At 41.7% G+C, this 72,089-nt stretch overlaps 1 protein-coding gene across 1 annotated transcript; it reads right to left on the bottom strand.

The window, feature by feature from the left end:
- Positions 1–21,717: 21,717 nt before the first annotated feature.
- On the bottom strand, positions 21,718–68,693 carry LOC133452088 (BMP/retinoic acid-inducible neural-specific protein 3-like). Its single transcript, XM_061731284.1, has 8 exons — positions 68,138–68,693; positions 67,715–67,985; positions 63,549–63,751; positions 61,258–61,466; positions 49,715–49,820; positions 44,301–44,537; positions 36,309–36,531; positions 21,718–23,024 (listed from the first exon to the last, which is right to left on the bottom strand). The coding sequence occupies exons 2-8, from the start codon at positions 67,951–67,953 to the stop codon at positions 21,905–21,907; spliced, it is 2,337 nt and encodes a 778-aa protein (XP_061587268.1). The 5' UTR covers positions 67,954–67,985; positions 68,138–68,693; the 3' UTR covers positions 21,718–21,904.
- Between the last annotated feature and the right edge of the window lie 3,396 nt (positions 68,694–72,089).

Genomic DNA, 72,089 nt, shown 5'->3' with positions numbered 1-72,089 from the left:
TTGCAAAGCATTGATTTGTCTCATAAATCCCTGAATGCCTAGAATGTGATTTGCTAGACGGAAATAAAAAAAAAAGAAAGAAAAAGCACCAGGCAGTAAAAACCAACAACCTCTGGAATTCAGCCAATCTGTCTCAATTTGCCCACCGAGCCCCTTTGAGCAACTTGTGATCCTATTAGTGAACGTGTGCATTTGAAGACGACTCCAGCGAGCTGCAGACGGGGGGATCTGACAGCCTGGCGCTGGGAGGGGCGTGATCAAACACCCTGGGGGGGGTGGTGGAAGGAGAGGTGGAGGGAAGGTGCAGCAGAAGAGTGGTGTTCATGAGACACCTGAAGTGGAAGTAATGAATCCAGAGAAAAGCACAGACGTCGCTTTGATCTTCAGGCAGGCTGGAGCCACTCTTTCATCACCATCACCTGAGAAACTGCTCAACACACCTGCAGGGAGATGGGGGGGGGGTGCACTGCACTCCTGAAGACCCCCATACCCTCCTTGGTGGTGGGGCTTCTTTGCCAGCGCAGCAAATATCGATTAAAACCACAGAACACCCAGACTGCCAGGAACTGGCGACGGTTATTTAGCCTGAAATTAGTCTCGTTATTCCGCATGATGAATGTGGCCGGGAATTAAAAGTGAAAGCTCGGAACGGCAGACTCACAAGGCAGCGTGACGTGGGCATGGGAAGGTTTTAAAGAGTCCCTCACAGTGTTATAATAGTTTAGAATTTTTTCATTTTAGTTTTATTTCGTTTAGACTTTTTCTCCTTCAATTCAGTTAGTTTTAATTCGTTTTTAGTGTGGGTTTGCTAGTTTTTATTCGTTTTTATATTTTCAAAAATGCGTAGTTTTAGTTTAGTTTTTATTAGTTTTAGTTTTAGTTTTAGTTTTGACGTCACGGACCGTGAGACGTTAAGGTGCCGTAGCTGCCAGTTGGAGATAAACGGCCAGAGCGGAATAAACTGATCATACCAAGAGGCTTATATTGACAGGGACGAAAACGGAGGAAATTATATCTATAATTTCAGTTCGTTTTTGTTAGTTTTCTAAAAACGCAATATAGTTTCAGTTAGTTATCGTTTTTGTCTTTTAATTTTCGTTTTTATTTAGTTCAGTTAACAAAATTGTTTTTTCAATTTTAGTTTTTGTTATTTTGTTCGTTTTCGTGAACGATAATAACTCTGGTCCCTAGGGCTGGGCGATATGGACCAAAAGTCATATCTCGATATTTTCTAGTTGAATGGCGATACTCAATATATATCGATATTTTTTCTGTGCCATAATTGGGGTTTCCCCCAAAGCATTATAGCATAGCATCTCTGTTAGCATCTCTGTTAGCATCTCTGTTAGCTTAATTTTTTTCTGAGGCAAACCCTTAAAAAAACAGTCAGTTTTAATACAAAGCCTCGTGCCAAATGTCACACAGGTTCCTTTATTAACAGAGGTCTGCACAATATCAAAATGTATAAAACAAATGAAATAAAAATAAATTGCCTGCATATATAGCATAAAAAATGCTTCTTGAATAAAATAAAACAAATATCCCTTTCCTGCATAACAATTAAATTAAAATACACTGTGCAATTAATACAATGTAGACAGTAACAGGCAGACTTTTCTACTGACGTTGACAGTTGTGCAAATAACAAAACATTTGTGCAAATCTCAAATAAAACATTCAAGTCAATTTGTCACAAAATAAGCTATATCAAAATCATAAATAAAAAAAAATAAAAAAATGTAATAATTGATATAAACGATATTGTCTCGTTCCATATCGCGTTAGAAAATATATCGACATATATTAAAATCTCGATATATCGCCCAGCCCTACTGGTCCCTCATCAGAGTGGCAGAAAGCGGCGCGAGGGGCTCCGGCTCCTCCGGTTACTCCGGTTCCTCCGGCTGCTCCGGCTCCTCGCAGGGCGTCCAGGTCGTCCTGCTTCACTCCTGTGATCTCTTCTGCTCCGTTGTCACCACTTATGTGCTCTTCCCACGTATACCAGCGTGGTTCAGGAGGTGTCACACCTGGGTCAGCACTGAAATAGCTCAGTCTCTGCTGGGTTGATTCTGCAGAATCCCCAGGGGAGGGATTTGGGGTGTGATTGATGATTCATGCTGAAATCTCTCTGAGATGAATGGATTGTAGATCCACGAAGAGTTCAAACAGGTCACAGTTACATGAAATCATCTCTCCATCTTCTACATCTTCATGGGCTGAAATGCATAATTCTGACTTTAGTCACTGCTGTTCTTTATTGCAACATTCACACTTTAATATGAAAGCATGATAACACTTCCTTTCATCACATACCATAACTTGGCCAGAAGCTATTGTTGTCACATTTCACACACTGAGCACTCCTTCAGTGCAATTAGAAATCAGCTAAAGCTGTTCTTGTTCTGAACTCTGCAGTCAGTTCTGAGCTTTGCTCTGCCACAACCTGACCGTCAGTGCAGCCCTGAAACAGCGGCGTGAATAAAGACGAGCTGCTGTTTGCTTTTGTGCACCTGATAATTCAAACGTGGCACGTTTGGCTTGGAAGAACCAGAGGTGTCAAAAGTATTCACATTCATTACTCAGGTAGAAGTATAGATACTAGAGTTTAAAAATACTCCTGTAGAAGTTGAAGTATCAACTCAGGTTTTTTACGCAAGTAAAAGTATAAAAGTACTGGTTTCAAAACTACTTAAAGTATAAAAGTAAAAGTAAAGTATACTCGTCGTTACGTCACGACGGGAGCAGATTTCCAGAGGTTCATCCTCCGCTGCTGAAACCACGCCCACAACCAGCTCTGGAGCGGTGCTTCCTTCAGCCAGTCGGACGCGGCGCCGCGGCGGAGCGGATCTGGGTTAAATCATCCAGGTTCCTGGGTGGTTTGGGAGCTGGGTCCTCGGGAGTCCGTCCCAGGTCGGATCAGCTTCACCCTCCGAGATTTTCAGTAAAATCTGTCGGTTTGATCCCCGGTAACGGGCGATGCGCCGCGGATGCGCTCCGGAGGCGATCTGTGCGCCCGCCGTGGGGTTGCGGCGCCGGTCGCGCAGCATCCGCCGGGCAGATCCGGCTGAAATTCCGCTGGTCGGTCCCCTGGAGTCCCTGCTACCAGTCCAGGCCGGTTCCTGCGGTCCCGGCCGGTCGGAACCGGTCAGATTCCCCGGTTAAAGCTGCTCCTCCCCTGCTACGCGTCATTCAGGGAGCCAATCAGCACAGAGCCTCATTATCATACCCCCTATCATGCCGCCCTCGGCGTCGGGCCGACCAGCGGGACTGGTCGGGCGGCCGTCGAGAAAGCCGCTTTCGGGACCGGGCCCCTGGTGGCCTCGGGCCAGGACCACCCCCTCCTCCGTCACGCCCCCCTGCTGGTCCGTCCCCGGGACCGCCTCCTCCACGGCGCAGCCCTTCTCTGGAGCTGGGGTGTCCAGGACCGCCTCCTCTGTCGCGGCGCCCTGCTGGTCCGCCTCCACCTCTGCAGCCGACTCCGACTCCACCTCCGACTCTGCCTCCGCCTCCGCCTCCGCCTCCGCCTCCGACTCCGTCCCAGGAGCCATCGCCTGGCGGCCTGCAGCGACTGCCTCACGGCCGGTCGGCTGCAGCCCCGCCAGCGCTGCCGCGGCGAACCTCAGGCGTGGTGCCGGGGTGGGTCGCTCCGTTGGCCCTGCCGTCTCGGGAGCCGTCGCTTGGCGGCCCGCAGCTTCTGCCTCCCGGCCTCTCAGCAGCGGCGCCGCCAGCTCCTCCCGTGCTGCTGCGGCGAACCTCCGGCGTGGCGCAGGGATGGGTCGGTCCGCGGGCATCAGCGCCGCCAACACAGCGAGCTGATGCCCGCCCTGGTCCCGCCGCAGGGCGGCCAGGTCCGCCATGGCCTGGGCGAGTGCGTCCAGGGCCCGCTCCATGCCTCTCCTCCCATCGGGCCCCACGTTGGGTGCCAGTGTAGCAGGGCGAGTGCTACCGGGGCCGACCGAAGGATGGAGAGGACACGGAGCTTTGTGCAGACCCTTTTATTTAATAATCACCCAGATCACAGCCACACACGTGCAGAACCACCTTCTCCCACATCATCAGCCACCAGCAGCTCCTCCGACCAGCAGCTCCAGTCTGACCTCTTGCTGCTGTCCAGCCCCGCCTTATCAAGGCTGGCAGGGTGGAGAGGTTGACGGGCCACACCTGTGTCCCGTCAGCCTGAGTGGCTGCAGCTCCTCCACTCTGCCACAGGTGCAAAAAGTCAAACTTCAGAGGCATGTTATCATTTATCTTAACCTTTATTGGAATGTACATCCAAGTTTAGTTGCAGGAATCTGAGGGAAAGGATGTGAGAACAAAACTGGACAAGAACATCTGAAACAACCACAACCAAATTCACTCTATCCGGATGGAGCAATTTAACTGGATAGTTTTTTATTTAAGGCCGAAATGAAATAGAGTAACGAGGCTGTTTTTAAAATGTAAGGAGTAAAAAGTACAGATAATTGTGTGAAAATGTAAGGAGTAAAAGTAAAAAGTCGTCTGAAAAATAATTACTCCAGTGAAGTATAGATAACCAAAATGTTTACTTAAGTAAGGTAACGAAGTATTTGTACTTTGTTACTTGACACCTCTGGGAAGAGCGTGGTTGCTTTGGATGACGTCACAACTAATGACATCACAGATCAGCTCGTGGGATGACATACGGTTTTTAAATAGACTGTGCCTCGATAAATCAACCACTAATTCAAAGTGAGAAGAAGTCTATTCTTGCATGATAACGTATTTAAATCTAGACTCGATTAAACCAAAATCCTAGAAGATAGAAATGATTAAAGCAGAAGCAGCGTACCTGGTGCTCCGGCCCTACTAAGCTTTCTGCTCTGCCATTTCTTCGGCTCATTGATGCTAAAGTTATTCTGGGACACTTCACCATCTTGAATTTAGTGACAAGTGAATGAAATGGGCAAAGTACAGAGAGTATAGGAAAGTACCGGCATGAACACGTTAACCGTATACCGCCATGTGCCGTATCTGATAGGAGTTTTTGAGACATTGTCATAATCCAAAAGAAAACAAAGGGCTTTATTAAATAAAAAAAAGTTAAATAAATGAATGTATCTATAACAAAATACTGTATTCATATTTAGAAGCTGCTATAAGCCTTAATTGGAGGTGTTTTTAAGATCAATGGATAATAAACCCTCAAATTAAAATCAAAACATAAGATTTTCTGTGTATTATTTCATATTTTGGGCTTTAAAGGATTTTCTGGAAAGGTATAAGCCTAAGGTATTGATTATTGACAAATGGGTTAAAGGACGTGATAGCGGTTTTAAATGTCGGTCGTGTTTTTTTTTTAGCCTTTTTGAGTCTAAACCGCTATAATTAGCTGTCGGGGACGGAATCCCACATGAAACACCGTCGTCTGCAGCCCGGCGCTGCCGTCGCGATGAGGCTGGGAGAGGATGTGATATGGAAACGGGGCCGTTATTAGTCCGCGCACGTGTGTCCGTGTGTGCTGCCCAACTAAAGCTCAGTGACCTGACTCGGTCTATGAGCAAAAACACGAAGTGCTGAGGACCAAGTCACTGGATTTACTGTGACCCAGTAAAGCTGAAAGGTTGCTGAGGCGCAGACAACCTGGCTTTGCTCTCTCAAATCCCCCCTTAATTGAAGAGACAGCTTAGTGAAAGAGGACGGGGCTTTCAAAGGCCATTTAGGTGGGCGGTTTATTTTCACTTGAGGTGGACTTAGTCATTGGCTTAGTCATCACAAATTTGACTTCACCTTTTTTCCCCTCTCGTCCAAAAACTCTGCCATCACGGCTGTGGTCACTACTACGGTTGCAGACATTTACGCCTCATCTCGCCAGTCAACAGTCCTCAGCTGTATCTGTTTATTTATTCTGCCGGTGGATTGCATTTGCAGAGATGAATGGCCTGTGATTTTGGGACATAATTACTACATCCAGCTGTCCGCGGAAACGCCAGTTTCCACTCAATAATTGGCCGCAAGATTCCCGGCTGTGAGATTGCTGTTTGTCCCGTTATGGCAGCGTCTGCTTTCCAGCGGTCCCTGCAGACGGAAAGTGCTGATTCCAAGTTCTTTTGTAAGAGAAATTATTCTCTCTTAATCGCAAAATGGTCTCCTGATGTCTGTGTTTTTTTTTTTGTTTTTTTTTTTCCTTCGCTCGTATGAGTCAGGCCCAGTTTGATTAATGTGAACTGGGAGTGCTGAAAGTGCTGCGAGGCTCCGAGGTGTCAACCAGCACTGCTGAATAAATGAACACAACTAATTGTTTGTTTGTGATTTGAAATATTAATAAAATTAACTATATAAGCCAGTCGGTTCAAGTCACCGTTCTCGGATAAATATGTGCCGTGGCTGCTGTAGCTTCCTCTAACCGTTAGCGAGAACGTCGTCAGTCGCATAAATGTTTAGGCCGCAAAGCCGGACTTTGATGTGATTTCATTATTCCCTAAAGGAAAAAAAAAAAGATGTATATTCATAATTAAAAGCATCTTGCATAATGTTTTTTGGCAACTTGTGGGGGATAAACATTTGAAAGCAAAAATTGCAAGAGATGTCATGATAGGGACTTTTCTTTCTCTTTTTCTTTTAGATGTGATGATGAAATATGCTCCAATACTTTATTGCACATTGCACATTTCCCTCACTTTCCTGTGCCATTCACACAGAAAAAAAAAAAAAAAAAACTAAAACCCTCCAAAAAAGCAAAGAAAGGTGTTTTCACGTTCTAATTTCATGACCACAGGGGTCTTGGATGCAAGTAAAAGTGGCTTGGATGATTATCATTAAGTATGATTGGACTTCAAGGACCCTCAAGTTCCGAGCTGACAAGTATTCCCGAGCCGCTGATTAATGAACTATTATACAGTATGTTCTGCTCTCGAGTCACTAAGAGGAAGCATTAGGGTTTCTGCAGGCAGCATGATAATGAGTACAGAGAGAGTAGCATACAGTGCTCGTGTATGAGACACTGAAATCCAGAACGAGTGGCTGTGTCTGAGTGCTGCCGTTTAGAGCCGCGGTTCAGGGTCTCTGCCGTCAGCCTCTTTCAACGCTCCCGACTTAAAAAAAGGGGAGAATCGGGGGGGGTGAATTAGGAGACTAAATCCTGAGTCCCTGGTGGTGCAAACCTCGAGCAAAGTTTTTGTTTACGCTGTGCTTTATCGGCGATCTGGGAAGCATTGTAAATCCTTTGCATCTCCTCTTTCATCTCCATGCAGCACCTTGATCCTCAGTGCATCATTAGTGCTGCGGCAATAATGAGAGTTTTCGGGGTGAAGAATTGCAGCCTGCTGGTTGCACCGCTTTTGTCTGGTGTGTGTGACTGTGTGCATGTTTGTGGAGACGACCTGCACAAGCACAACTCATTATAAAGAGACTCAATGTAAATCCAGAAGCCTCGGCTGTTGTTAATCTGGGCAACAACGCGATCCCCCCATCATTTTATTGTGCTGCATACAGCCCTCAAAATGAAATAAGATGGTGCTGATTGCAGCTGAAAAGGGAATGCCAGTCTGAAAAATACTGAAGCATCTAATCAGTAACTTCATTTTGTGGCATTGCACATAGATAATCCCCTGCAGAAAGCAAACCAATGTATTGGCATGCAAAAGCGGAGGATGGATGCCTCATATTTTAGGATGTTCTGTCACAGTCGGTCGCTTATTGCCGTGTCTCTTGCTTCTTTCACATTTCCCTGGCCTTATTAAAATTTCCAGTATGCAAATGAAATAATGTTTTTTATTTCATCTATGTCAGTCACATTTTTCTCCTTATTTGACAGAATTTCGTCACTCCGGCAGTCTTGGCTATTTTGCCTTATTTTTAGAGACAAAGACATGTTCTGCAGTTCATGCTGACTAAGTGGATTTTCCACCCCGTCAAAAGTGAGATCCTCTGGGAGTCACTTAATGTTTTGCCTCTTTTTGACGCGAACATGGGCCCGTTTTACAGAGGCATTCCCGACAATGTCGCCGCAGCCTGTCAGCAACGCATCGAAAACCCATCAGTCATATTAAAAGCAAACTGATCTCAGATGATTATGAAGTGGTGCTTTGAGAAGCTGCAATGGACATCTCTCTCTCTGCCGTCAGACTTTGTTCAAACAGAAGTGTGGCTGACCTTATTTGGTTTGCAATTGCCCTTTTTACTTTGCTGGATTGGTGACACATCATTTGATGTCTTATCATTATTCCAGTCGACATTAGGCCTCTTATTACTGCTGGCAGAGCATAACCTCACTCTTAAGGTTTTTAATTAACATGCATTTATGCTAATTGAATGGGGTTTTAATAGCTCTGGGCAGACAGCATTTATAATTAAAGGGGAAAAAAAGCCATACAATGTCTCTTCATCCTATCCAAGCAAAAGGATTTCTAATAAAACACTAAGAGCACATGTGGGAGGTGGACTAAAATGTAGAGATGAAAAAAGAAAGCCGGAGGCCAGAAGTAGTTGGGACAAAATGGAAAAATCTAAGAATAAATAAATTAACGCAATTTTATTTACTTAAACTTGTGTCATTACGTATCAACCCGATAAACTGCATCTGTTATTTATTTGATTTTTCACGTCCTCTCTTTAGTTTCTCCTCAGATCAGTACACATACCCTCATCATCCTGAGTGCAGGACCTGGTTTCCATCGCCTTGTTGAGAAGTGCATGTATGTCCCTGGAAAAGATTTGTGTTTTCAAGGCAGCATACGTTTCTCAGAAACTCTCAGTGTCCTGGGCGTTGAAGCTGCCATCGCAGAAGTGTAAATGACCTTTGCCCGGGGACACTGACTATGTTTACATGCATCAATAACCCTTTTCTAACCGGAATATTAGCAATAACCCGGTTGCACACGGCCATGTAAACACCAATAACCCCTTTGAATAACCAGAATTCGCTCATATTCCGATTTTTAAAAACCTGAAATCCTTTTCTAACTGAATATTTGGTCATGTTTAGCCTAACGGGATTTCCCCATCAAAAGGAACAGGAATTTGTTTTCTGCTCATGTTCTTTTCGCAAGGAATCTTGGTCTTTTGAGTCCAGGAAGCGAGATACGGAAATTCTCCCGCCAGTCGGCGTCGGTGAACTCCATCATTAGCACCCGTTCCCACCAGTCCTGACTGCACCTTCATCCAGAGTCCGGGCTGCTCTGGTGGAAACGGAAAGCATGGATATGGATAGCTCAGCTCCGACTACGTTTGCCATTTCTTCACGTTCTCGCCTTCCATTAATGAAGAAGGCAACAAGAATAGTGTTAAGTCCTGGTGGGTCGGTGTTTTTAACCCTTGTCTTTTAAGGATTGGCCATTTTAAGAGACATTTCTCCACCCTTGATTTTATGTTAACATTCTTTGCACAATAAATGTTTGTTGGTGCACCCTTTGTATTCGTGGGTTATTAAGTACTGCTCACCCTCGAAGGACCGAAGAGTATTTCCTTGGGGTCTTTGGTTATTTTATCACCATAACTTTACAGAACCACCCCTTTGACACTAGTCATCATATCGTTTCTCTCTGAAACACATGTTAATGCTCAATAGTACACATATATGGTTCTTTAATATATTTGCATTATACTAAGATACATTCATTTTCAATGGCTTTTGTCCTTAATGGCTTTTTTCCCCCTTACATTACTTTTACTTTTATACTTTAAGTAGTTTTGAAACCAGTACTTGTATACTTTTACTTGAGTAAAAAACTTGAGTTGATACTTCAACTTCTATATACTTCTATATTTTTAAACTCTAGTATCTATACTTCTACCTGAGTAATGAATGTGAATACTGAAGACACCTCTGGTCAGTACCAGCACAAAAGCGCAAAAGAAGGCGACTTCTACTGGGCTGTTGATTATCCACCGTGCTGCTGTTATTGTTGTTGTTTTGAATTTGGATACAGGAAGAAGAAGCGTAAATGACGGGAATTGCGTCATGAAGTTCTCCGTGCGTCGCTGGTTTGATCCAGATATCCCGAATGATTAATTACCATGTAAACAGGGATAACCCTGTTTGCTCACGCATGGAAACTGAATATTCCGAATGTTTCAGTAACCGGAATATTGACCTTAACCCCAATTTTGACAGCATGTAAACGTAGTCACTGATACCAACCTACACCACGTCTGAGCTTGGCTCTTGGACTTTTTGGCCGATAATGGACTGGATGGTTCATCAACCGTTTCATCAACAGTGACCAGGTCTGGAATAGTGATGGATCTGACCTCAAAACACAGTTCTAGTTGGTTCTGGTCTCCTCATGAGCTGCGCTTTCTGTTGGGTTTCATGTTCTCGTTTCCTCAAAGCCTCTGTCCTGATGGTTCTGCTCTGCTACTGTTACAGGTTGTGCTTTGTTGATCTTCTTCTTGTTTTAGTCTCGCAGTTTTATTGTGAAGCCTCTGGTCACTCAGTTTATTCTTTAACTTATTTCCTGTTTTACTTTGACAGCGTTTTCTTTTTTGTTATCGCTGTTCTGGTCCGTCTTAAAGGAGCCGTCTGTAAGAAATGTCCAAAACTGGTACTGCAGTCACTTTCAAAATATTGTTGAGCGGCGTGTACCCTCCCCCTCCTCCCCCCGACCAGAGGTTGCCAGGTAGGCTGCAGAATGCAGCAGGAACGTAGGCTGCCATGGCTGCCATAATTAGTGCCGAGCTGGCAACCCGGATGCAGAAACAATACTGACTTGGTGATTGGGAGATAGGTGGAGGGTGGAGCTTCAGAAACAATACTGACTTGGTGATTGGGAGATAGGTGGAGGGTGGAGCTTCAGAAACAATACTGACTTGGTGATTGGGAGATAGGTGGAGCGTGGAGCTTCAGAAACAATACTGACTTGGTGATTGGGAGATAGGTGGAGGGTGGAGCTTCAGAAACAATACTGACTTGGTGATTGGGAGATAGGTGGAGGGTGGAGCTTCAGAAACAATACTGACTTGGTGATTGGGAGATAGGTGGAGGGTGGAGCTTCAGGCCAAAACAAAAAATGACAACATAAACATCAGTTGAGGGCTGCAACTCCTCTTTTTAAACTGGAATATCCTGGCTTGAGTGCTGTTGTAAGTGACATAAGTATTTGAAATGAACATGATTTTTAAATGTTTGTTGACATATCGGGGTCATTTTATGATTCGTTTTATTATTGCTCTTACATACAGCTCCTTTAATCATCCCCACTGTTCCTTGTGTGTGTGTGTGTGTGTGTGTGTGTGTGTGTGTGTGTGTGTCTCTCTTTTCTCCGTTCCTCTGCACTTTGTTCTCTAGCTCTTTCACATATTTTGGTTTCTGGTTTTCAGATATGCCTCATTTTTATTTTTGGTTGAAATGAACAACGTTATCTTCTCCTGCTCTCTCCTCTGAGCACAGATATGTCAATCCTGTCTTTGAACACGGTGAAGGCATTTTCTTTTCTTCTTCATCTTAAAGTTTTGAGTGAGTCTTTTGCACGTAGCCACGTATTTAGTGCTGGACAACGAGTTCTCGCACTAATCCCCGGGCCTTGTAGTCACATCAGTTACTGATAAATGATGGTTCTCGGTGCAGTTCCACCTGAGAGATCAGAAGTCAGCGGAGTGCAGCCGAGGCTCACGCCCTTGCTCTTCCTGCACTGAAATTCATTCAGATTTCTGAAATAGTTATATTATATTAGGCGCTGCGGTGGAAGAAATTTGCAAATCTCTTCCAATCTGTCTTTGTGATGCATCGTTCTGAAACATTTCAGTGATTACCTTAATGGTGGAGGTGTGGAGAACCCGAATGCAGAGGACGGGCAGGCAGAAGTAGCAATTACAGCCTTGAATTTTAAGAAAAAGCACCTTTCTGCAAGTTTCTCAAACGGAATAAGAATAGATGAATACATACAGACACATAGAGAGGTGAATAAGTGAGCAGAAGAACATAATAGGAAAGACAAAACTATATATACACTCACGGGGGCTGACGCGACATGGGTGTTCACAATCAGAGGAGGCAGAACAAATGCAGTCAAACCTGATCATTTTTGAAACCACATACCACATAACTACTAACTCCACTGATAGAGAGAAATGACCCTCAATATTTGCAGATTTATACAAAAAAAAATACTGATCAGCGGATAACAAGGGCTGCTTTTTCAGTTCCTGATAAAAGAGTGGCTGGCCAGAAGTGCACATTATAAAATTCGGGGGTGTATTTGAAAGAAGCGAAAGAGAATATTCAGTGGCAATGCCGGCAGCGCTCTCAGCTTTACAGTCCGAGGAACACGGATCAGCAACCGCAGTTGGAGGCGTGTGTTCATATATAAATAATGAATACACATATATTATAGAAGTGGTGCAGCTGTTTTTTGATTGGAAGTTAAACACATTTGAATCCCGAACTGAAATGAAATTGGAATGTGATGCTCAGTAGGGCATCTCCAGCTCCTTTCTGATGACGAAGGCTATGTCAAACTGACAACCTGCAGCTTCAGAGGAAGGGCTCTCCGCTGGCTTCTGAAGCGAGCCGTCTGAGCGCTTCTTGACATATTGTCAGCTATTATTCCTGATGCCTCCTGTGGGATCATCCTCTCCATAAGCTCTCCCTCCCCAAGCCTCAGCTGCTCGCCGCCACCGTGCTTGTTAACCAGACACAGACATTAGTCTACCTTATGGCTCTTCAGAGGCTCGTGAGCAGCGGCGCCGCTGGGGATTCTGGGTCCCACGAAAACAGTCTTTACAGAGACCCCAACACAGCAGCGACATTTCTTGATGCTCTTTTACATACATACATACAATAGCTGGGAGCACATGAATCTGTCATATGATGGAAACACATTTATTATATAATAATAAATAATAATAATAAACTTTATTTATATAGCACTTTTCTTAACAAAGTTACAAAGTGCTTCCCAAGAACAATAAAATACATCAAGATAAAAATACAGTGCATAGTGGATAAGAACATTAGACAGCAATAACCAAGTCTAAAATTTATGGAAGAGTATTAGGGGCATGCAGGGGAAAAAATATTTGAGAGGGGAAGATTTTTTTTATTGTGCACTTCGAGAAAAAAGTCGAAAAGTCGAGAAAAAAGTTGAAATGTCGAGAATAATGTTGAAATACAATTTCAAGAATAAAGTCAAACTTTTTTCTCAACATTTCAACTTGATTCACGAAATTGTACTTCAACATTAATATCGACATTTCAACTTTTTTCTCGACATTTCGACTTTTTTCTCGAAGTGCATAATGAAAAAAAAATCATCCTCCTCTAAAATATTATTTTTATTTTTATCCTGCCTGGCCCTAATACTGTTCTGTAAAAATTAATACTAATATTCACACCACAATAAAAGCTTTTCTAAAAAGGAATGTTTTTAGTAAAGATTTTAATGCAGTGGGGGATTTAGCTGACCTGATCCCAGCAGGTAAAGAGCGCCTGTCAGGCTGGTGTGGTGAGTGCCCAGATGCAGGAGAGCGAGGCAGGAGTTCAACGAAAAACAAGGTTTATTCCACAAAAGGCAAAAAACAAAGCGCTGCTTGGCAGGATCAAAAACAGGGATCAAAAGACTGGAGCGAAAACAGGCAGGAGACATGGAGGGAAGCACAGTACGGAACCACAAGGAGCAAGGGAATGACAAGACCAGATATACACAGGGGATAACGAGACACAACGAGACACAGGTGCAGACAATCAGGGCAGATGGGACACAGGCGGGGCAAAACAGAAACTGAAAGACTGGGGGGGAAAGTCAAACCCTGACAGCTCCAAAGTTTGGGGGCCAGGACTGCAAAAGCTCCATCACCTTTGGTCACAAGTCGGGACCTGGGAACGATGAGAAGGCCCTGGGAACGATCAGAAGACCCCTACTTGCTGATCTGAGGGAGGCCCTGGCAGGTAGGGGGTTAAAAGCTCTTTAAAATAGGGCCTTAAAAGTCAGCAATAAAAGGTTAAAATCAATGCGATATTGAACAGGAAGCCAGTGAAGGGGCGACAGAATTGGAGTTATGTGTTCAAATTGTCTTGAGGCAGTGATCAGACGAGCAGCGGCGTTTTTCCTATAGTATTATAGGAGTATTATAATATTTCCTATAATGTAACTATTTGTAAAAGCATAGTCACCAACATGAGAGCAGTCCCCCCAGTCTGCTGCACACACCACAGATTTCATTTGTTAAAAGGGTTTATGCTTTTTAAATATCTGCCACCCCCCACCCCCCCATCATGGTCCCCTAGAATCCGTCTCCTTTACCGTTTTCAGCGCCGTAGCTCACAAGCCCACCAACCCACCGGGACTGAGGCCCCCTTTACACGTAGTGAAAACGGTGGTGTTTTCATGCGTTTTGGCCGTTCATTTACACAAAAACTAAGCTCAAAGTCACCAAAAACGATAATTTCTGAAAACTCCGGCCAAAGTGGAGATTTTCAAAAACTCAGTTTTCACGTTTGCTTGTAAACGGAGGGAAACATTTAGGCTTCAGAACATCACATTATTCGACAGAAACGTCACCAGCGTCATTTGTGCGACCTGTGTTTACAATTTGTTTGGCCACCGTCAATATTTTCTTGTACTTTACCTGTTTTATATGCTAAAGTCACACTTAAAAGTAACTCCACTTCTCTGTCACTCCAAACGAAAGACTCTCATTCCGTCTTGGAAGTAACTGGCAGTCAAGGCTGATTAATGGTTCCACGTTACACCAACGCGGAGACTACGGCGTAGGGTATGCGGCGACGCGCAACGTACGTAGGCTACGCCGTCGATTTAACGCGGAACCATATTATTCAGGCTTCACACGTGTCATTTGTTTATGTTTTTTTCCAGGATTCTGATTGGCTAGCATTCTCGTTACACTGCCCCCTGTAGGTTTGGCTGCTCATAGCACCTTAACAGCATATTTATCCGGGTTCATGTAAACGAGGGTATTTTTCGAAACGTAGAGGGGGAAATATCCGTTTTTGTAAAAACCTGGCTATGTGTAAACGTGGCCTGAGTCTCAACTTAGTTTCTGCCAGCACTGGGCCTCTTAAAAAGAAATATCCTGATTGTGAGATACATATAATTGATTCTGTGCTTGATATGGTGTATATTTGGATGTTTGGAATGACCACCACCTATCACAACTGACCTATTGGTAAAATCTGCACATGAAACGCAGGTGAGAACCGTGGAGGTCGGGTACCAGTTCCCCAGGGACCACAGCTGGGACATCTGGAGCGTTCAGGTTCATGGAATAACACTGCAAGAACCTGAACTCTCATCGGTTTTATTGAGCTTATGCCTAAAAAGTTTTAAAAAGCTCTGTGGTACTTATGATAGTGACTCCAGGTATTCCCAGAGGATGGACAGTGAAGCTTATTTTATTCCATTTCTTAAATCCAAACAAACAGAGAGCTAAATGGCTGCTTTGGATTAAGCTGCCAATTTATTGTCCAGAAGATTACACTGCGTCGCATTTAGCAGATGCTTTCATCCAAGGCGACTTACAACAGAGGGATTCAATCAAGCCTCAGTAACAAAGTAGATCACAAAGCAGGTGCAGTTAAATCAGCATTCAAATAAGGGCAGCTGAGACAACATTTAAGAGAAGCTTACATAGTCCAAGAGAGAAGCTGTTAACGGAGGGAGAAAGTTCTTTAACATAGAGGGGGACGACGCTCTTGTGGTCACAGGGGACTTGTCCGACCAAAGGCAGCCATTGAAGCTCAGAGAACAGAGATGTGACGTGTGCACGTCTGGGTTGATTAAACCCAGAAGCCCCGCCACGGTCCGGACCTTGTGTAGCGATTTGATCGCAACAAGCAAGATCAACATGAATGTGTACAGATGTGTGTGGATGCCAGATAGTTAAGACTCGATCTGAAGGTATGCCTTTCCAACAGAGGTGTCAAGTAACGAAGTACAAATACTTCATTACCTTACTTAAGTAGAAATTTTGGTTATCTATACTTCACTGGAGTAATTATTTTTCAGACGACTTTTTACTTTTACTCCTTACATTTTCACACAATTATCTGTACTTTTTACTCCTTACATTTTAAAAACAGCCTCGTTACTCTATTTCCTTTCGGCCTTTAAAAATAACTATCCAGTTAAATTGCTCCATCCGGTTAGAGTGAATTTGGTTGTGGTTGTTTCAGATGTTCTTGTCCAGTTTTGTTCTTACATCCGTTCCCTCAGATTCCTGCAACTAAACTTGGTTGTACATTCCAATAAAGGTTAGGATAAATGATAACATGCCTCTGAAGTTTGACTTTTTGCACCATTACAATACTTATAGGCAACTAGTCATCATATCTGCTGCTCTCTGAAACACATGTTAATGCTCAATAGTACACATATATGCTTCTTTAATATATTTGCATTATACTAAGATGCATTCATTTTCAATGGCTTTTGTCCTTAATGGCTTTTTTCCCCCTTACATTACTTTTACTTTTATACTTTAAGTAGTTTTGAAACCAGTACTTTTATACTTTTACTTGAGTAAAAAACTTGAGTTGATACTTCAACTTCTACAGGAGTATTTTTAAACTCTAGTATCTATACTTCTACCTGAGTAATGACTGTGAATACTGAAGACACCTCTGCTTTCCAAATGAAACACATTAAAAGTAAATTCATTTCAATCTTACCCAGTGGTGTGAGAACGGTGCCATGTGACAACAATCCCATGTTGTCACCTGGGATTGTGACGACTGTAAGACGAAGCTTCATCTGTTCCCACTGCGATCTGGAAACCCTCGCCTTAGTTTCACCTCTTAACCAAAAGTATCTGTTACACATCCCTAACAAAAGGAGGTCCTTTGTGTCTAAAAATGTCTCTAAAACATATGGGGACAAGATTTTCACACAGGCAGTTGTCATTGCTAAACTCTAATCAACATTTATAGATTGTGGTCATTGATATCCGAGTTAGCAGCAGTTGCTAAGGGGGACGGGACTTGACGATAAGTCAATTCTGTCACGTTGTTTGAGGTGGCTTTGATCTGAAAGTGGGCAATATCACAGACCTGGATGGGAGTATACTCATCCCATTTCCCATCGTGAATTCCACTCATCTTCCCTTCATGCTGCGTTCGCTGTAACTCTGAAATATGTAGCACAAAGCTGCAAGACTGATTTCAAAGGGTCACACCCCTTTGAGCCGAGTGGACTCCACCCCCTCAGACCTGGGGCTATGACCAGAGCTATAGAAGCATGTTGTGAAGTTTAGCTCTGTGATATTTTAACTGATGCATGGCGCAGCATGCTTTTGCATATGTAACCTTGAGGATGTGCCGATACACAGGGGCTTCAATTAAAGAGGCCAAGACGGTCAGCGTGGGTCAATCTGCCATTTATTTTACCATGAATAAAACTGTAAAATACCACAGTCAATGAAGGAAAAGATAGACAGACGTATCACGGCTGGGGAGCCAACCACTCACTGCCTAGGACGCTGGGAGTAAAGTAACTATCAGAAATATCAAAGAAAATAAACATAAAATACTAAACTAAAATAAACGACAGTCAGTGCTATGCCTAAAAGTAAAAGAAAGCACTGTTAAAATGTTGTTTGTAGGACGTGTTGTGAGGTTTACATCATCTTTTACATACCTCTATATTTTAAAACAGTAAAAGTTTCAGTCCTACAAACAGAGAGACCCACAATTAAAATCATTAAAATACAAATACCTCAGGGTGCATATACATGCACCCCTACGCAGAGCCGTCTGGGAGATTTGTGAGGCCCTGTGCGAAATGGCCGGGGGGGGGGGGGCCTCGTGCGTGAGCGTAGCGAGCGCGCGCAAAATTTTTAGGTTTTTCGGGTTGGATCGGGTGTCTATATGCCCAATTTTAACTCTCCAATTAGCAAAATACTGGATACCTTCCCCTGCCTCATCATCATTTGACTTGCCTCGACGCGGGGCCCCACGGCTGCTTGAGACCCGGTCGGATCGGTGATTTTTGTAACAAATTTATCAAACAAGCCTTTCAGAGAGGTATTAAACTCCTAAACTAATTTTCCTTTTTCTTCCCCTGATGGAAATTTCCTGAATCTGTCTCGTTCTCTCGACATTGTGTGAAAGTTTGTTCCACACTCCACCCGTCTGGATCAGAGCAGCTTGTGTCTGCGCTTGGTCTGACACAGTTGTATTGAACAACACACGCGCATCATTGCACATATATTTATTGATATGCACAGACTAGTACACATTTAGAAAGTAATGGAACGTGACTGTTGATATTTATAAGGGAAAAAACGAAAAAAAAACGAAAAAAAAATATATTTTTTTTTTTCAATTTTTTTTTTTTTTTTTTTTTCAAAAACGGCCCATAGCGCGAGGCCCCTTGGGGCGCGAGGCCCCGTGCGGTCGCACGGTTCGCACACCCCTTGCGGCGGCCCTGCCCCTACGCTACCCTAACAATAAAACTACTACAGTAGACATAAAATCAAACAATGCTAAAAACCCCTAAATGTTCCTTACCACGGGGCAGAGAGTCAAGAACACCCTGTGTGACACCCTGCGTCACACCTGCTATTAATCAGCGTTCCTGTGTTCCTCTGATTGGTCCCTCCACTGACCTACTGCTACACATAGTACGTACTTTTTAAGTGAATAAGACTGACATGAAACACAAAGGCTAAAAAAATCAAAAGCATTCTACGGGATCCAATAGAAAAGAAAAAGACTAGATAAACCGTGGAGCTCTGAGCAATACCAAACTGAAACATCTCCAGAATGATCTAAATCTGGAGGCACGACTTCTTCTGCAGGATCTGGGCAGGTCAGCAGCATCCTGTGTCTTTGAACTGCACAGCACCGCGTCAGTGTGTGTGGATGAGAAACAAGTGGCAATGAGAAACAGCGACAGGCCGTCACACAACCAGGAGTGAGAGGAGAGGCATATCAAAGCCCACATTGTTCTCATTAAATCTTTCAGGTCTTGTCGCAGTCACATCCATCCACGCGTCATTATTTCATGCTTAGCTCTTTCAAGTCCACACCACTTTCAGCCAAAGCACTCAAACTGTGAAAACTTTACATCACAAAACCCGTTAAATACTGTATATAAAAGCAGCTACTGAAGCCTACGAACTGCACCTGAGTTTTAATTACTTTGTTGGCAGGGGTTTATGAAGTTTGCATTAGCCCCGCTGCAGTCCATGCGTGTCACTGCAGCGACACAGACCATGCACACCTCCTCTTCCCGCTCTGTAATGTTACCTTATTGTTTGCGGGTGGCATTCTTTCTCTCTTTTAATTGCTTGAGGGGGAGAGACTTGAATATTAAACCAAAATAAATGTGCATATAACTACTTCCCGTGTCCTTTGTAATTTTATATAAAGACTGTTTTTTGTGACCCGTCTTAACCTGCATATAAGCTCTTGAAAGGTTTGTTCCTGAGCTCAAGAGTAAAGAAATCTGACTTACAGAGAAAATCAAGTATTTTTACAGTCTGGATAAATAACAAAGCCTCATCTGCAAATAATAACAGGGCTGAACTCTGACTGCCGGGATGGTTGCCAGCATCAAAGTGAGAGCCTTGGTTTTGCGTGCTATGCTGTCGTCCTGGTTGAAATGGTCAGTATGGATTCGACCCGAACTGGGCTTGATAATTACTAGTGTTTGCCACATTCAAACACCAGCATTTCATCTTGTTTTTTTTTTCAAAACAGATCTTTCTGACAACATGGAGCTATATTTTTTGCCCATTCCAGCTCTGTAATGTCCCTTCAGTCGCCCCCCTCGGCGCGCAGCGCTCTCATTTATGTTGTTGTCTTTTTGCAGCGACTCGACTCTCAAGAGATTTCAGTACTTCTGCCTTCAAACACACAATTGCCTCTTGAATCAGACAGCAGCTCTTTCTTTCTCAGTAAATGATGTAGGGACAATGAAGCCGAGTTTATTATATAAAGAATTTTAGAAATAATAATTTTGGTGTAAATATCTTTTTTGAAATTCCATTATTGTAATGGATTATAATTTATTATCGTTCAAATAAACTTTGTTGCTTACATTTTCGAATATTTTCAGTTGCAAGCGATGCCCTCTGAATCAAAAAGAACCAGAAAAAAAAGTTTGAGGTTTTACAAACTGATCTGTGTGATAAGGAGAATATATTTAAACCAAAATAGGCTGGGATTATGAGAAACTTTCCTTTTGTTCTTTCCCCTGCACCCCAGAGATGCTCTGGACGGCTTCCAGCAACACTGAACTGCATTTTCACAGCCAGCTGCCAAATATCGTTTAAAATTATTTAAGAAACGCAGCAGATGCTCACTCTTACACTCAAGGAATCAACCCGTTACTGGGACGCGGTCCAAATTCCGTATCTTCTCTGCAACACTACCTTCTCCCTGCAGTGCAAGGTTTTGGCATATCAAAAATCACTGCTGCAACTTCTGCAGCATACAAACTTCCTTCTAACTTTTTAAAATGAGAGCAGAAGAAGGAAAAAGAAAAAAAAAAGAAGGGAAAAGGCTGGCTTGTAAAAACAGCACTATAAAGGAATGTCTGATAACTCAGAAACAGACTTACAGCCTGGAGATGAGGCTCCGTCTCAAAAATTGGCTGTAACATTGAAAAATCAATGTTTCAGCTCAAAGGCAGCGTGTGGAAGTGGTGCTAAAACTTGTAATGAAATCAATGCCTTGAGCACAGTTTTAAGCTTTGCCAATCGATCCTGTGCCGCATAAACCTATTTAACTGTAACGCTCCGGCGCGATGCATCATGCAGTAATGTAGATGACTGGAGAGTGGTGGTGGGTGAAGTGTGTACGCAGCAGCTCATTTCACAATCAAAACTGCATCAGCAGCCTCGTCCACATTCATTCTGAATGACAGCATCAGAGAAAATCGTGTCCGCCTTTAATCTCGGGGGAGAAATCGTCGGGTGAATCTTGATGAAGCCGTGTCTTTGCTGTGAGCTTTTGCTCAGACGCCGCTCTAATCAAAGCCGCGCCATGCTGCTAGCCCGTGGCTCCACTGTCCAAGGCCCTCAGGGGATTGAAGTTGATTTCCCTTTTGGCTGGAGGCCGCTCTTAAGAGAGGTCCAAGCTCTCGCCGCGGCGCTGGGTGAGAGCGCCATCCTCACTGATACCTTGTTTACTGTTGTTTGATGCAAGGCATGTCTCTCCAGCTCCCCAGCTCATCTATCACAGTAACTGTGAATGGCGTAGGGGGATGGACAGAGGAAGAGAGTAAGGCTACTCCCCTACTCTCCCTTCTCTTACTATACACTTAGTAATGTGTGCCAAGGCTATTCCCTGAATAGAGAATAGAGACCTTGTGTTCTGAGGCTCCAGATGGGCAAAAAAAAACAAAACAACACAGCACACACCACTAGGACTTCGGTGTGGGACGAAGCTAAAGTTGCATGAAAAAAAAAAAAAATGGAAAGGTCATGAAGACTGTTTTGGTGAATGTCAAGGTTGTGTGTAAAAATCATAGAAAGGGTTGCAAAAATATATAACAGGCAATGCCGCACATCCTCTGCATAAGGCGGTGATTAAATAACGCTGCGTCTTCATCAGGTTTTCCTGCAATATAGACTCCAGCATGAGCTGGTTTCTGCCTGCAGCTACAACCTTCTACTCTAATAATGACTCACTGCAATAATACAACTCCCCTTCAAGGATTAATAAAGTATTATTGAACCGAAGTGGAAATGTTACGTGATAATAATGTGATTCCTGATGAAGCAGAGCAGAGATTTTGGGTTGGGTTGAACTTTTAATGACAAAGAACATTTTAATGTAAAAGCCATTTTTCATCAGGGGAATTTATTCATAAAACTACAATGAAAATTTGAAAAAACAAAACAGAAAACAAACATTGAATTTAATTGCACATTGTTTATATACAGCACAGTCTCATACAATATATCACGCACTTGAAACAATATGATCCAGCTGAGCAAGTACACAACCTGTCTGAAAGAAAAAGTACAAAACATGGAGCCGCAGCCATTAGCTGCACAGTTTATTGGCCTCGTACTCTGTGTGGTTTGGTTGTCTGGCACTGAAAGCCTGCAGGGCAGTGAGTATCCTGGTCACGTCTGCGCTGGACAGTTTGAGCCTGTGGCGAAGCAGACAGGCGAACAGATCCATGTGCGGCGCCCCTGGAGGCGAGAGGCGGTTAACCCTGTAGCGCAGCTCCACCAGCTGCAGCAGCGCGGAGTCCTGCGATCCCTGAGTGTACGGGTAGTCTATCTGCAGGATCAGGTCCTGGATGGCCTCGGGGTCAAAGTGCACGCTGTACCCAAACAGCTGCATGCTGTTGACTTTCATGTAGCCGATGTTGCTGGACGGCTCCGGGTCGTCGGCGGGCTCGTACTGCTGTGACGCGTTCCTGCCCGCAGCGTCCCGGACGTGACTCCGCAGGTAGAAGTGAACCGTCTCAAAAAAGCTCCTCCACTTGTTTCCCAGAGTCAGAGTCCAGTTGTAGCAGTCCAGTGGGATATCCAGTTTGGTCCGCTGCCAGTCAGGGTAGCCGTGCTGACCTATAGGCATGGTCCAGCTTTCCGCATGGCTGCCCCCGAAAGGATTGACAAACAGTGACAGCGTGGGCTCCAGGGTGCTGTTTCTGGTGAGGCAGAACTGCAGCGCGAGGCCGAGCAGCATGTGAACGCGGTTGGACTTGACGCGGTTGCTCTTGAGCGTGAGCAGCATCCTCTTCCTCCAGGAGGGGTCGAACCACGTGTTGACCCGCACGTCGTTGCTCACGAAGACGGCGTGCAGAGCGATGCGCGGGTCCCGCCGCTGCAGCAGGTAGCGCAGCTCCAGGTCCTGCAGGTCTCGGTCGCTCTCCATGCCCAGGTAGGGGTCGGTGGGGTCGGGCACGGCGGGCCTGCAGGTGCCCTGGGTCAGGGTGAAGCCCGGGTTGCAGCCGGAGCAGCGCGTGCGGTTCTCGGCGGAGCAGGAGGCGCAGCGGGGGCCGTCGCCCACGGAGCAGGGGATGAGGCCCTGGCAGGGCGGATGGCTGTAGGGGCAGGAGCAGCTGTGGCTCCGGTGGCTGTAGGAGCCCACCTGCTTGTTCTCGCTGCAGTACAGCATGGACAGAGCCAGGCTCAGCCAGGACTGCAGGGGCCTGAGGGAGACAGGACAAAACGTTTCAGCTCAGGTTTACAGATGCAGCAGCGTGTCTACAAGATAATACGTTGAGTCATTTTACAGAAGAACATTTTGCTCAAGACAATGGCCACGGTTACATGATGTTTTTTAAATAATTCAGAATTAAACTATTTTCTACGGAGCCCCTCTGGTGACATTTGAAAAAAATAAAATAATGCGTGGCCACTAGGGCTGCACGATTCTGGACAAAATGAGAATAACGATTTTTTTGCTTAGAATTGAGATCACGATTCTCTCACGATTTTTTTCCAATATAAAATTTATTGCACTTATTACTTTAACTTTGCAACAGCTGAACAAAAATATAATAACAATAAACATCTCTTGTCTTCTTTACACAAACCTTTGAATAATTTAAACAATAATAACAATTTTGAACAATATTTGTTCCTCCCTGAGTTGAACACCCTTTCAGAAAGGGGACTTGTAACAGATCCTGTAGTTCTGAGGCAACAAATTATTCCTCTGGCTGCTTTTTGCTGTAACAGCTGACATTGAACATAAAAACAATAAACATCTCTCTTGTCTTTAAATAATTTTAACAATAACAATTTTAACAATATTTATGTGCAATATGTGTCAGGTGATGAGAAAGGTAGATGTTTCTCCAAATGTAATCCACAATCATTAACAAAATATAACAAACATGACAACATGATAGTTGACCATGACAGGACTACAACAACCTAGAACATAGGCCTAGTCCTTTTTTTTATGCAGCCATCTTTAAAAAAAAAAAAAAATCTTTTTTTTTTTAAATCGTCGTCATTTGGAAATGAGATTGCGTTCAAGCATGAATCGAGATCGCGATTTTTTAACGATTAATCGTGCAGCCCTAGTGGCCACGCATTAATAACTCGTGGCCACGCATTATTTTACTCCTGGATGGCTTTATAACCTACTGTCTGGACTTCGTGGATGCAACTTCCCTGGTGGGATGGTTATTCATCATTAATAACGGTAATTATAGTCTATTTATATTAAAGAGCAAGAGTATTGTCATGGCGAGTGTAGTAATAACATGTGACATTTGAAAAAAAAAAAAATGTGTGGCCACGCATTAATAACTCGTGGCCACGCATTAATTATCTCGTGGCCACGCATTAATAACTCGTGGCCACGCATTAATAACTCGTGGCCACGCATTAATTATCTCGTGGCCACGCATTAATAACTCGTGGCCACGCATTAATAACTCGTGGCCACGCATTAATAACTCGTGGCCACGCATTAATTATCTCGTGGCCACGCATTAATAACTCATGGCCACGCATAAATTATCTTGTGGCCACGCATTAATAACTCATGGCCACGCATAAATTAGCTCGTGGCCACGCATTAATAACTCGTGGCCACGCATTAATTATCTCGTGGCCACGCATTAATAACTCGTGGCCACGCATTAATAACTCGTGGCCACGCATTAATTATCTCGTGGCCACGCATTAATAACTCGTGGCCACGCATTAATAACTCGTGGCCACGCATTAATAACTCGTGGCCACGCATTAATTATCTCGTGGCCACGCATTAATAACTCATGGCCACGCATAAATTATCTTGTGGCCACGCATTAATAACTCATGGCCACGCATAAATTAGCTCGTGGCCACGCATTAATAACTCGTGGCCACGCATTAATTATCTCGTGGCCACGCATTAATAACTCGTGGCCACGCATTAATAACTCGTGGCCACGCATTAATAACTCGTGGCCACGCATTCATTATCTCGTGGCCACGCATTAATAACTCGTGGCCACGCATTAATAACTCGTGGCCACGCATTAATAACTCGTGGCCACGCATTAATTATCTCGTGGCCACGCATTAATAACTCATGGCCACGCATAAATTATCTCGTGGCCACGCATTAATAACTCATGGCCACGCATAAATTATCTCGTGGCCACGCATTAATAACTCATGGCCACGCATAAATTATATTGTGGCCACGCATTAATAACTCGTGGCCACGCATTAATTATCTCGTGGCCACGCATTAATAACTCGTGGCCACGCATTAATTATCTCGTGGCCAGGCATTGATTATCTCGTGGCCACGCATTGATTATCTCGTGGCCAGGAGATATTAACTCGTGGCCACGAGTTATTAATGCGTGGCCACGCATTATTTTATTTTTTTCAAATGTCACCAGAGGGGCTCCGTAATTTTCCTTCGAATTTACATGGAAATAGTAATTCCAGGTTTACATAGAAAACACGTTTGATCGGCTTCGTCCAATTCCTCTTCAGGTGTGGGGGTTGGGAAGGTTCTGATTGAATAGGGGGGCAGGAAGTTACGTCTACCGGAAGAAAAACAAACTTAGCCGCTACAACTTTGAAAAGCTCACAATTTTGATGTTTCCTGCCATCTGTTCTTTTAATTATTTCCAGGTCCTCTAAGCTATTTATTAAATAAATGGTCTCTGCTCTTGACCACCGTTTACTGCGTGCTGCCATCTTGAAACTTTGTTTGGAAAACCAGCCCAGCAGTAATATAAGGTCATGGAGACAGACGGGCGAGGGAACGAGCAGAAAGAAAGACCGGAATTAATTTAAAGCGGAATGAGCGTATACATGATTGTGGAATTATTCTATTCAGATTTAAAATCGGAATAAACCAGCCATTTACTTAGGAATTAAGTTTAATTCGGAATGGCCATTTTCATTCGGAATTAGGTGTTTACATGGTAATTTTTACTCATTTTAAATCGGATTTAATTTTAATTCTAAATTAAAGAGGAATTAAACTTCCCATGTAAACGCAGACAATGTCCTTCATCTGCGGTGAAAACACTCATATTCAGCTGGATCAGTCTGGATCAGCCAGGAGACGGGTGTTTGAAAACCTTCACACTCATGCACACATTCATTCTCTATCATCTTTTCTACAAGGTCATACAAATTTTAAACCCCTAACAGACACTGGATATGAAGCAGCGAAGCCTTCATGAGTCCCTTAAAGCAACAGCGTTCAATCACTCACACGCTGGCCACATTTCCATTAAAGGTCCTCACAGATTGATTCGGACAAAGCCTCCACATTGACTAGAGAGAGACACCATTTGTGTGTTTATTTTGCAAATTTGCTATTTGTTAAACTTCAATTGAGATATAACAGCATAGTTGCGTCCCTGCCGTTCGGGGAGCCGCCTGACAATATTGCTTTTCTACATTTTCTTGAACTGTTGGAGTTTAACACAGCCTCACTCCACGGTGTCATGTTCAAACGGGGGAACTCAATAAGATGCTCATTCAGATTCATCTCTGAAAATGACTGTAGGAATAGAGAAATAGAGAGATAAAAACTCAAAAGTAGAATAAAAGACCAGATGAGCCCAAACATATTTTATGTGTCATCCGTTGAGTGAGGTTGATGCAGACGTGCTGCTGTTTTGTGGACTGAGGAGCTAGTATTTTGCATTTGAGGGGTTCCCTGAAGGTTTGTGCGATTTAATTAATTTCACTGACAGAAGCAGCTATTATTAGTGAGCGTTGATAAGAGTGCCGTCAGTCTGGCATAAGTAGAGCATTCAGGTGGGAGAGCTGCTGAAATAGCTCAAACAGAAAATCATTCAGTATTATAATAGCCAGAGGTAAGAAATAAATAAAAGAAGAAAAAATAAGCTGATTTGTGCTTAAGCAGAATTTTTATGGATTTGCACTTCATCCTTTTTTCTGACTGGCTTTACCTTTAACTGCCACATTTCAACACAAATGTCAGCGCTGTTGCTTTGCTGTACTTTGAAAGTATTTTTTTTTTCATCACTAAGTGACTTTTTTCCTCCAACATCAAACTATTTTTCTCCATCGTTCTGAACAACAACATTTAGAAAAACAGAGGAAAAACAACTTAACAGGAAAGACAAGAGGGACAATCGGACTGGGTGGAGTGTAAGGACGTGAGGACATGCGTAAGGTACGGAAGAGTGTTAGGGCCATGCAGGAGAAAACATTTTTGAGAGGGGAGGATTTTTTTTATTGTGCACTTCGAGAAAAAAGTTGAAATGTCGAGAAAAAAGTTGAAATGTCGAGAATAATGTTGAAATACAATTTCGTGAATAAAGTGGAAATGTCTCCTCCTCCATCAAATCCAGTTAGCAGAGCGACTGACAGCTATGCAGCAGCAGCCGTAACTAACTAACTAATGCCACTTTCCCACTAATCTCGCCTCAGCCCGGCTCGGCGCGGCGCGGCTCGACGCGGCTCGATGCGGCTCCACCCGTGTGTTTTTCCACAGCCAGATGAGAAGTGGGCAGGTTAGGGTGAAGCTGCTGTGACGTACTCGATTGCGCAACCGCTTTGTTCATGTCGACGCAGATGAGAAATCAGCTGGAGCCGCGAGCGGCTGAGAGTAAAACAGCCCGTCTACATCCCTTTTTTAATTCTCTCGTCAGCCCCCAGGTTTATGAACATCTGCACCTCAGAGTTGGATCATGAAACAGACGTTTTGCGCTTTATAATAAAATCGCAGCGAGCCGCAAGTCGCTCTCGTGCTGACTCCCGCTTCCTGATTCAAACGTCTGACGGCCCTGCCCCCCGACCAATCAGTGGCGCGGAGGGTGGTGACGTTGGAAATAGTCCCTGCTCAGCCCGGATAGAACCTCGCCAGAATGGTTACAGAAATAGTATCGGCTTGGAGCGGCTCTACCCGTCTCAGCCCGAATGCAAAAGCGCAAAACGGGGCCGTGGCGGGTAGAACCGAGGAGAAGCGATACTAGTGCAAAAGGGCCATAACTCACAGCCTTGGAGTGGAACGTTAAGGGGACGTTTCTGAAGTTATGCAACTGCATATGTGTGATACGTGTTTCAAATCAATATCGTCATCAAATTTGGACTTTTTTCTCAACATTTGGACTTTTTTCTCAACATTTGGACTTTTTTCTCAAAATTGTACTTTAACATTAATTGCGACATTTTGACTTTTTTCTCGAAGTGCATAATGAAAAAAAAAATCTTCCTCCCGTAAAATATAATTTTTATTTTTCTCCTGCCTGGCCCTAATACTCTACTACGTATTAAGGACATGCTGACAAGACGGCAGATTTCCCAGCTGGGAACCAGTCAAAGTTAGCCAGATCGGACTCAGAAAGGTGGATTCCCAAATAAACGCAGAACCTTTCACATGTTATGGTGAAAGTACAACCCTAAATCAGTAAAAGCTGTGATGGTACAGCAAGCACAAACGTACACAGTAGTTCTTACATTTACTTTGAACTTTACTCTCAAGACAGTTTGAACACGATGTATTGCATGTTTTTCGACCATAGTACACAGTAGTTCTTCACTATCCAATAGAAGCGGCTGGACCCAGAATTGTCGACACTTTCTCTGGACATGGTTAACATACGCCTTCTTTATTCCAGAGTAAAGTCACAAGTGTTATTTTTGAATAAAGCTCCACATTGCAGTGGTTGACAACGATGTCCCAGAGAGTCCTAGTCCGTGTGGTTGTATCAGCTGTTCTAGATAAACCGTCATCTGAGAGATCAGAGATGTGTCCAGTTCAGGTTTGTTTTTTAGTCACCACAGCCGAGCAGTTCCTCCAGAACGGTTTAATTATTTTATTCTTTGTGAAAATCAATCAAATGCGTTCCATTGTTTTTTGGAAGTGTTTCAGCACTTTTGTTGAGGAAGTGGACGTCCTCCACCTGTCCGTCTTCTCCCCGTTAGGTTCTCCTTGACTTTTTGCAGGTTTTCACTTGAAAATAAAGGACTTGCATGTTGTTCGCTCCGGCCTCTCAGTGTCTTGTATTTGGCTTCTACACCCGCAAAATTGACACTTGGTAAAAGCAAGAACCACCTTAGGTTGCATTTTGCATACTCCACATTGACATTTATGATTTGGGGTTGTATTAAAACATTTCTTTCAGACGTTTAAGCAAACTTAACTAACCATTGATGCTGGTAATGAGCTCACCTGTTTTAGTCGTGGTTGTTGATATTCCTTTGGGTTAATTGTTTCCTAGAAAATAAGACCATTACATACACTGCAAAACCTCAAAATCTTAACAAGAATATTTGTCTTATTTCTAGTTAAAGGAGCATGAGGCTCCTTTTAAGAAATGAGACTCTCTAGCGCCACCCTTCACCACGACGGCCGGCGGGGGTACTGCAGCCAACAGTGAAGCCGGCACGGGAGAACGGGGAGAACGTGCATGCAGCGTCATGTGACGTCACATCCGCAGCCCAGCGCGGGAAAAGCGGCCACAGCCTTGCAGCACATTTTGCAGCACACAGCCTGTTTAAGGCAACGGAGAGATACACTAGAGGGCTCATTCTTTTTGGTTTGGAACGCTTCATCTGACATTATTACTAGAAAACTTAAAACGTATACAATTTTTTTTCATAAATCCAGCCTCAAGTTCCTTTAAAATGTCTCATTTTTAGTAAAAAAAAATCTCATTACACTTAAAACAAGACTCATCACTGGAAAAAGCAACAATTTTCACCTGTTTCAAGTAGATTTTCCCTTAAAATAAAATAAGTTATTTTTCTGGTAATGACTCTTGTTTTAAGTGTAATGAGATTTTTTAACTAAAAATGAGACATTTTAACTAGAAATAAGACAAATATTCCTGGTAAGATTTTGAGTTTTTGCAGTGTAGCTGAATTAATTGCTCCATAGTGTAAAGTAAGCATATATTTAGATTTACTTTAGATGGTGATTTGTTGGTTATAACAGAGAACAAGCGCTTTACATGTATTTTGCTTGTGTTGCTTTACTTCATCCTTTAGTTTAAAAGTCTGTTTCAAGGTTTATTTAGTTGTGGTTTGACTTCCTTTGTGCCGAAGTCTCCCGGTTGTTCACACCTGCGTCTCTGCAGCCCTCATGAGTGCATGTTGTCTTCCACCTTTTCCCTGCCAGTCTGTTTTGCGAACCTGCCGTGATCTTTTATTGTTTAGTTTCTCCCCAGTGGTTCCTCTTGCAGCCTCCCGTTCTCCGGCACCTGGCTCCTTTCTACACCTCATCACGGCTTGATCCTCATCCACGGCCGTATGTAGGAACAGTCCTCAGTGCATCAGGCCAAAATGGTATTCCACTGCAAAAACTCAAAATCTTAACACGAATATTTGTCTTATTTCTAGTTAAAATGTCTCATTTTTAGTCAAACAATCTCATTATACTTAAAACAAGACTCATTACCAGAAAAATAACTTATTTGACAATTTTCACCTGTTTCAGGTAGATTTTCACTTGAAATAAGTAGAAAAATCTGCCAATGGAACAAGATTTTTTTGCTTGTAATGAGATAAATTAATCTTGTTCCATTGGCAGATTTCTTCTACTTATTTCAAGTGAAAATCTACTTGAAACAGGTGCAAATTGTCAAATAACAAGTTATTTTTTGTGGTAATGAGTCTTGTTTTAAGTGTAATGACATATTTTGACTAAAAATGAGACATTTTAACTAGAAATAAGACAAATATTCTTATTAAGATTTTGAGTTTTTGATATGCCATTTTATATTTACTTTGATACTTACAAAGTGTCTTTGGAAACTGAACTTTATTGGTCTTAATTGACTAAATAAGTTTAAAAAAATAAATGAGTACATTTAACTCAATTTAATTCAGTTCAAAAATACTTTAGCAATTCCCAGAGGAAAAAATTAATTATTGCATTAGTCATTCAAGTCTCGGCGCAGAGTCATTGTAGAGGCTTAAAGCTGTGAGCAGGAAGGACCTCCTGCAGAGATCTGAGAGATCTCCTGTAGCGGTCTGTGTTGAAGTGAAAGGAGCCTCTGATTCCAGACACGCTGTTGCTGAATCATTGTGTTGTGAAGAGGATGCTCGTGGACCATGATCCTTTTCATTTAATGAATATTCTCCTTCAGACAAGCTGGCTTCGTTTATCAGTTTGTTCAGTTTCTTTCTTTCTAAGTCAGTGGCTCTGATGCTGCTCTCCAACAATGACTACGTTTACATGCAGTCAAAATTTGGGTTATTACTAATATTCCGGTTACTGAAACATTCAGAATAATCCGTTTACATGCGTGAGCAAACAGGGTTATCCCTGTAAACATGGTAATTAATCATTCGGGATATCCCGATCAAACCAGCGACGCACGGAGAACATGATGACGCAATTAGCGTCATTTCCGCTTCCTCTTCCTGTATCCAAATTCAAAACAAATGCTGCTTCGCGCAACTTTTCGCTCATCTTCTTGTAAATCTCGCTATCCCGGTACTTTCTACCGTCTACTAAATGTTCATATCCTTCATTACATTTATGAAGTGATTAGTCTCCTCCTGGTCTTGCATTTATCCGTGTTTATAAGAACTTCCTGGACTCAAAAGACCAGGATTCCTTGTGAACAGAGCATGCGCAGAAAACAAATTCATGTTCCGTTTGATGGGGATATCCCGTTTGGCGTTTATATGACCGAATATTCGGGTTTTAAAAGGAGTAACCTAGGGGTTATATTCGGGTTTTTAAAAACCCAAATATGAGCAAATTCGGATTATTCAAAGGGGTTATTGGTGTTTACATGGCCATGCATATTCGGGTTATTGCCAATATTCCGGTTAGAAAAGGGTTATTGAGTGCATGTAAACGCAGTCAATGACTGCAGATGTCTTATAAAAGATATTCAACATCGTGCTGCAACGCAGAAGGACCTAAGCTTCCCCAAAAAGTAGCTGGATTTTTGCTTGATCTTTTGTTTAATTTTGTGCCATATGTTTTGTGCTGGTGACTCTTTTCGTGTGAAATCATGCTGGTTTAATGGATGCAGTATGTGGTTTAGTATTGTCTTGCCGGTATAATATATATATATATATATATATATATATATATATATATATATATATATATATATATATATATATATATATATATATGAAAAAAAGATGCTGTCTGGATGGGAGAATGTGTTACTCTAAAGTCTTTATGTACCTTTCAGCATTAATGGAGTCCCTGGACGGCGTAAGCTGCTTATGCCGTGGACACTAATGAAAACCCCAAACCATCAGAGACGCAGGCTTTTGAGTTGAGCGCTAATAACAAGATGGATGGTTCCTCTCCTTTGTTGTCACTTATCCATACTGTCCTCTCCTATGTGATTTCCTGCTTCTGTTGTTCTCTCAGATGTAAGTCTCTTTGGATAAAAGCGTCTGCTAAGTGACAGTAGCAGATGTAGTCTGCAGGACACGGCGTATGTACATGGTTTCAAACGAGAACATTTTGAATTCATGCAGAACAGTTTTCCATTTTGGCTCAGACTATTTTAAATGACCTTTGACCCGAAGGAGATGGGCACTTTTCTGGATCGTGCTCACATTTGGCCTCATCCTTGCATGATAGAGCAGTAAACTGCATGCGTGCATTGAATAGTGAACTGAGATATCTGGTATGAGGGACGAACAAAACACCAAAAAAATATAAAAATAAAAAAATACGCATATAAATTCATAAATAAATAAATAAATATTTTTTGCTCATGAAAAATGCAAATTCTTTTTTTTTGGAACTGTCTATTTATTTATGTATTTATTTGTATATTTTATCATTTTTTTGAAATTTTACATTTATGTATTTCTACATTTATTTATTTATTTATACAGTTATATAGTTATATGTGTATGTATTCATACATGTATTTTTTCTACTTTATTTATTCCTACATTTATTTCTATATTTCCACATTTATTTATTGATGTATTTCTGTCTCTGTATGTTAATGAGGTGGGTGGTTTTAACATTTGTCTTCAGCACGATTGGTTAACCGGGAGATTAATTCTATTAATTCCGTACTGTTCCATCCTCCGTTGAATTGTTCGCTCAGGCACCTCAAACAATGTTGCGATGTCTGCAGCCCGTTGGCCTCAATGGAGGAGCTTCACTGACTTCTGGAGGTCAAATATAGGATGGTCGTCCAGTCCTCGTCTCCTCTGACTCTGAGAGGAAGGAAACTTCCTCCAGACTGTCCCATACAGCCGAGTAAACCTCCACATCCATCTCAGCTCGGAGCTGAACTAAATCCTCCATGACCCGTGCCAAACGAAACTGGAGGTAGCCGTTGGGTTCATTTCTGTCTATATCGTTCATCAATTACCTTAAATCATTGCCGATGGCTCTCAAATAAGTTTCCATCGTAGCCAAATGACCCACCTGAAGAACTAGTAGAAGACCAGACACCACTCTAACCAATCGTGCTGCAGACTAATGTTAGAACCACCCACCTCATTAACATGCAGAGACAGAAATGTAGAAATAAATAAAAGTAGAAATAAATGAATGTAGAAATAAATACACATATAAATGTAGAAAGAAAGAAATATAGAAATACATACATGTAGAAATACACAAAAAAATGATAAAACACCCAAATAAATACGTAAATAAATGGACAAATACAAGTTTTAAAAAAAGAATTAGCCTTTTTCGTGAGCAAAACATATTCATTTATTCAATTATTTATGCATTTATACATTTATAGGTGTATTTATTTATTTGTATATTTATTTATTTATTTATTTATTTATTTATTTATTTATTTATTTATGCATTTATACATGTATATGTGTATTTATTTATGTATATGTGTATTTATTTAGTTTTATATTTATTTGTTGTTTTGTCATTTTTCATCCCTCACATTCATGGATTACAAGCATCCAGTTTTGACCTTTGACCTCGTCCCTTTGTGCACAGAGACTCCTCCTGGTTCTCCGAGTCTTTTGATGATAATAATACGTTGTAGATGGAGGGGTTTTCAAAATCGTTTTCTTGAGATTGATTCACAGATAACTGCCCATCTTTCTGTCTCCGTGTGTCTCTGTCATGTCACTGAGGTTTTAGCGGCGTCCTCTTGGCCAGCTGCTCTTGGAAGAGAGATCCTGAATCTCAATGCGCTCTAACTGGTCAAATAAAGGGTTTGACTGATTGATCGACTGACCTGTCGCCTGTTAACTTCAATAGTTGCTAAATGCTCTTACAGTTCTTTTTGATTTGTGCCTGTTACTTTTCCAGCCTTTTGTTGCCCTTGTTCCAACGTTTCTGAGCAGTGTTGCTGTCATCAAAGTCAGAATGAGCTTACGTTTCATAAAAATTGCAAAATGTCTCAGTTTGTTTTATTGGGAATAAAATATGGGCTTATAGATTTGCAAAACAATTTCATTATGTTCTTATTTACTGTACATATTTTCCCAACTTTTTTGGAATTCGGTTTGTAGTTGTTCTTTTTAAAGTAGTTTTAAATAAGTACCGTCAGTCCGGAAAGTATTCAGAACGCTTCACTTTTCCCACATTCTTTTATGTTACAGCCCTATTGATAATAGGAATAAATTCATTTTTTTTCTCAGAATTCTACACAAAATACCCCATAATGACAACATGAAAGAAGTTTTGTTATGATTTTTGTAAATTTATAAAAAATAAAAAACTATAAATATCACCTGTGCATAAGTATTCAGAACGTTTGCCATGAAGCTCAAAATTGAGCTCTGGTTCATTCTGTTTCCACTGATCTCTCTCAAGTTGTTTCTACAGCTTAATCGGAGTCCACCTGTGGTGAATTCAGTTGATTGGACTTGATTTGGAAAGACACACACCTGTCTATATAAGCTCTCACAGTTGGCAGTGCATGTTGCAACACAAACCAAACATGAAGTCAAAAGAATTGTCTTCAGACCTCCCAAACAGGATTGTTTCGAGGCACAAATCTGGGGAAGGGTACAGAAACATTTCTGCTGCTTTGAAGGTCCCAGTGAGCACTGTGGCCTGCATCATCCTTAAATGGAAGAAGTTTGGAACCACCAGGAATCTCCCTAGAGCTGGCCGCCCGCCTAAGCTGAGCAATCGGGGGAGAAGGGCCTTAGTCAGAGAGGTGACCAAGGACCCGACGGTCACTCTGTCTGAACTCCAGCGTTCCTCTGTGGAGAGAGGAGAAACTTCAAGAAGGACAACCATCTCTGCAGCAATCCACCAATCAGGCTTGTATGGTAGTGGCCAGGCGCAAGCCCCTCCTTACTAAAAAGCACATGGCAGCCCGACTGGAGTTTGCCAAAAGGCACCTGGAGGACTCTCAGACCATGAGAAAAAAAAATCCTCTGATCTGATGAAACAAAGATTGAACTATTTGGCATGAATTCCACGCGTGGTGTTTGGAGGAGACCAGGCACCGCTCATCACCTGGAGAACACCATCCCTACAGTGAAGCATGGTGGTGGCAGCATCATGCTGTGGGGGTGTTTTTCATCAGCAGGACCTGGGCGACTAGTCAGGATTGAGGGAAAGATGAATGCAGCCATGTACAGAGACATCTTGGATGAAAACCTGATCCAGAGTGCTGTTGACCTCAGACTAGGACGACGCTTCATCTTTCAGCAGGACAACGACCCAAAGCACACAGCCAAAATATCAAAGGAGTGGCTTCAGAACAACCATGTCCATGTCCTTGAGTGGCCCAGCCAGAGCCCAGACCTGAATCCCATCCAACATCTCTGGAGAGATCTGAAAATGGCTGTACACCGACGCTCCCCATCCAACCTGATGGAGCTTGAGAGGGTCTGTAAGGAAGAATGGGCAAAACTGCCCAAGAATAGGTGTGCCAAACTTGTAGCAACCTATTCAAAAAGACTTTAGGCTGTAATTGCTGCCAGAGGAGTTTCTACAAAGTATTAAGCAAACGTTATGAATACTTATGCTCATATGATTTCTTGTTATTTTTATTTTTAATAAATTTACAAAAGTCGCATCAAAACTTCTTTCATGTTGTCATTATGGGGTGTTTTGTGTAGAATTCTGAGAAAAAAAATGAATTTATTCCTATTATCAATTGGGCTGTAACATAAAAGAATGTGGGAAAAGTGAAGCGTTCTAAATACTTTCCGGACTGACTGTATCTGTACTGTAGATCTCCTTGAGTGCAGCTTCTGGTCATCACTGCTTACAGCAGCTTGAGCTCCTGAACGTGTTTTCCTAAATTAAATGAAACATCAGGTCAGAGAAACTTTAAACGTTGGGTTGGTTTTAATTTATTGTGAAGCTGTAGAAAGTTAAAAGCTCTTCTTTTGTCAAACATGATCTACTTTCTTTCACTGACTGGAACGGAGAAGCCGCTTTGCTCTCCTGAGCACTTCTCACCTCGCTGCTAAACTACTTTACTCTTTAATAACTGCTCTGCTGCTTTCTCTCTCTGCTCGCTAGATAAATCATTCTCATAATTAAAGGTTTTGTGGAGCATCTTTGGTTAACATGCAGGAGTGTAATCACTCCTCCCCGCTGCTCCTACCTTGGCCTCGGCAGGATTATTTTTGGCTGTTTCCTGCATCTTTTGCTTAGGCTGAAGAGCTTGTTGGTTGTACGGCGAGCTTTGGCGAAAAGCTGATTACTGCTGGCCTCCAGCTGTCTGTATCGCTGGAGCAGGACGGCATCCATCCTCCACAAGTGCTCCACGGCCGACATGTTTACAGCGTAATGTGTTGGCAGTTTCCCGAGGAAGCTTTGGAACTCCTCTGGAAAGAAGAAGGAAACGGAAAGGTAAACTCTGCCTCGGCTTGCGGGCTTCACCGTTACCACATCTCTCACTGCAGCGCTCAAGAAAAGGCATTTAGTAGCTGAAATAAGTGCTACAAAGAGTGAAAGTACATATTTAGATGCCAGTCGGATGGAGATTTAACGATTATAACAGTGAATCATACTTTCTTCCCCCCTAGAAACATGGATGTACAGGAATATTTCCCCCCTTTTGTCTACAGTGTACCTTCAAAGCAATTCAAAAAATCTGACACTAAGGCCCTGTTTACACGTAGCAAAAACGGAGGTGTTTTCATGCGTTTTGGCTGTTCGTTTACACGAAAACGAAGCTCAAAGTCACCAAAAATGATAATTTCTGAAAACTCTGGCCAAAGTGGAGATTTGCAAAAACTCCGTCTTCACGTTTACTTGTAAACGGAGGGAAACGGACATTTAGGCTTCAGAACGTCACATTATGAGACAGAAACGTCACCACACTGCAAAAACTGTCTTATTTCTAGTTAAAATGTTATAGTAAAAAAAAAATCTCATTACACTTAAAACAAGACTCATCATTGGAAAAAAGTGAAAATTTACTGAAATAGGTAAAAATTGTCAAATAAGTTATTTATTTGGTGATGACTCTTGTTTTAAGTGTAATGAGATTTTTTGACTAAAATTAGACATTTTGACTAGAAATAAGGCAAATATTCCTGCTAATATTTTGAGTTTTTGCAGTGCAGCGTCATGTGTGCAACCTGTGTTTACAATTTGTTTGGCCACCGTCAATATTTTCTTGTATTTTACCTGTTTTATATTCTAAAGTCACACTTAAAAGTAACTCCACTTCTCTGTCACTCCAAACGAAAGACTCTCGTTCATCTTGGAAGTAACTGGAAGTTGCTCGTGTCATTTGTTGATGTTTTTTTCCAGGATTCTGATTGGCTAGCATAACTTTATCTTCTCGTTACACTGCCCCCTGTAGGTTTGGATGCTCATAGCACCTTAACAGATATTTATGCAGGTTCGTGGAAATTATGGTATTTTTCTAAACGTAGATGGGGAAATATCCATTTTTGTAAACGTGGCCTAAGAATTAAAAATACTGTTCCTTCCATTCATAATGCAAAAGTGAGACACGTTGCCATGGTTACTTTAAAAGCTTCTGTCAAACATAACAAAAAAGAACAAAAAAAACAAGTTTCAGAGGTAACTTGACCAACTGTTTCAACTCTCAGCTGCACAAATTATTAGCAATATGACGTGACGGCGAAGCACTCTCCCAGCGAGAGTGCTTCGCCGTCAAGTACAATCTCTGTCTTTATATGTTCTTTTCAATTTGGAAATAGCTCTTAAGGTTCAAGCCTCCGTCACACAGTCAGTTTGCAGTTTCCAGAGGAAAGGTTTGAGCCAAGTGTCAAACCGATCCAGCGTCAAATCCGCCGGCGAATAAGATCTGCAATCTTCACAATTCACTTCATTCAGTATCTGAGCAAATATAAAACCTGGTCAAACTCTTTTTTTTCTTTTGTTCTTAAGTTAAGATATCGATCTAAGCTGAATGCAACGTAGCTGTACATGCGGCGTGTGCGTGAGGCCAGAGAGGCGTCACCCAACACTGACACAATACAGTGGATGCTGAGAAAGATATAAAGTTATCTACTCTGGATTAAACTGGAGTAAACCAGTAAACTGGAGGCCTGAGTGACTCCAGCTCTGCAAACATGCAGCGCCCAGACGAGAGCCAGGCCTCTACTTGTAGCCTCTAAGAACAAACATCGTAATTAGGGCTGGGGATAGATTAAAATGTCAAGAATCGATTCGATTCTGATTCTTAAGATTCAGAATCGATTATCATGATTTGATTCGATCCCATTCGATTCGATTCCCATATTGATTTGGGTTAGTGTTATTAAAACTGTTTTTTCAGCTGTTGCATGAATTATATGACTGTAGTTATGCAACGTATGAATATTAGTATTATATTGAGATTCAACAGCAAGTATTGGCAGCTAATGATGCTGTAAGGACCAATCAGCTCCCAGAATGCTGGTATAACTGCTTTCAGAAACATCGTGTGGCAGAATTACCAAACAGATCCAGTGAGGAAACAGAGGACGTATAAACTCGTTTTTTATTTTTTCCCATTTATGAGAATTTGGTTTCTAGCATTTTATGCAAATGTAACCCCAAGACAGTATATAAAGTAATGAAATATAGACAAGTTATGCAATTATAACTGAAAACTTTAATGTTTTCATACCTTTAAACATATTTAAAGTCAAAAACATGGCACTAGTTATGCTCGTGTCTAACAAAACATTCCTCTTTTGGGCATAAACAAAAAAATACCAAAAGTTGTAATGTATTGATGAAAAAAAATCAATTTCTAGACATATGTATCGATGTTTAGGAATTAATATGAGAATCGATTTAGAATCGGAAAATCGATCTTTTCAGCACAGGCCTAATCGTAATGTGGTGTTTTTCTAGTCCTGTACAACATGCTCAAACACTCCACCTACTGTATATTCTGTGTTTCTATTCTATATTTCCTGATCTTTCTGTATCTTACAGAGACACAGAGATTGATGCAGTGTTGGGTTGGAGTCTTGCTCAAGGACACTTGGACATGCGGTCTGCCAGCCTGCCAACTGGCAGACGACTATTTCATCTCCTAAACCACCCGGGAGGTGATAACTTTTCTCACAGATTGATTGCCCCCTCCCACTCATTGAGCATGAACCTCATGTAATTAATTTTCCCTATTTTGATTTGCTCTTTAAATGTTACTGGAAACTTTTTTTTCAGAGTTCAAATCTCAAGGTGCATCAATGAAGCTGCCGTTGAAACTTTGTTGTCAGCATTATATTTGGCAACAGCAAGTAAAGTTCAAGTATCGTAAGGAAAATGTTTTTCCAGAACAGCAGGAGGCCACAGCGATAATTATACACTGCCTATTGGAGTTAAGATTCCATTTGAATCAATAAGACATTTGTGCGGCAGCGTAGCAGATATGATTTAGAGATATGTGTTTTTCTTTCTTTTTTTTATTTTGGGGATTTGTTTGCATCTTTAAGCAGGAGAAAAATAAGCGTTGGCTTACTTGCATTCACACTCAGATATTGCACTGCGCTCTGTCAGAACGCCCCCGTTTGCATGCAAATTTGCTCTGCTCCACTTCATGACTGTTTTTCTGCACAGAAATGTCTTGCGCTTCAGTTTTTGAGGATCGTCCCATTTGAGCGCCTGTGAAACTTTTTCTCTTGGATTTTTACTTTTAGCTCTTTATTTTTTATTTATTTATTTATTTTCCCTTGTCTGCATATATAATAATGATTAATACCAAGTTTGGTAAAACCATAAGCATATATATGCTTTCAAAGGTTTTTCTTTGCGTGTATGTGTGCACTGGTGTATGTGTGGATGTGTTTCCTTCGCCAGCCCTCTTGGACTCTACTATGATTTATTGTTCCTTCAAGTAAAGGAGAGGAAAAAAAAAGTTAAAATGAATTGATTAAAAAGATAAAAAATAAATAAATTCTGCCAAAGAGGATTAAGATCAGAAAGGAAAGACAAGACAGTGATGGGTGCAGTTTGGTGAGTGTGTGATGTGTTGTAGTGTGTGTGAATAAATGTATAATGTGTGAAAAGAGAGAGACACACAGGTATTTATAAGTGGGAGAGGATATAGAAGGGGGGGGGGGGGGGGGGGGCTTATCCGTTTATTATTGAATAAATTGTGTATGTGTGACGTGTGTTGGCTCTTTAGACATTAGAGAAACCCTGTCAAGGATCCGTACCCACATGGTGCCCGACATGAAACTGACGCCGGCGCTACTTCTACTACAGTTGGTGGGGGGTGCACTGGAGCTGATTAATAACATGGATCAATCAAGCCAGTTAAAGAGCTGCACACACTCCCCAGCCCCTCTATCAGGTTTACCTCAGTAGTACTGATATAACCCCCTAGGTCTCCAAATCCCTTTTATTGTTCATTACGTAGGCTCAAGAAGGTGCAGCTACTGTAGGGTGGGTTGAGGGGAAAGTGAGGGGCCTGGACCGTTGACATCAGGCAGCGTAGAGCCGTCATCTGAAAGTCACAGCAGAAACTGGACTCATCAGACCACACTAAGTTTTTCTAGTCTTCTACTGTCCAGTTTTGGGGAGCCTGTGTGAATTGTAGCCCCGGTTTCCTGTTACTCAGACAAACATATATGTGTTTCTCTATAGAAGGTCTGCATTGATGTCACTTTCCCACTGGACCAGCCCCCTTACTCACACTGAGTTGCAAAACATCAGCAAAAACAGCTGCAACTAGTGGAGAAAACGGGATAACAGCTGATTATGGGCTTAAATTAAAGGCAGTTGGACTTGACAGTGACCCGTACAGTTACCCCAAGAACCAGTGGTCCATGGACATTAATATTTGGTACAGTTACCAAGAACCAGTGGTCCATGGACATTAATATTTGGTACAGTTACCAAGAACCAGTGGTCCATGGACATTAATATTTGGTACAGTTACCAAGAACCAGTGGTCCATGGACATTAATATTTGGTACAGTTACCAAGAACCAGTGGTCCATGGACATTAATATTTGGTACAGTTACCCCAAGAACCAGTGGTCCATGGACATTAATATTTGGTACAGTTACCCCAAGAACCAGTGGTCCATGGACATTAATATTTGGCCACGAATCCAGTTTCCTGATATTTATATGTACTTAATTTCTACGCCGGGGAAATACACGAAGCAAAGCTTGAAGGCTTACAAAAGTCTTGACTTCAAGGCAGGATTTGTTGGTGAAATTAAAGTAATGAGGATACCGAACTTTATGATTTGACCGTTTCACGTTAGCTACCCAAAAATCCAACATTACTTGATACAAAATGGGAACCACAAATCCACGTTTCGGTGCCTGGAATCCAGTTGTTTCTGTGAATTACAGCGATCCATTTGTCTCTCTTAAGCTTATTTCTCAGCAGTCTGTAAAACAATAACTCTGATTTCTTGCTAAATCTATGAGTACAGTCGATCGCACAACAGCTCTTTCCCATTTTAGATGTTTTTGAGTCGCTCAAACTGAAAGTTTACGCTGCCACTCAGTCTTTCTGCCACTCAGTGGGTGAAACCCACTGTGAAGTCGCATCTGTGACGTCATGCGCTTTCCCTCTATTGCTTCTGTGTTCAGAGTTTTTCTTCTCCACGCCCTGTTGATTATTGAAGTTGCTGTTTTGAGAGGAAGACAGCCTCCATCTCAAGCTGACAACTGCCGATCAACTGATATTTTCTCCTTTCTGGAGTATTCTCTTTAACTCCTAGTGATGGCCACGTGTGTAAACCCCACCAGTGTCTGAAAGACAGAGACTGCCAATAATAACCATACCACAAGGAAGTAACTTAAATGACCTTGTCGCCCACTCTGATGCTCTGTTTCAACTTGTCTACATGCTTAACTGCGCAGAGTTGCCGCTCTGTGATTGGCTGATTCTGCATTTGCTTCAATGAGCAGCTTTGCAAGTAAAGTGTAAGCTAATGAAATGACCCGTGAGTGTCACCAAAAGCCGATCACATGATGGCTATATCTTGTAGATATGTCTTCATGATGGATACTATATAATCAGATGTGTATTTTTGCTCCACAGATCCAGATAAGTGTGACTTTCCTATATGCATCGGCTCATTTCCAGTATTTCTGCTGGCAGGGGGGTGAGCTGGAATATATCTGGAACATGCTAGGATACGTTTAAGTTCATCAGTGACGGATTATAATTATACACGTACGCCTGACTTCACCAGTTATGTTTTCATTATGTTCGCTGTCACTTTTGCTGTTCCTATTTTTCAGTTCACAAACACTGAATACAGGTATTAGAAGCAACAGCATCATTAATTGGACTGAATTGATTTGGATTATAATGAATTGGATTGCATAAAATTAGCCTTGAATTAAGCTCTCCCTGCAAAATGCCTGATTGCTTCTTTTTTTTGGTTAATTTGAGCTACATCCAGCAAATGAACTTGGAGACCCAGGATATTAATATAAAATCATTGGAGATCTATTGAGGCCTGTAAACTCTGGAGGGGATGCCGTGAGGTGAAAGGATATCAGCAATGTGGGAGTGATAAAGTTGTTTCAGAGAGATCTGAAAAGCAAAATCCATCTCACCAGAGTGAAAGAAAAAGAGCTCAAACCGGAAATCAGGACATTTGTTCAAGCATCAGTGAATGACTGCAAATACACGGTCATGAAGTTAAGGAGAGCACATTAACATGCACGCAGGGATCTTATGAGTGGGAGTTTAAAAGGGAGATCAGCACAAAGGGTCAGCATGAAATAACAATTATATGCTCTTACCAAACAGCAGTCATTGTGAATGGTTTGACTTAGAAGATTTAAAAATCGCAAGCAGATTATCCATCAAGGTTTTAAAAGTGTTTCATATTCACAACGTCACATCAAGGGGGGAATCAAAGATGACCCTCTGGTCCTTCCTCTGGTTGAAATCTGCTCACTTCTGTCTGAATGCTGAACTTCAACCCTCCCACAAAAAATATAACGGTTCATAAATAAATGAGTGGTCTCTTGGAGCTACGGCCTCAGGAGACCCCAAACTTATAACGCTGGGGTCCAGACGAAACAATACATCCTGAAATGGTGATTTCTGCACTGCAAAAACTCAAAATCCTAACAAGAATATTTGTCTTATTTCTAGTTAAAATGTCTCATTTTTTGTCAAAAAATCTCATTACACTTAAAATTAGGCTCATCACTGGAAAAAACAACAATTTTCACCTGTTTCAAGTAGATTTTCACTTAAAATAAGTAGACAAATCTGCCAGTGGAACAAGATTTTTTTGCTTGTAATGAGAAGATAAATCTTGTCCCACTGGCAGATTTTTCTACTTATTTCAAGTGAAAATTTACTTGAAAAAGGTGAAAATTCTCAAATAAGTTATTTTTCTGGTGATGACTCTTGTTTTAAGTGTAATGAGATTTTTTGACTAAAAATGAAACATTTTAACTAGAAATAAGACAAATATTCTTGTTAAGATTTTGAGTTTTTGCAGTGTGACATAGTTGACACAAGCAAAAATCATACAAACTTCTGGATTTGCTAACTTTAGTTCCGGCCCCATCATTATCTTTGCTGAAAATCTGTGGTATAAGTTTAGTTTAGTGTGACTCGTCCTTTCTACAATAGCAGCGTGTGTTGATGGTGTTCATGACACTTGCACCCCAGATTAGGTGTTATAGATTGTTCTTTTATTAGTGTGCATGGTGATACGATCAATGCCAGAGAGTCACTGATAACATACTGTCCTCTCCTCCTGTACCCTCAAGATGATTTATAATCTTTTTTTTTTCTTCCATTTCTGATGATAGCATTATAAAGTTTTACTAAAATAACTCTGACGTGAGTAAACTGATCTCACATTTACGGGAATGTTTTGATCCTAAATCGAGCTGCCAGACTTCCTTATCTGGCAAAAACATCTTTCCACCTGGACCTTGGCGTTCATAATCTAATTTCCTGTGTAAGAATTTTTAAAGGGAAAAAATGCAGCAGTTCATCTTCATCAGCCAAGAACACATTCAGAAGAAAAAATGCTTTAGCCTTTATGTTCAAGTTAAAATTAAAGTGTTTTTAAGAGGAAAATAACCTGTACTTTGAAGTCAGAGGGAGATGAGAACACATTTAAATGTCCACTTGTGAGCTGATATTCTGCATTTCATTTTAAACAATCACTTCTTGACTCACCTGATTCCTCAAAATCCTGGCTGATCAGCTTCAAGGAATCTCTGGTGTGCAGGAGACTCTTTTCCAGCGTGTCCAGGTCAGAGTGTGGACAGTTGCATTCTGGGAAGTCTGCGCTGCACTCGCACCAGCAGTCGTTGCTCTGGCAAACGAACCGGCCCTCAGATTTACAGCCGATGTAGTCGAGAGCCGCCTGGATGAAGCAGCTTTGTAGGTAGCCCGGTAGGATGACCTGCAGGCCTGAGACGCACCAGGACCAGGACACAAAACCACAAATATGTCATGAGCTAAGTGGAAGAAGACAACTGGAGATATTTTAAATGGAAAGCTTCTTAACGTACATAAGTCTATTGAAAAGGCAAGTTTATCTGTATAGCACAATTCAACACAAGGTAATTCAAAGTTCTTTACATCAACATTAAAAGCGGCAAGACATAATTAAACAGTAAATAACAAATAAAATGAACGGACCCTCGCACTCACGGCCACCGCCCCCCATAAGCATATCAGAAATGACACCAGCCACGACTTTCTATGTCAAACCATCCAAAAGTTATAGCAGAAAATAGGGACAACAAATCAGAAGAAGGAGCGGGGCTAATTAAGGCCAATGAAGCTCAAGGACTCAATACAGAGTCCGATGAAAAGTATTCTAGGGGCCGCTATTGAGCCATTTTGCCACGCCCATTAATGCAAACCATGAAATATCAAATTTATCACCAAGCCTGCCTTGCATGCAAAATTTGGTGACTTTTGGGGAACTAACAAATATGGACCAATCAGATGAAGGGGGGGCGCGCCTTATCGCGTCTAACGTCGCCACGGTAACACTTTTGAAAGAGAAAAGTAATGCGTGTACTCGCAGGATGGAGTCGCACATTTTGATGTATAAAACACCTGGGTTCACGATACGGTTCGGGCCGTATTAATTCTCGAAGGAATGGCATATATTGCTCCAAAATTACGCGATTAATTCCAAATGTTCAAAATGGCCGACATCCTGTTCGGTTTCGGGCATGACGCCAAGAGACTTTTCTTTAAGTTGCAACATGATACAGGTGTGTACCGATTTTCGTGCATGTACGTCAAACCATATTGTGGGGCTTGAGGCACAAAGTTTTCAAGGGGGCGCTGTTGAGCCATTTTGCCACGACCATTAATGCAAACCGTTAAATATCGAATTTTTCGCCAGGCCTGACTTGCATGCAAAATTTGGTGACTTTTTGGGCACGTTTAGGGGGCAAAAAGGCCTTCCTTTCGTCAGAATAAAGAAAAAAGAAAGAAAGAAAAAAATTCCTACAGATACAATAGGGCCTTCACACTGAAGGTGCTCGGGCCCTAATGAAATAAAATTATAAGAAAAGAGGTAAAATAATATGAAGCACAAGTTGTTGAAAAATAAGGGCAGTAGAGTACAGCAGGTACATCTCTGTCAGGGTTTGACACTTCCCCCCAGTTTTTGAGTTACTGTTTTGCCCCGCCTGTGTCCCATCTGCCCTGATTGTCTGCACCTGTGTCTCGTTGTGTCTCGTTATCTCCTGTGTATATCTGGTCTTGTCATTCCCTTGCTCCTTGTGGCTCCGTACTGTGCTTCCCTCCATGTGCTCCATTTGCTCTAGTTTTTTGATCCCTGTTCCTGTGAGTTTTGATCCTGCTAAGCAGCGCTTTGTTTTTGGTTCTTGCCTTTTTGTTAATAAATCCTTGATTTTTTTTTTAGAATTCCTGCCTCTGGCCTCCCACTCTCTCTCCTGCACCTGGGTCCTCACCATACCAGCCTGACACATCTCATTCTTACAATGGCAAGAATTATGTTTCTATACGGTCAAAATGTACAAAGACCGGGTCGAATACAGTATTACAAAAGTAATCTGTAACAATTCGTACAGCGAATTAAACCAATTTGACAATTCTATGCCACAATGCCTGTTTCCAGGTCTTATTTCACACAACTGACGAGAATTACGTTTCTATACGGTCAAAACGTACAAAGACCGGGTCAAATACAATATTACCAAAGTAATCTGTGCCGATTCGTACGGTGAATCAAACCAATTTGACAATTGATTTTAAAAAGCACAAGTTGTTTAAAAGGGGCAGTAGAGTACAGCAGGTAAGTATTTAATTTAAGAGTACACTTCAGTAAACAGTAATGTTTTTAGGCCTGATTTAAAGGGGCTGACAGTTTGAGCAGACCTCAGGTCTACAGGAAGTAGAGGAAAAGTCCACTGTAGTACTGTTACAGGCAAAAAAAACACATTTCTACTCTATCTTATTTACATGAGAGTGAAACATGAATTACTCTGCTGTTGAAAGTAGCCACTCAGAAATGAGTCATTGACTGTATGAGTCAGCTATTCAGCACATCAATGACATTTTTCCTCTGACAAAGATGAAAAGTTTGTGAAAAGATGGAAGATTTATGCGAGCAGTAAATGATGGCCTGCTGCGGGCTGACTGCCTGTGAGGCAGGAGGGAAGTTCAAGGTTTATATGCTGTTGCTTTTGGCCATTAATAAAACCCAAAATAATGCTCAGAGAAATAGTTTTGACATTTTCTTAGAATTAAGCCCCCTCAGTTCCTGTTCAGTTTAGGTTTATTCTGCACTTTTCATGGAGGAACAAGATTGCTCTGCGACGCAAACCTGCCTACTCTGAAAACACTTTGCGAGGCAGCAAAAGCAATTATGTTGTGGTGTTGGTGTGTTTTTCTGAAACAAAGTGGCAAAAAAGAAAGATTCCTTTTTAATTAACTGTTTTTCTGCATTAGTTTGCATTAAATTGTGATCTTATTGTCATCTTAGATAACACGTAGACAAACACAGTATACTTACTAAGGCCTGCTAAAACTAACAATTATCGTTTCTTGTCTTTATTGGGCATCACATTGCAGGATGAGAAAGTAAGTGAACTAATTACCGTACTTTAATGAAGATAATTCAGTAATAAGCAAGTTAGTAGTTCACAGACTTGGAGTCCATTTAATGAAAGTGGACATGGAGCTACTTTGATTGATACAATCAATCAAACAGAGCTGGGACAGGATCCAGCAGATACCCCTGGCCCTGAATAGGAATCAGCAGTTATGGGTAATGGATGGATGGATGTTCAGAAGACGCATCTGCTGATGTGCACCATGTATCATCAAAAGGACATCTTTGAAGACGCACGATCAAGAGATGTTTATCTTTATATGGTTGGAAAGGGATAAAAAGTCGCCCCAAAGCGTTTAGGCATCCATCAGTCCATAGTTAGACTTGTTTTGTAGAAATGCAGAGAGTTTAGTGCTGTGGCTATTCTCCCCAGAACTGGCCACCCAGCAAAGATGACTCCAATCCTCATGTAGTGACACTTCCACACATACTGTAAGTCAATGAACAGACAGGATGCTCATGGCTGAACATTGCGGAGGAAGCCAGCACTCAAAACATTGCTGCTTGCCTCAAGATTGCCAATAAGCATCTCTAACACTGCGCAGGAAAACGGTTTGTGAACTGATAAAATAGAACTTAATGGTTTGGGAAGAATATTCAACATATGTGTGGTGAAAAATAGACAAAACTTGACGGAAACAGTGGTCACCAGGACAGCAGACTGGACTGGAGATACAACACGGATGCTGTTTACAACACAGGACAGAGCAGAGTTCACTTCAGGAGATCCTTCAGACAAATACAGGAGATCCTTCAGACAAATACAGGAGATCCTTCAGACAAATACAGGAGATCCTTCAGACAAATACAGGAGATCCTTCAGACAAATACAGGAAATCCTTCAGATTCTACAGGAGATCCTTCAGATTCTACAGGAGATCCTTCAGACCTCTACAGGAGATCCTTCAGACCTCTACAAGAGATCCTTCAGACCTCTACAGGAGATCCTTCAGACCTCTACAGGAGATCCTACAGACCTCTACAGGAAATCCTACAGACCTCTACAGGAGATCCTTCAGACCTCTACAAGAGATCCTTCAGACCTCTACAGGAGATCCTTCAGACCTCTACAGGAGATCCTACAGACCTCTACAGGAGATCCTACAGACCTCTACAGGAAATCCTACAGACCTCTACAGGAAATCCTACAGACCTCTACAGGAGATCCTTCAGACCTCTACAGGAAATCCTACAGACCTCTACAGGAGATCCTACAGACCTCTACAGGAGATCCTACAGACCTCTACAGGAGATCTTTCAGACCTCTACAAGAGATCCTTCAGACCTCTACAGAGATCCTACAGACCTCTACAGGAGATCCTACAGACCTCCACAGGAGATCCTTCACACCTCTACAAGAGATCCTACAGAAATCTACAAGAGATCCTACAGAAATCTACAGGAGATCCTTCAGACTTCTGCAGGAGATCCTTCAGACTTCTGCAGGAGATCCTACAGACCTCTACAAGAGATACAGAAATCTACAGGAGATCCTTCAGACCTCTACAGGAGATCCTACAGACCTCTACAAGAGATACAGAAATCTACAGTAGATCCTTCAGACCTCTACAGGAGATCCTTCAGACCTCTTCAAGAGATACAGAAATCTACAGGAGATGCTTCCTGCCCACAGCTATAAACCTCTACAATTAATCTTAGAAGAGATTTAAATCATTATAACTGCAACAAGGATTAATAAAGTATTTGGAATTGCAATGAATTTGAATTGAGCAACATGAAGCCGTCATACCAACGGGGAAGGTAGAGACAGCCTCATGATGTGGGTTATTTTCACTGCTCTGGACCAACTCCCATCATCAAAGGTAAAATGAATTCCCAATTTATATTTCAGTTAAGCTTTAGTGAGGACAGTAAACATTGCATCATCTGAATTGAGAGCTACCTAAAGCACTGACTTGACATCTCTGTTTAGTTTATATTTTTATATTTCTGTGTTTGTCTGTTATTTTGACTTAGATGAAGATCACAGTACATTTAGTTGTAAATCAATGCCAAAAATCAATCATTTCATAAGGGTCCGTTTTCTTTTTATTCCTCCTATAAACTAGGAGAAATTTCAACTTTTCCACCATTTCATAAACCTCACCTTCGCCCCAAAAGAGGATGAAAGCAATGTTTAGAGGTTTGAACACGAGTTACTGGCTGCATTCGCAGCATTCATATACACTGTTGATGCTGAAGAGGACATAGAAAATAAATTAAAAGGTTGATAAGTTGCTAATAAAAATCGAATATTTCAATTTGTATAAATGCATAGAAATTGAGAAACATGCGGGATAGCTTAAGAGTGTTATCTGGGCTTTAAATATGACTGCTGCCTGCAAGGGGCTCACTTAAGTCAGACACAGCGAGCCGCCTGCTGTGCCCGCGGCTCTGATACTCACTCATTAAAATGTATTCTGCTGGTCCAAGGTGAAACTAAGGAGCAAAAATGGGAGGTATGCTGTAACAGTTACTTGTGTTTTACCTTGTAGCTGAACCTTGTTTTCTGGACTGTGGACCAGTACAGAACTGACCGTGTCCAGATTGTCGTAGTTGCTGCATCCGAGGGGCCCAGTTCTGGTTTCACTCACCTGAAAGAGAGGTGAGAAGACCACAGCACGCAAATCCATCAGTCAGCCTTCATTCAGCATTGTTTCATTTCATAATGGGTCAAAAAGGCTAAGAACCTCATTAAAGTCAACTTTCAATGCAGTGAATCACAATGAATGGATCATGGAAAGGCCTTTAACAGGGGTGGGTAGTAACGAGTTACATTTACTTGAGTAAGTTTTGGGAAATGTTGTACTTTTAGGAGTAGTTTTGAATCACTATTTACTTTTACTTGAGTAAATTTGTGAAGAAACTGTACTCTTACTCCGCTACATTAGGCTACATTGAGCTCATTACTTTTCTTTTATCCCTCCCGCGTACGCGTCAATCTCATGACATCACTGAGTGATTCTTTCGGAAAAATGTTTGTTTTTGCATGTTTTGTCACATATACACAGACTCAAACACACACACACACACACACACACACACACACACAGTTTGTATGAGTTCATGGGTTTGTTCTAGTTTTGCCTGCGGAGCCTGGTTAAAAAAGAAGTGCTACTTGTGCTTAATTTATTTTTTATTCTGTTATTGTTTTATTTATTTTATTATTTATTGAAGTACTTGGATTTATTTTAAGATTATTTATAATTTAAGCTATTTTTTATTAATTTTAATTAATTTTATTATTTTATTGATTTCATTTGCCTGAAGATGATTATTTTGTACTTTTGTCTGTTTGAATGGTTGTGTTAAAAAAATAAATCAGACGTTACTCAACAGTTACTCAGTACTTGAGTAGTTTTTTCACCAAGTACTTTTTTACTTTTACTCAAGTAATTATTTGGATGACTACTTTTTACTTCTACTTGAGTCATATTATTCTGAAGTAACAGTACTTTTACTTGAGTACAATTTTTGGCTACTCTACCCATTTCTGGCCTTTAACGAGGGAGGTTTCCCTCATCAGCCAGGATCATTTCTTTTGGTGTAACAAAAGACATCAACCTTCCAGCAAACTCTAAACCGATTGCCTTGTTTGAATAAATCCTTTAGAGCACGGCTTAATCTATCTGTTCAAGTTCACTCTGCGTCGGTATACATTTTTGCACTTTATCCTCACGTTTTCTCCCTGAATCCTGAGTAGCTACTATATGCAAATTTAATGAACGGCCATAGCGTCGCAGGTGCTGCTCTACATCCCTCATAAAATGTAGCCTTCATCTTCTTTCCCTCCTCTCATTTTCCCTGATCATCAATCTGGCCCAACTCTACAGTAACTGCAAAATGGCAAATGAATGTAAGTCAGCCCGACTGCAAATTAATGAAATGATGTGTTTAATCCATAAAAGTGATGCATAACCAGACCGGCACGTTCTCATTTTAGCGGTGCACTTGTCTTCATCAGGGCCCACTCACTTCTGCATCCAATATTTGCCCCGCTCGGTGATTAATAAGCACACTTCCACTTCAGATGATAAAACGTAGATTGGTGTTTTATACTGCGGGACGCCCAACTGTTGCTGCTTTTCTAAGCGATTCAAAGCAGTTGAATTGTCTATTGTCAAGAAATGGCTGAGTATTATTGCACCGGCGTTGAGCAGCTGCGTTTTCTTTTTTTTCTTTTTCTTTTTCGCTACTTAAAAAGAGCCACACACACGGTTTTATATAGAAGGAGCTTTGGTAGGGAAGACTTTAAGACTCATTGGATTCTGGGAAAACTCACATTCTGATGCAAAAATAAAATAAAATGAAATACTTGTCATTCTGTCAGTTAGGTAAGAGGTTTGTGTGGAAATAAACAACATGAAAGGCAAAAAAGGTAAAAACACATTTGACAGTATTTTCGCTCGCCTGCAGTCGCGCGAGGGGAGCTTCTAACTGTCTCGCCAATTCTGTAAATAAGGATTTGCTCTTAATCTACCTGATTAAATAAGCTATGGGCAGAAATTCCCTGAGCCAGTGTTAAAGGATTTCCAATACACCTTTACTCCATTACATTCATTTTGAAGCTGTAGTTTTGAGTTAATTTATACACAGTGAAAGTGATGTGTTGAGGATGAATGGTTAAATATATTATACAGTTGTGACAGGAACGGAGATGCATCCTGAGATGCTTCTTCAGTTCAATATATATATATATATATATATATATATATATATATATATATATATATATATATATATATATATATATATATATATATATACACACAATCCTTCATGAGGGCTCAAGGGTGGCACTGCTGGAATGGTCCTGGAGTTTTTTAATTACCCTCTCTTAACTGTTGAGCTCCCTGTCCACTCTGCTGTGAGGGCTTGAGCGTTTCAGTGCTATCAAAGGTGCAGTCCTGAATAGTTTTATGACTTTTTGAGGACTGCGTCTGTAAACATCGGGGACTGTCCTCCTTTAAATCTCTCTTTTAAGGGTGCTTTATAATAAATGATTTTGAGTGTTATTTGCCTTTGAGGCCTATTTATAAGGAAAATGATGCAACATCTGTGGTTAACTCCTGAATGACCAACCGCTGAACTATTTGAGCACAAAAAAGCATTTTAAAAGCCAGAATCTCTGTCAAACGATTAAGCATTAGCAGAAATTTGTCATTGATTTGATTTTTCTCAATTCAGCTAGCAGTGAAAGCCAGGGCTCCACTGAAAAAAGAGCAGAATTTTACAGCAATCAATAAAAAACATGCAATTACATACAATTTTAAAACATACAATTTCAAAGTTAAAAATATTTAATGTAAGGGCAACCATGCAATGTTCATTAGCAGTCATGCTGTGTCTTTGCTATCTAAATAGTGTCATTAAACTAGTCTAACTGCAGTATGCACCGTGCCCCTAAAAGTACATTTTTGGTGAGTTCAGGGAGCTCTGTTCTGTTCCTTTCAGGGTTTAAGTATTATGCTATAATTGATTTACTCATAACAAGGTCTATTTTTTCATTAAGTTAAACAACAAAAACTAAAAACCCTCTACAGCCTTTATGACAGTAAATGCCTGGATGAAACTCAACTTTCCTATTTTTAATGAAAACAACAATGAAGTCATTTGTTTTGGAGATTCTGTTGGCAAAAATCTGGAGGTGACTCGTGACGGCTCTTTTTATCCAAGAACCTTTTGTCGGTGTGTCACAAACGTCCCCTATTATGTACTCTCACTTTACACCAAATACTTTGAGTTGTTTAATTTCAACACTTTGAATTAATTGCATTTTTTAAAAGCTGTTTATCTTTAATGCAAGTTTTCTTCATAACGGTGTCTATACTGAACAAAGCCTTTGAGAGAAGGAACGGTGTGGAGAACCGTGAGTAAATGTCTGAACCAGTTTCTAATCCACACTCTCAAAACCTCACAGTTATATCCTGGAAATTCATAACATTGATAATTTAAATAGGATATTTCAATGCTCTTCTACTTCCATTTCTTTGAGGAAAGGAATTCTCCTTCAGGATTTCCCAGCGTGATTTAAGCCGTGATGGCAGCGCTACAGGCTGTTCCCTACGGCTATCCTCATCAAAGCTCATTGGATGCTGTTCCTGTTACTTGGGCAAATTGTTAACCTGTTCATAAACTGTTCCTGCGTGAATCATGTTTTCATACTTTATCTTTATACTTTATCAACTGCTCCCGTGGTTCTTCTTTTTCCACCAGCAAGATTTCACCTCCATGAAAAGCCAGTTTTAGGTTGTCTATAATACACCCACATTGCACCAATTGTCACTCGTGCCTTGATATAACAGTGATTACATACTTAAATTACGCATTCGCTCGCTGTAGAATTACTCCCACGCCATTTCCCTTTCCTTCGCCGCTGCAGCGTTGTCACTTTTCCACGGAAATATATGCTCAAATTCCCTTTATATTGATATAAAATCTCTAAATCGAATGGTGGGAGGTAGGATCTTTATCGTTTCCTCGACGTTGCCATGGCAACTCACGGTAACGAAGCTCTTTTTGCTGCACTGAATTCGGAGTCATCACGCTCAGAGTTTATACCAACTCTTCTGTTCTCAGGGTCAGTGCCGGTATGGTTACTGAAAGTCTGTTCTACCTCCTCTCAGAAAGAACACCCACCCTGAGATAAAACCAGAGCTTGCGTTTGAACACGCGTCAACAAAACTCAAGCTTTCTGTTCCACAACTGTTCTGAATGATTTCAGTCAACTCTGATTGACTGTAGTTAACACAGAGTGGAGGACGTTGGTGGCAAACGTAAGCAGACATCATCTACGGCATCTACGGAGTGTCAAAACCACAATAATGATAGAGAAGAAAGGGCAACATGCTTCTTGTACTACGTGCAATCAGTCCCACTAGATTATTAGGTGTCCCACAGTAATTACTGTGGGACACCTAATAATCTAGTGGGACTGATTGCGCGTAGTTGTATGTTTCCATGGTGATGAACATACAGATCACCTTTTGCAACAGAAAATGCATATTTAGTGCTTACTCTGAGTTTACTTAAGCTGGGCATACACTGTGCGATATTTTAAATGGTTTGATTCAGCCCCATCTCAAACTGCACGACTAGATCGCGGAGTTCAAAAGTTCAGAGCCCACGATTTATGGTCTCACACTGTACGAGCCGATGCTCGGATGCGACCCGTCTGCTCACACTATACGATCATTATCCTCCTGTCGGACCTCTCTGTAATGGAACTCGAGGCCGGTTCTGGGGTAGGGGTGGGCTGTACCCAAACGTGCGTCCCGCCCACCTGATCAAAGGTTATGGGGATCCTTTATTTTTTTATAATTTTATTTTTTTATATATATATTAAAAAAATCCCCAAATATCTGTACCGTTTCTGATTGGGTGGGCACTGCGCATCATTTTTAGACACAACAAAGAACGCGTACCGCAAAAGTTGTGTCTCGGCGGAGGAACCGACGTCCCAGCAAAATGAGTGTTCCGAACAGCAGACAGAGCTCACTAAAGGCTGATTTATGGTTCAGCGTTACACCAACGCAGAGCCTACGGCGCAGGGTACGCGGCGACCCGCACCGTACGTGGAAATGCAGTCTTTTTTTTGCTATTAAAACATGATTTGTAATGTGAATTTGCAACACTTAAACTACAAATAATAGTTTTTTGAGATTGCGCATGCTCTCTGTGAAAGGATGAGGTAAATCGGGTCGCAGCACTGCTTCAACTGTGCGATTCATTCACGAGGAGCGACCAGGATTTCAAACACGCTTGATTTTCTTGCGACCTCACGATTTGTGATCGGGAGCTCGTCGTGAGGTGTTAATCTCTCATCGTTACCCCACGTACACTGCACGAGGCACGAGCAACGATTGGGTCAAAATCGGGCCTGATCAAAAAAAAGTTGCACGACTGGAAAATCGGCTCAAAACGAGCCGATGATCGCACAGTGTCTGCCCGGCTTTAGCCAGGTAAGAGAGCACTGGGTTACTGTCAGATCATTCACTGATCAGTCTCAGAGTGTGAAGTGTCAACGACTTCAACACTAAAATCACAAGTTAACACGTTGTATAATCTGAACAGCTGCAGTTTGAAGCCGCCCTAAATGCCCCTCAGTGACCTAGAAAAAAATATTTACGCTTTTTAGATACTATAACTAGGCTACTACGATGCACCTGTGCATGGGTTTGGATCAGTCGTCAATAAATCCAGACACCTCGTCTTTTAACTGCCATGAAGACACATGGTCAAGTAACTTTGATCTTGGCTTCCTGATCAATTACAAATTGATTTAAAGAATTACATTTAAGGCTTTGAATGAATTGGTGCCATCTTCTCTGTCAGACCATTGTCACATCCACACAGCAGTAAACCGGCGTTGTGCTCCAAAAGGTTTCAACATCCAGATTGAAACACAGAGGTGATCAAACCTTTGCGCTCGTTTCCTCAAATCTGTGCAACAGTTTACTTCTTTACATCTGCGCCACCCAGACATATTTACAGTAAATCATAGCTACGGATTCACCTTTCCTCTTTGTCTTTCAGCCTGTAGCTCTGTAGCATTGCACTTTACTTGATTTAGCATCTTTTCCTATCTATTGCCTTTTTATATTTTCAAATATATTATACACTATGGTCTTATTGTATCTAATTATGAATACATTTGATAGCAAAGTACTCTGGTCGACTTTATCGTTTGAATTTCCTAAAGTATTTGTCTCCTAGACATGGTGGTTGGGAAAGTGGGTACAGATAATTAATTTTATGGATATAAAATTAATGCATCATTAATTTTATATCCATACAAATCAATGATTAACTTTTAAAATAACCTTTGTTTTTGATTAGACATCATTCTTATCGTACATTGGTGTCGTGCTCATGTAATTCTGATTTGGGTTTATTTGATTCTTTCTTTGTTCTCCTGTTTTATTTTGAAAGGGCTTTTCCCTTCTGCAAGGATTCTTTTTGGATTTCCTTTATTGGTCCTCTCTTTATTGATTGCCAAATCACGTGTCCCGTTTGCCTTTGAGTGTCTGTTATTACGTGCCTGCTTTCGTTTTTTTCTCCCCTGCTCGGCCGTCGTTGCGTGGCTCATCTTCTGCTCGTTTTGCTGCCAGTCAGAATCCCATTGTTCGGTCTGTTTGGGTTATCCTTGAGGTGCCTGCCAGTATTTCTTTAATTCAACGATTATCCTGTTAAGGCAACCGTTTTGGCTCCAATTAAAAGACATCATTATTTATTATTACTGCCTCCCAGTCTTTGGCATTCGTGTCCTCTACCTTTAAACATAACGATTTGGAAAATGTTTCCCTGTTATTGTGCTTTTACCAGTGTACAAATTAGATTGGTATGTCCAGAGACATGCAGTGAAGCAGATAATGCAACATGAATGTCAGAGATGAGCTGAAACCGGGCTAAGATGTGTAAATCGCTGCACAGGAGACATAGCTAATATGAGACAGGGACTGTAGAGAAATGACACAACTCCCTGCTGCCATCTCAGAGTTTTCCTCCTTAGGATACCTGCAGCAGATCCTGGATTTACTCCCTCCGAGGGGAGATGGGATTTTCTGATGGATTAGTTTCACCTCAACAAATCAGGAGAGAATTAACTTTGTTTGAGGTGTGTCTGCGTCTCAGACAGCCTTTTCTCAAAGTCTGCTTAAGCAAATACCAAACAGCAAAGTTAACTTGAGGAGAACAGTATAGCTCAGACATTTCTTACTCACGTGGAAATGTTAATATTTACTCATTACCGATAAAATCACAACACACATTCATGCGTGCTTTTATCGTTCCACATGACACGCAGAACTAAGCCCTCTCAACTGACTGAACATCGTTTCCATTTTGCAGATTTAGTGCAACTTGAAATGTACCATCCAGTCAGTGTTGTGGGTCAGCTGGTCTACACAGACCACGGAGAGAAGAACTCAGACAGTTCAGCCTTTCATCGCCACGACCCCAGCCATCGCACTCCAATGAACTACGGATAAGTACAGCTAACATGGAAACGGAGGCCTTGAGACTAGGCCTGTGTTGAAAAAATCGATTTCCCAATTCTAAATCGATTCTCATATTAATTCCTAAAAATCGATCCATATGTCTAAAGATGGATTTATTTAAAAAAAAAAAAATATTTGTGTTATTTTTGTTTTCATCATTACATTACAACTTTTGGTTATTTTTTTGTTTATCCCCAAAATAGTAATGTTTGGTTGGACACGAGAATAACTGGTGCCATGTTTTTGCCTTTAAATATGTTTAAAGGCAGTTTTTATGGTCCCCGATTGTGGAACAGCCTCCCGGAGAACCTCAGGGCCGCAGAGACTGTTGATGTTTTTAAAAAGAGGCTCAAGACCCATCTCTTTAATCAGGCTTTTAACTGACTCATTTAACTCTTTATAATTTTTTATGCTCACCCTTATTTTTATTGGATCTTACTACTCTGTTTTATATTTAGTTTATCCTTCTTTTTTTTATCATAATTTATTTTCATTGTTTTATCTTAATGTTTTATCTAAATATTTTAGTCGTTATTTATGGTCTATTTTATACATTTTACTGTCTTATTCCTTAGTTTTTAATGTCTTGCTTTTTAGACATACTTTTAGGATTTTACGTTATGTTATACTTTTTAAACTCTTTTACTGTATTTTATCCTGCTTTCTTGCAGCTTTTAGCTCCAGTGTTTCCTCATGGGGAGCCTCCATGCTGGGAGTGAATCTGGCCTGCAGGGGGTCGTCCTGGGGGTGGTTCTGGCCTGGATGGTTGTGGAGCTCTGCACCACGGCTTCACCGCTGTGGTGTGGACTCCTCTATCCGTCCGGGCCGGGATGGTCTCTGTGGAGGAACCCCCCTTGTAGCTGCGGGCTATGGGAACTCCTGGCGTGGACGGCTCCCTGTGACCGTTTCCTCACCTGGATCCTCTGTGCCTAGCCATGTCTGCACCATGTGTCTGTGTGTGTCTATCTGTGTGTGTGCGGGGGGGGGGGCACTAATACATTTTATGTTTATGTTTTATGAAAAGCACTTTGTGTTGCATTTTTTGTATGAAAGGTGCTTTATAAATAAAGTTTGATTTGATTTGATTTGATTAAAGGTATGAAAACATTAAAGTTTTCAGTTATAATTGCATAAATCGTCTATATTTCATTACTTTATATACTGTCTTGGGGTTACATTTGTAAAAAATGCTAAAAACCAAATTCTCAAAAATTAAAAACCAAAATAGACCGAACAAATAACAAAATAAACAACAAATAAAACGGAATTTGGGAAAAATTAAAACCGATTTCATCCGTCTGTTTGCTGCCTGGATCTGTTTGATAATTCTGCCCCACGATGTTTCTGAAAGCAGTTCTATCAGCATTCTGGGAGCTGATTGGTCCTTACAGCATCATTAGCTGCAATACTTGCTGTTTAATCTCAATATAATACTAGTAGTAATATTTTGCATAACTACAGTCATATAATTCATGCAACAGCTCAAAAAACAGTTTTAATAACACTAACCCAAATCAATATCGGAATCGAATCGAATCGAATCAAATCTTGATAATCGATTCTGAATCTTAAGAATCGGAATCGAATCGATTCTTGACATTTGAATCGATCCCCAGCCCTACTTGAGACTCCGATGTTTAGCTTGGAACTGTTTGGCTATAGAAACCAAAAGCCTCCCCTGAATGATGGAGGGTTTTTCCTCCTTGGCATTGTGTTAACATGCACCTGAATGCATCAAATCAGCAAACTGCCAGACCTGCTCTTATAGAAGCAGTCACTTTTTCGGGTGATTGATTAATTGGGTGCTTTAATTAAGTGCATTTGATCAACAGCACTTGGCTGCCACTTACCTTCATAATTACTTTGGAAGCTAGTCTGCTCTGTTTTTCACACCGTGCTTCTGCATTTCTGCTTAGTTTCTGCTGAAATAATAGTGATTCTGTGTTGTTCATCTTGTTTGAAGACTTGGTAAGCCTTTTTTATCACGGTAAATATGTAAAAACCTTTTAGGCTGAAAGAGGCTGGGCTTTTGGTTTTTCACGAGTATATACACTCACCGGCCACTTTATTAGGTACACCTTGCTCGTAACCGGGTTGGACCCCCCTTTGCCTTCAGAACTGCCTTAATCCTTTGTGGCGTAGATTCAACAAGGTTCTGGAAACATTCCTCAGAGAGTTTGGTCCATATTGACATGACAGCATAATGCAGTTGCTGCAGATTTGTCGGCTGCACATCCATGATGTGAATCTCACGTTCCACCACATCCCAAAGGTTCTCTACTGGACTGATAGCTGGTGACTGTGGAGAACATTTGAGTAGTGAACTAATTGTCATGTTCAAGAAACCAGTCTGAGAGGATTCACGCTTTATAACATGGTGCGTTCTCCTGCTGGAAGTAGCATCAGAAGATGGTACACTGTGGTCATAAAGGGATGCACATGGTCAGCAACAATACTCAGGTAGGCTGTGGCGTTGACACGATGCTCAGTTGGTACAAGTGGGCCCTAAGTGTGCCAGGAAAATATCCCCCCCACCATGACACCACCACCACCAGCCTGAACCGTTGGTATAAGGGAGGATGGATCCGTGCTTTGTTGTTGACTCCAGATTCTGACCCCACCATTCTGACTCATCAGACCTTGCAATGTTTTTCCATCTTCTGTTGTCCAGTTTTGGTGAACCTGTGTGAATGATAGCCTGAGTTTCTGTTCTGTTCTTCTGTTCTGTTCTTAGCTGACAGGAATGGCAACCGGTGTAGTCCATCCACCTCAAGGTTCCACGTGTTGTAATTCAGAGATGCTCTTCTGCAAACCTTGGTTGTAACGAGTGGTTATTTGAGTTACTGTAGTCTATCAACCCGTCTGGCCATCCTCCTCTGGCATCAACAAGGCATCTGCGCCCACAGAACTGCTGCTCACTCCATATTTTCTCTTTTTCGGACCGTTCTCTGTAAACCCTAGAGATGGTTGTGGGTGAAAATCCCAGTAGATCAGCAGTTTCTGAAATACCAGACCAGCCCGTCTGGCACCAACAACCATGCCACGTTCAAAGTCACTTAAATCACCTTTCTTCCCCGTTCTGATGCTGGTTTGAACTGCAGATCGTCTTGACCAGACTCTCCCGAATAATAAACCAGGCCAGCAAAATATGCAGATCACAACACCCCCCCCCTGTCTGATCTCTACAAGCGCTCTGTGATCAGGAACTCTGATCACAAAAGACCCCTCTCATCCTCTCATCCTCCACCACTCATTTCAACTACTGCCGTCAGGCAGAAGGTATAAAATTCCACTGACCCGGAAAAACATTTACAAAAAATCATTAATTCCATCTGCCACAATCATTCTGAACAATATTAAATAGATTGTTGCACCTTTAACAGGCACTAGTCATGTCTGTTCTAACTTATTTACTGTTTTTTTCTTTTTAATGTATTTTTAATGTATTTATTCGTTGTGTCTTCATGGGAATGTGGTTGTGAGCCCTGTCAAAAGAGGAATTTCTGTCACCATTGGGACAGACCATAAAGTATTCTGTTAAATTATTTTCTATTCTATTCTACATATCTACATGCATTGAGTTGCTGTCATGTGATTGGCTGGTTAGAAATGTGCATTAATGAGCAGTTGGACAAGTGTGCCTAATAAAGTGGCCGGTGAGTGTATCTCAGAGCTCTGAAAGATTACATGTTATGAAAGCAGAATAATCCAAAATAGTTTTAAAAATGAATAAATAAAAAGCATTTAGCACCCTACAACCACTGGGTCAAAAATGAAATAAAAATATAAATAAATAAATAAATAAATAAATAAGGGGTAGATGATATAGTCCGAAATCATTTTTCCTCGCAGAATATTTCATATTTTATGTTGCATAAATTGATGGGAATAGAAGAGCTATGCTTTATATCCTGCTGTTCCCCCGGTGTAATTGCCAGGGGCTACAGCAGAGCAACACAGCTGCCTTTGGGCAACAAGTGTGTGTTTTCTTTTCCCAGTGGAGCGCCGTTGTGCATCCATACTTTTTACGTACCCGTATGGCCGTGGATGCAATCTGGACGTGGTGCAGCCGGCGCAAGGTGCCCTCCCTGTCTGCAAAGTAGGAAGCGGCCAGTTGGTGCAGGACTTCCAGAGTCACTGCTCCCGTAGTGTTGGAGTTCCCGTTGACGCCCTCGTCGCCCGCGGGCGACGACTGCAGGCTCAGCTTCCGTTTGTCCACAAATATTGTCAGAGACTCCTCCCCTGGTGACAGTCAGGCAGAGAGGTTCATTAGCTCTGATGGAGCAGCACTAATCACCTTTCATTAGTATCTTTTCAGACAGAGAGGCGCAGTAGTGATTAGATGCTGTGGGAGAACTGATGGTTTGGATGATTGGAAGAAAAGGAACAAACAAGAACGGCATCAATTAAACTCCTCATGAATGAAGAGAGGTTATTGGAGAACCTGATTAAGTCGCCTACTGCTGCTCTTAAAGACAAAGAAGGTCTACGATGCACTAATCACTGGAGGTCCCAGAAACATCCAAAATATATTCATTCCTTTCAAGATCCTGCTTGAAGTATCCCCTTGAACGAAGGCTCCAGCATTAAAAACTGATGAGGTATTGTTGTTTTGTTGTTATTTCTTGCTGCCAAGCAGCCAGACTGTCTTGTAATGTTTAAAGTGGCACAAAACAAAGATTGCACAGGCTTTTGATGCTTTGTCTTTGGAAATGTACTTTTTTTTCACACATTTTCAGTCCAATCTTTGTACCTGACCATATTTAACCATCCAAAACAGTGTAAAAAGTCCATCGTAACTCCCTTTTCTTTAAATTCATCATCAATATAGTGGCGTGGATTAGGGCTGGGCGATATATAGAGATTTTAATATATATCGATATATTTTCAAACGCGATATGGTACGAGACAATATCGTTTATATCGATTTTTTTTTAAAAACTTTTTTTTTAATGATTTTGATATTGCTTATTTTGTGACTAATTGACTATGTTTTATTTGAGATTTGCACAAATGTTTTGTTATTTGCACAACTGTCAACCTCAGTGGAAAAGTCTGCCTGTTACTGTCTACATTGTATTAATTGCACAGTGTATTTTAATTTAATTGTTATGCAGGAAAGGGATATTTGTTTTATTTTATACAAAAAGCATTTTTATTCTATATATGCAGGCAGTTTATTTTTATTTCATTTGTTTTATACATTTTGATTTTGTGCAGACCTCTGTTAATAAAGGAACCTGTGTGACATTTGGCACGAGGCTTTGTATTAAAACTGACTGTTTTTTTAAGGGTTTGCCTCAGAAAAAATGAAGCTAACAGAGATGCTAACAGAGATGCTATGCTATAATGCTTTGGGGGAAACCCCAATTATGGCACAGAAAAAATATCGATATATATGGAGTATCGCCATTCAGATAGAAAATATCGAGATATGACTTTTGGTCCATATCGCCCAGCCCTAGCGTGTGTAAGTAAAAGCTACTAGTCAAAAACTTAATAGAGGCAGGTCCAGTGAAGGATCCACCTCCCAGATCCTGTTTTGGGTCTTTGGACCTTGGTAGCAAACTATTAAGAAAAGAGACGTGTCTAAAGACTATTGCACGGTGCACACATAAAAAAAAAACACAAGAGAGAAGCACATTCATCATCCTGGAACCCCGTTAATTTCCCTAAAAGGCAACCAAAAGCCAGCAGCGTTGCGTGTCAAACATGCTTTTGTTGCTGCATCTGATGGTGGTGGCCTCACAAAACTTCTGCCTTTTGTTTCACACAGCCTGAAGTCAAACTTCCCACAAGCGCTCAAGCTCCTTGTCAAGTAAACTAAAGCACATGTCAAATTAAGGAAAAGGCACTCTTATAAAGTGTTACAAAAGCATCCAGAAAAATTCCAGCAACCAACACAAAGCAGAAAATAAAATGAGAATAAAGTAGGAGCTTCACTGTGCCGTCAACATTTTTCGCCTCTATGATCTTGTAAGAGTAAGAGTGATAAAATATTCTACTTGTAATTTACTGAAACCATTAAAAAACAATGATGAAGCCCTGTTTCCAGAAACCCATCCTGTTTTAGCAGAACAAAAACATAACAAATATACTGATTTCTTCCTTTTTTTTAGTTTCACATGAAATAAGAATGACTCATTGTCTTTTAAAAACCTAACTGAACTCATTCAGAAACGGAAAAGAAAAAAGTATTATATGTTTTCCTGCTTGAAAAGCGACAGACGGTAAAACCGGTGCCCCCCTTTATCCTGAAGAAATGGAAGAAAATCACATTAGAAGCCTCACGAATCAGGCTCGCTTTGAAGCTCAGCTTTGTACCTCCCAGAGTGGCAGAAAGGAGGAGGTGGGTGCCATATTTCTTGATGAGACTCTCTGTAATCATCTGGAGGGTTGGCCGCCTCCCCAGCTGGCGGATGGTGTGCATGAAGTCTGGGTCGAGGGGCAGAGCCAAACCACCGCTGCCACCGAGAGTGTTGCGCTTCTCCACCGCCAGGCTGTTGACCTTCCATCGACCAAACTCCCTGGAAGCACAACAAAGACCACACGCACAGAGACGCATATGCTCACTTTCTTCAGGACTTCAGCTGTATGGAAAGCTTTAGATGCATCACAGTTTGGGTTGTTGTTTTTTTGTTTTATGTAGAAAATCCAGTTTTTGTAGGACTTTTTCCTGCCTGTTCTACCTCTGATAAAGATGTAACAGACTACAGTAGTCCTTTCATCTCTGGCCAAGAGGCTGTTTTCTAGTAGATGCATAGGTTTGAATGGTTTAGTTGCACATTAGCCACTTCACTGGACATCACACTGTCATCCCTCATCCATTCAGTCCAATGCACTGAACACATTTTTTTGTTTCAAAGAATCTTTTTACAGTGGAGGGCTTGATGAAAATGTAATTTTACCATTACATTAACTTTATTTTTTTGGGGAATTCATAGAAAACATGTAATGACGTCCGCAGGAGTGGACGCACCAGAAACCTGTTGGGAGTTGGTTCAGGCTGCCATCTCCAGCAGCGTTTTAGGTTCGCTCTGCACGCTTTCTCTCTCATTATAGGTCCATTTAAGCAGCAAGGGGTAGCTCTCTCCCACATACCTTCAAACGCCCATCAAATAAGGTGCTCTTAAAATCCCACCTCCTCCCCAGCTTCTAGCAGCAGCAGACGGGGTGAGCCTCATCTATAGATCCTGTATATATATGCAGTCATGTTCACCACCCCCAAACTCTCTTACTATATATATATATATATATATATATATATATATATATATATATGGGATATATGGAGATTGAAGGGATGCGAGTTTAGATTCAAGATTCTTTATTGTCATTGTTCATACTAGCTTTAGGCACCATGAAACAGGTACTTTATCGAGGTGCTGGTATTTTATATATGTTTATATATATATATATATATATATATACATTAGGAATGGGCGATATTTTACCGTTCACGATAAACCGTCAAAAAAATTCCCCACGATAAGAATTTCTCATCTTGCGGTAAAAACGATAAATTCCCATTGATGTCGTTTTTGTGTAAAGCTGATTCTGCGTTAAATCGACGCAGAACGAAGGGAGGAAGGAAGGAAGGAAGGAAGGAAGGAAGGAAGGAAGGAAGGAAGGAAGGAAGGAAGGAAGGAAGGAAGGAAGGAAGGAAGGAAGGAAGGAAGGAAGGAAGGAAGGAAGGAAGGAAGGAAGGAAGGAAATGAGCCTGAAAGAAAGAAAGAAAGAAAGAAATGAGCCAGAAAGAAATAAAGATAGAAATGAGCCAAAAAGAAAGAAAGAAAATAAATGAGCCAGAAAGAAAGAAAGAAAGAAAAAAAGAAGGATAAATTCCCGTTGATGACGTTTTTGTGTAACATATCATCCACAAAGTATTTGAAGTCCTCATAGCAAGATTCTGATTCTTTAAATCAATAGACTGCATTTTAAAAATAATTTCACTTTTGAATAAGACATGAAAGGGTTAAAAAACTGAATATGGTGGCAACATTTGTTGTGTTACAAACACAACCATCTTATATAAGTTTCCCTGTGTGCTACCACAAGTTTGCAAAAATATTAAACATATCAGCCGCATATTTCAATGCTTTAGACTCACTTTATATTTCCATGCTCTCTTAACAACAGCCGCCGCATTTTCACAGCAAGTGAAGCCTTGACACATGCAGCTACTGAGCTTTGCAGCTTCTTTTTTTTTTCTTGTGGATTAAAGAAAAGTTCTTGGGATGAGTATATTCTTGGTAGTTTGAGGAGAGAAAGCCTTTTGTTTTCCCTATTGGCTGACTTTATTCGAAGATAATATATTCAGCCTCTGGCAGTAGCTTTGTAGTTGGAGTACAAACATGAGAGGGTTATTGATGGCAGAAAATTAATAACACTCTTCTCAGAGATTAGAATTAAAAAAAACAGACAAACCTGGCAGTAAATACAATAAAACAATGTGCACTTAGGAAATGGGGATATTTTCAGGTTGTGGCATCAGCCTTCGCAGACGTTTGATCACAGCTTGTGTGTTTGGGTGTTCAGGTAGGTTGAAAACATGTTCAATTCCGCAAATCAGACAAGAATAGCATCTAATCACATAGTTATCCTAATTTTTCCTTGGAATTCTCTAAATTTTATTTTCTCCTGAACCAAAAAACTTTGATATTTGACCAATTTTGGCAATTGCAAAGTTCCCTCTGTGTTACTTAGTTCCCTGCAGTGTGTGCAGCCACAGAAGAGTAGAACCGTAAAAGAACTGCTGCATGGATGAAACCAAAACTCATCGGGATGCAAAGCTGCAACACCCACAGAAACAGAAGGGCATAAACCAAACTAAAATCTGCCATCATCAGCTGCCATCATTTGTTATTTTGTGCCCCTTGGACACAAATGTTGCTGAACTGTAAACCATCCCTCTGTGTCTCTCTCAGTGCCTGCGTAGCACCGGTTAATGCACCTTTTCCACAGCGCTGCCTGCTGCTCTGAGCACCTCTCCCTGCTTCCGGGAGGCCATCAAATCACTGCAGAGAGAAAAGCGATTCGCCGAGAAATAATTGGGATACTGGGACAATGTGGAGTGTATCATTACCGGCAATCAATGTAAGAAGAGGACGGGTCGAGTGTCCATCTCTGCTGGACAGATGGGCGTTTATAACCTGCAGCTATTCCATCAGCATCCACATGAAAGAAGGTGAAGATGGAGTTGTTGGTATCAACATTAACTGAGAAAACTTTTTTCAGTCTTGGTCTACATCCCAATAGAAAATGATCCAGTGCAGCTGCCATACTATATATATCAATATTTGCTTTCTTCTGTGTATCCCTGCTCTGATATTGCTTGAAGACATTTAATAAAAAGATAAGTCAGGCAAATGTGGGTAACTGTTTCAAATGGACTGTCTTGTCAGCTCATGTTACAGCCACTTTCCATCGTGGTTGGATTTCATTTTAGTACCATCCTCAAAATCCTTAATCCGTAATCCTCAAATGAGCTCTTGGGTTGAAAATGTGAGCACGCAGCTTAGAGCATCGCTGCAGGGTAAAAGACCCCGAAGCAGAGGCGACAGCCTGCCAATACACATGTTTGTCAACATAGACAGCTCAAGCTGGATCTTTTGTAGCCATCAGTGGGTGTCACTAATTATAGTCAACAAGGGGCCTCACCACGGGACTCTGGGAAAATTGATGCTCCTGATCAATTGTTAAAAAAAAAAAAAAAAAAAGAAAAGCACAATAGAGGTGTCACTAAAACTGCAGCCCTTAAAGATTCACGAGCGAGGACAATGGAGCAATTGATTTACTTGCCTATAGATGCACACTTTGTATTTTTTCCGCTTGGTTAAACCCTTGGCAGTGCTCACAACGGAAAATAAATGATCTGCTCCACAACTACACCTCACAAAACTGCAGGAACAGTGACAAACATCCGCACACTTTCACAGTTCTGCATGTGGGGGTTCTCTAATGCACAATGATGGAGGATTTGAACTGCATCGCTCGGCTTAACAACTGCAGCCAAGAGAGGATGTGTGAGGTGGACTGACCCACTGTGATGACTATTTAGACAAAAAGGAGGCATAAAGCTGCTGCGGGAAGTCATTGAATATACTTCCTTGTAATTGGGATCAACTCCTGCAGCAGGGGTCATTCTGAAACAACAGCAAAAAGCAGAATCACCAACCCTTAATTAAAAAACCCAAGCAATGCCTAATTGCAGTTTTGCAGGTGAGTGATGAGCTTGCAGTCAAATTAGTTAATGACAAGAGCAAAGGGCACAATCTTCATCCTCCAGCAGTTCTCCCGATTTCCTCATTAGCTTGCAACTGATTTGGAGCAGGTGTTAATACCTGAGAGGGCAATACAGAGTGAAGGGGTATTTTGCAAACTTATATCATCAGCGTCTACTGGTGTGGTGCGCTCTGGCTCCGGTTATCCTGCAGCATATTTGGGCGCAGTAAAACCTATACGGTATGGTACATGCAGGTGAGACTCACCTATAGATCTTGTACCGGGTGCTGTAGCCCTGCTGGTACCTCTCCAGAGCCTCGGTGAACTCCGGGGCCTGCTGGAAGGGCCCTTTATCGGACAGCATCCAGCCCAGGGGCCCGGGCGCACCGGGCGCGGCCCCGGCCGCGGCCCCCCCGGGGCTCCAGCCGCAGCACAGCCACAGGGACACGGCCACCCCCTCCCATAGCAGAGACAGCCGCTTATGACTGATTCTCCGACAGCTCATGCTTCACCCGGAGACACCTCATTCTCTCCAGACTGGGGGAGGAAAAACAAAATGTGGAAAAATTGGGTTGGGAAAGTCAGTGCGTCGCGGCGCACGGTGGAGTGTTGAAGAAGTCGGAAAAGACCCCCAGTCGAGAAACAATACATATAAGTTCCCTCTTTAGTCACTCTGAAAATGCGCTCACCTGATTTTGCTGTGAGAACCAAAACGACGCGCTCTGGGGAGTCAAAGGGAAACCAAATGGTGCCAAAGCTCCGCGTTTACGCAGCCGCTCCGAGACGCGGGTGACGGAGCCAAACTCAAGCCCCGGCTCCGAGTGGGACTCCAACTTATTGTTGTCTGTTTCTCGCTCAACTTTAATCGTGGAGAGGATCCTCCAGCATCCGCGCATCTCTTTTCCGCTCCCTGGTGAAGAGTTGCAGCCGCGGACGCGGCGCCGCGGCGGAGTTCATGCCGAGGACGCGCATCCACATATTCCCACAGCTGCTGCGCAAAAAGGTAGATTTTAGTCAAAAAAAAAAAACCTATGAGGGGAGTCTTTTGTCGCACTGATCCTGATCCTTAGTGGGGCGGCTCTGAAACAAGCGCAGGTCTGTGCTGCCTGCGGGCTCCCATGTCTCCCGGTTTTGCTGTGAGGTCTGCTGGATGAATGAGCGCCCACTTCAACAAAGAGAGCTTTTCTTCCCCACTTTCTTTTCTCTCCCCGCGAGAGACAGCAAGAGGGCGCGCAAATGCATCTTGATGAGGTTTAAATCTACAGTGAATATGATCAGTGAATGAAGCTGGAGTCAGGAGGAGACAGCCCTCATGATGACGATGATGATGCATCAATAATCAATAACCCCCCTCCATCAATCACAGATACCTTCAACTCATTCACATGATTTGGCATCAATGTGAAATGTGACAGTGTTGCGTATTTGCAATGTTAAACGGATTCTAATGGATTCATTAGCTCCCGTGTGTTTTTATTATCTAATTAATTTCCACGTGCAGGTTTAGAGCCTGCAGCTGGCATGACAACCACCCCACCTTTACTATATATGCACGTTTCAGTATTTAAAATCGCTTAAAAAAAGCAATATTGCAGGAAACAGGTACTGTATTTTCCCCCCTTCTGCTCAGGGGTGCATTAGGTCTGCACTACCCAAGGTTTTCTTCAATTTGCACAAAAGGGGGTTTCCACTAAAAATCATGCTCAGTAAACTGTCTCGTAAATGATGTAGTTTGAACGCTTAAAACAATTTTTTTTAGTGAATTATCTTTATTGATGGCATTTCTCTCAGACAGCGGGGGAATGAGACAGCGAAGGGGATGGATGCTGATTTGGATTCTTGTCCTCCAGCTTTCCTTGCAGCAGCATTTCAGCTACTTAAGGCAATCTTTCACACGCGAGGAACCAGAACGGTGTGAGAGCGAAGTTGTCAACACCTTTAAAGTCTGCATAATGTAAACATAAATGAGTACTGAGTCTGCCACAACCCACAAAATTGTGTTAATAACCACTCAGCGGAACATGACTGATGAAAGCCAATGGCAAGTCTATGAAAGAAGGTTTCAAATCTTCAGAAAAGGAGCAGCATTCTTGCTGGGGACACTGAGTGACACGTCTAGACGCAGGTTCAATGAAAAGCACAAACAGGGTAAACAGAGATGAGCTTCTTTTAACGAGTCACCAACTAAACACTTCAGCCACCTGTGTCTATCCATCCATCCATCCATCCATCCACGAGTCTTCTGCCACCTCCTCTAGCTCCATGAGGAAGACACTGAGAAGTTTCATGTGTTTTCTGAATCTTGGGTCTCCTATCAAGCCTCTTTATGTGACATGTCTCATAAATGTTCCCCAGAAGGCATCAGTAAGATTTTCCTGAGCCCCTCCTGGATGACTGACCCCCTCACACTGTCCCTGTGGGTTACCACTGTAGTAGTCGAGTCCCAGTTTTTGTCTCAAGTCCCCAGTGTTGGAGCCTGAGTCAAGTCCAAGCCATTAAAGACATCTGAGTGGAGTCCAAGTTGACTCCAATCCAAATACCACAGCTGTCATCTTTTTAAACACAGTCTTTAAAACACATTTAAAGGGGACCTATTATGAAAAAAATGTTTTTTCTTGCTTTAACATATATAAAGTGGTCTCCCCTCAGCCTGCCAACTCAGAGAAGGAGGAAAGCAACCAAATTCTGCAGTGTCTGTACAGCCGCCTGGAGGATCCTTTCAGTGTCATGTGACTTTTACGAGCCGTTCAGATTCTGCTCCCGTCTTTACATAACGACGGTAACGATTTCCATAGGTCTGCCTCTGCTGCTGAAACCACGCCCACAACTAACTCCGCCGGCCGGAGCTTCCGCCATTGTTTCGTAGCAGTGTATCATGTGGCTGTTTCAACAACGAGGGACAGTAAAAATTAGGTTTTGCATCGACATTTACACTCATAAAAGGATCAGTACCAGCAGCACGGACCCGGCAACTGCACACGAGTCAGCGGTAAGTGACGTTAATTTTTTATGTTATTTATATTTGTCTACAAGTATGATCTTTGCATGGGCTAAGTATTAAGCTTAGCTCGGAACTCTGGTGTTATGAGTAATACATTTTTTTTTCTGCCAATGGTTTCAGATCTTCCAAGCAATGCACCTGAAGCTTTTCAGACACCTTCAGAAGAAATGCATGGCCCTTCCTTGAGCCAGGTTTTTTAACAATAAAGTTGCCATTTGTGAAAATTCAGTGTTGTGATTTCTTTACAGTTAACATGATTCATTTGTCTTTTAACATAAGAAATGAAATGATGAGGAATCGGAGTAAATAACTGTGGTGTAACTGTTTAGAATTCAATTAAATCTTCCTGTGTGAATTAGTGTGGAGACGAGGTGACCCGTTCCCTCTTCAGGTAACTAAAGGCTGATTTATGGTTCTGGGTTACACCAACGCAGAGCCTACGGCGTAGGGGACGCGTCGATTTAAAGCAGAACCGTAATTCAGGCCTTAAGATCCCAGGGAGTCGTTTACACCGTGTCATAAATGCATGCGAGCGTCCGACTATTGCGTCGATCTGCGTGACATCGGAGTCTCTGTCCACACTGAAACCGTTAAACTCGCAGCCAGTTAGGACAGTCCAATAGAAAATAAAGCAATGGAATTGATTTTGTCGCTGACGCTCGCTCGATCGCATGGGACTCGCTTTAATAGTGTACGGAACCGGCTGCTCTTCAGCCAGAGCGAGGCTTTGTTCCCTCCCCTGCTACACGTCATTCAGGCAGCCAATCAGCACAGAGCCTCATTATAATAGCCCCGCCCCCTCAGAATCCCTCATAGAGAAGGAGTTTAGAAACAGTAAAAATAAAGAAATGGCCCAGAGGCTGAATTTATCATTTATGTAGAAAAAACAAGCTTTTGAATGTTTTTAAGACATTCAAGGCCTGTTTAAAATATACATTAAATGCCATAATAGGTCACCTTTAAGGATCTATAAGCACGTATGTTCAGGTAATAGTTTTTTTTTCTTGGCCAACAGTTAAATCAATAAAATCTCCATTAATATGCAAACAGCCAGTTTAATTGAAAGGCCAACACTTAACGGGGCACTTTCCTCCACCACACAAGAAATTAGTACAAACAACAGACAATCAAAAGGTAAGCAATATTAAATAAAAAATTAGCACTAATGTCTAGTTTATGAATCCAGATGAAGTTAATACACAAGCTGCTCAGGTTAGCAGCCATCTATTGGAGAAAACATACTTCTGCAGCCTGTACTCATGCATCAGGTAAAGGTTGGAAAATAGCTCAAGGATCAAACTGACAGATTTGTCCTTCATTTCACTGCTTTTTTCTTTGCACAATAGAAGTACTGACATATACTGTATGGCAACCTTTTACATAACGCACATGTGCCCACGATGGCAGTGGGAGAGGGAGAAGGTCTTTTCTGGCTAATCGGCTGCCGCAGCTGTGAATCAGTTAGTGGTCATCTGGAAAAAAAAAAGTCTGTAACCATCTCAGGTGAAAAAAAAAGAGCTGAGTGTGGGCAGTTATCTCTAACAGTGTGGCAGGGGTCTGCACAAACTGTATCCAGTGAGTGTCCACAGACCTAGTGCACTTCCTAAAACCGTGAGGCAGTGTAATTGGCTCTGCAGGGT

Source organism: Cololabis saira, chromosome 10 (assembly GCF_033807715.1).
Source record: "Cololabis saira isolate AMF1-May2022 chromosome 10, fColSai1.1, whole genome shotgun sequence".
Lineage (NCBI taxonomy): Eukaryota > Metazoa > Chordata > Actinopteri > Beloniformes > Belonidae > Cololabis > Cololabis saira.
Note: the sequence above shows the minus strand (reverse complement) of the source record. Positions and strands in the feature narration are given on the sequence as shown.

Bases quoted from the DNA above. Each gene is read 5' to 3' on its own strand.
- LOC133452088 (XM_061731284.1), bottom strand. From the start codon at position 67,953: ATGAGCTGTCGGAGAATCAGTCATAAGCGGCTGTCTCTGCTATGGGAG. The intron at 63,752-67,714 runs GTGAGTCTCACC...TTGTGCTTCCAG, and splicing joins ACCCGGTACAAGATCTATAG to GGAGTTTGGTCGATGGAAGG. The intron at 49,821-61,257 runs GTACGTAAAAAG...CCTCTCTTTCAG, and splicing joins TTGCATCCACGGCCATACGG to GTGAGTGAAACCAGAACTGG.